At 37.8% G+C, this 72,089-nt stretch overlaps 2 protein-coding genes, 1 non-coding gene and 1 pseudogene across 3 annotated transcripts; 2 read left to right on the forward strand and 2 right to left on the reverse strand.

The window, feature by feature from the left end:
- Window positions 1-6,423: 6,423 nt before the first annotated feature.
- On the forward strand, window positions 6,424-7,045 carry LOC110265031 (uncharacterized). The gene is made up of 2 exons (XM_021107771.2): window positions 6,424-6,624; window positions 6,752-7,045. Exons 1-2 carry the CDS (start codon window positions 6,424-6,426, stop codon window positions 7,043-7,045), a joined length of 495 nt encoding a protein of 164 aa, XP_020963430.1.
- Window positions 7,046-8,124: 1,079 nt separating this feature from the next.
- LOC148550868 (uncharacterized) lies at window positions 8,125-9,274 on the reverse strand (annotated as a pseudogene).
- Window positions 9,275-23,680: 14,406 nt separating this feature from the next.
- On the reverse strand, window positions 23,681-35,196 carry LOC148550869 (uncharacterized). The gene is made up of 3 exons (XM_088494648.1): window positions 33,971-35,196; window positions 24,415-24,490; window positions 23,681-23,866 (listed from the first exon to the last, which is right to left on the reverse strand). The coding sequence occupies exons 1-3, from the start codon at window positions 35,194-35,196 to the stop codon at window positions 23,681-23,683; spliced, it is 1,488 nt and encodes a 495-aa protein (XP_088350774.1).
- A 25,473-nt stretch (window positions 35,197-60,669) lies between these two features.
- Window positions 60,670-60,777, forward strand: LOC148550870 (small nucleolar RNA R71). Its single transcript, XR_015893051.1, has one exon. It is a non-coding gene; the product is annotated as a small nucleolar RNA R71 (small nucleolar RNA).
- Window positions 60,778-72,089: the final 11,312 nt, after the last annotated feature.

The raw sequence follows: 72,089 nt of genomic DNA on the forward strand, positions 1-72,089 counted from the left end.
ACACAGATTGAAACTATTAGCCATGTTTGTCAAAGACATGTGAATTTTAAGTTAAAAGTTCTTATGAAAAATTTGTAGCAGCATCAGAACTTGTTCAGCAGATTGGCCAATAAAAGCCTTAATAATAAATACATAACATTTCTTAAACCTCAAACTAAATCTAGTAATCTACTATTAAATATTAATAGAAAAACAAATTCCATCATATTAATAAGTTTAAGACTCACTATTAGTCAAAAGGGAGAATAATAATATTTTGCTGGGAATAAATTTGTTACTTATAATTCACTCATCTAAATTGAGATTTGCTCTTTACTAGTGAAACCTCATGGGTCTTATGTTATTGAGATTCGGTGATGAGTGATGACACCGGAAAATACGAGGGGTTTTAAGCCATTATTCTTAGATTTCTACTACAGCAAATTTCAGGAAATTTATTAGTGTTTAAGCCATTTAATCTTTAAATAGCTACAACATATAAATCGAATACAAAGCATCACATAGGCATTCAATCAAACATGTGGTGTGCAATTCAGAAATTTAGCATAATCAAGCAATTTTCAGCAGCATTTAACTCATAAAAGCCATAATCCAACATTTACAAGTTAACAAAGATCTAATAAACTAATCCTAACCTATCTTAACCACTTAAATCCATTAACAACATGAAAATTCTAACTAACTAACTAATTAAAGAAAATAGACTGGAAAGCAGAGCAAAGAGAGAACTTGAGGTGATGACTAGGGTTCTTGAAGCAAAGACAGAGAAAAAGAACAAAGCTGAGTAACAAATACTGTTCACAAAAATTAGAACCTTGCAGAGGACGCACAAAGAGAAGAGGAGGCACGAACAATCTAGCAAAGGGGCAGTGTCTGAGGCTGGCAGGGGCGCGGGTTCTGAGGCCGACGGAGGCGAACACATGCAGGAGGCAGAGCGGTTGTTCAGAAGTGAAGGCTGGTACCTGGGATTGCGATTGACGATGGTGGAGGTGGTTTAAGGTGCGAGATTGGAGGCTGGAGTGGTGGATGTCTGAGACCAGAGACAGGAGGCAGAGCAAGAGCGGCCAACCACTAGCGGCAACGCACAGACAGAGGCAGAGCACGCAGAAGGAGCGCGAAGCACAAGCGGCAACCACAGACCGAAGGCAGAGAACGCAGAAGGAGGGAGAAGGAGATGAAGAACTGACCACGAAACGGTGAAACTAAAAGACAATTCTGATAGAAGGTTTGGTTTTTGGCAAGTTAACCTAGGTATGTTGCTGTGATACAAGGGAGAAGGCACTCAAAAACTAAAATTTCCTGAACCTAAAAGGCGGTTTTGATAAAATTTTTATTTTTGGCGCAAAGTAAATAATAAGTGGCATTGAAATAACTATGTATAGCAAATTTTTTAAAATTAAAATTATATCTAATTTTTAATATCAAATTAGAAAGGATAAAATTACAACAAAAATATATTCAATAAGTTATAGAATAGAATATTGATATTTAAAAGATAGATATTTATAAAAAATTATATCTAATAATAATTTTAAAATATTTAAATTTTGAATTATTATAATGTAAATAATTAAAAAAATAAATTAAAAAATAATATGAGGTAACTAAAAAAATCAAAATTAAATATAAGATGGTATATAAAAATTTGTATAAGAAATTTAATATTAAATATAATAAAAATAAAAGAATAAAAAAAATAAGAAGATAGAATATATAAAAAAAATAAAAAGATAGAGTCTTCCAAGTTTAACTAAAAAAAAATATAATATACAATGATATAAAAAAAACTAATAAAAATATAATCAATTTAGTTCTAAAATTTAGGATTGGATAAGTATATTTGTTAAATTTTTTATTTAGTATTGAGTACGTATTACCTGAATTAAAAGAGTTATGGTGAATAATAGATTAATTTACTAGTCTTATATTTTAATTGTTGATCTATAATGATTCAATTAATTATTTTAAGAATGTAATTTATTTCATATTTGATATTATATAAAAATAATTATTAACTTAATAAAAAATTAAATAATTTTTTAATATTAAAAAATATATTTTAAAAATAAACCAACTAAATTTGATGGTAGCCCCACCAAAAGTACCCATTTCGTTGGCACCAAGCATACAATAGCTTTCCCCACCAGAAGTTTCAATTCGTGCGCCCCTCCTGAGATGACGACTAAATCCATTTCGCGGGTGCTTTGCGAACAATGGCCCTGCGCATTTTCGTAAAGCTTTCTCTGCATGCGTATTATGGGAATTAATATATTTTATTTACTTATTTATATAAAAAAAGCCTGCATAAATAAGCTCTATCGTACCTATTAATCCAATTTTTAAAAATATGTATAATAATAAATAAGATGTTAATTGGTATGATGATTATTTCATATTTTGATTAAGAGGTTTTGGAATTGAAAGGTGCAAACAAAAACTGTACCTTTTTATAAGTTATATATAATTAAGGTTATTTTAGGAAAAAAAACTTTATTTTGGAATAGTAAAAATATTTGGGACAAATCATAGACTAATTTAAAATATAAATAATATTTTTATACTAAATTTTAAAAGTTTTCAATAAATATTTGAAATCTGTTTGAAAATTGATGAACTTTCAAACTGATTTTACAAATGATGCTATTTTCGCCCCAAATTTGTGAGAAAAAATTTTGTCTACTTCGAAGGGTTAGTTATAGTAAAAGCATTTAAGATTAGGGGTGTCAAAAATCCCCAAGAAGCGGGGATCTCCGCGGGGACCGCCCCGAATGAGGCCCCGATAGCGGAGAATTTTTCCTGCGGCGACGGGGATGGGGGACAAAATTCCCCCGAAGCAGATGCGGGGACCCAAGCGGGGATTCCCGTCCCCATCCCCGTATTCTCCACAATCCCCGAATATAGTAAATTATTTAAATATCTTTATGAATTTAATTTTTATTTTGGTTTTTAAGTAATTTCACTTTGCATATATATATAGAAAAGTTAACCCTACTCCTCTTCCCAGTTCCCACTTCCCACTTCCAACATAGAGCGCCGCATTTGTTGTTCAACAGTGCTCCTCTCCTCGCGAAACCCTTCGTCTCTCTCTGCACCCTTCCTCTGTATTCTCTCCGTCGTCCCAGCCAGCAACCTCCGACCACCATCGACACCCCTACTCGTCACTGTCTGTTTCAGCCGGCCCACACTGCATCATTACCGCACCGCCCCGTGCGCCCTATTCCGTTCGCTCTCTTCCCGTCTTCGCCGCTCTTCTATTCACCGGCGTTTCTGACCTCTTCAGCCATTTCTTTCTTATCCCTGGTAAGATTCACTACTCTCTCCTTTTCTTCTTGTATTTTGGAATTTCAGTTTAGGTTTTTACTTTTTTTTTCATGAATTCTATGAATTTCTGATAATTGGTGGTTATTTTTTTATTTTTTTCATACTTTAATTTTTTTTATTTTCCATTAATTCTGAATTCTGATTTTATTAGCTATTGCCTGTTGATGAGTTTATGCTATGCTATTCTGTATTAATAATTTATATTTTGTAGAATGAAAAATTCTGATTTGCTGCACCATTTATATATTGAATTATAACCCAAAACGGTGATACATGAATCGACTAAACATAAAGCTGATTCACCTTCTTATTGTGCTTAATTTATTGGTTGAGCTACTTTAGTACAATGATTAAGTGTGTTTCAAGCCTCAAGTTTTAGGTTCTCTGTTTGTTGTAGTAACTGTTAGTTATGAGTTTTGATTGTAATTAGGATTCACTAAGTGGAATCTAGGGCCTTTTACAAATGTTTGGAAGGATTTAAAGAGTTTGAGGTTGTTGCAGGTTTAGAAGATGAATGGTTCTACTTCAGTTTTGGATTTTCTATTGAAAACTAGCTTAATTTTGCAGACTAGTAATTTCCCTTGCAGTGCAAAATGTGATTGATTGCATGTGGTTGGAAGAAAGTAATACATAAGTTTCAATCCTTGAGAGTGATGTAATTAGTAATTTGAAATTATGTTTTAATCCAAGTTAGAGCACAGATCTTTTTTTTGGGGACGTTTTGTCTTTAATTATTTTCTCTATAGGTTTTTTTTTTTTCTTGTAATTCTGAAATTGGAATATATTGTTCCCAGTGGTTCCTCAAAATTAAGCTATCTTGGCATTTGGATTGATTAGATGAAGTTGGAAATGGTTAAAAGGTTAGCTGGCCAAAATGAGATGATGAAAAACAAAAAATACTAAGTGAGATCCTTAGAATATTGATTACCTAAGGGATGTAAAATAAGCAATCTGACTTCACAAAAAGACCAAAACACAAGCTCTATAAACTGTTACTGCATGTGTATGTAATAATGTAATCCATAACATCAAATTTTATTTCGTATTAAAGTTCAATTTCATGTTAAATTTAACTCTCGTAAATTGTTGGTTGATATAATATAGGTAAATCAGGGTCGAAAATTCCAATTTCTTGGGACTATATGATGGATATGGAGATTTAAGAGTTTAGGTAATTATTTTTTTATTATGTTAAATTCTTATTAATTATATGGATTTCTTGTTTATGATGTATGTTAACATATTCATGTTTGTGTTGTATTTTAACAGAGAACATGGAATTGTTTGTTGGAAGCTGAAGACTTTATTTTATGGCTTTTTTTAAGAATGTATGTTGTATTTTAAAATTTCGTTTTATGAACTATGATCACTTGATTTTATATTTCTTTATTTGTAAGTTGTAATCTTGGATAAGATATGTATGTTTGTGATATGTATGTTTGTGTGTTGTTTTGACATTTTGTGGTTTTTTTTTTATATTTTTTTAAATTTTTTATAGTAATTTTTATATAAATGTTCAGCATAAGCAGATGGGGAATGGGGACCCGCGGAGAACACGGGGAACGTGGGGAATGGGATGGAAGCAATTATTCCCCTATGGCGGGGAATGGGGCAGGGACGGGGACAAAATTTGAGGGCGGGGACGGGGAGCACGGAGGCATCCCCCGCCCCCACCCCGCCCCATTGACACCCCTATTTAAGACTAATTATAGACAAATTTGGGATAGAATTAACATTTTTCAAAATGCGTCCCAAATTCGTCTAAAGTTATTGCGCATATTCAGATGGAATACGGACGAATTATAGTTTTTGTCCAAAATGTGTTGATAATCTGTATGAAAATTTTGGCGCCATCTAAAAAAATTTTGGCGCCAAAATTTGGGACAAAATTTAGACAAATTTAGGACAGAATATATTATTCCAATATCTCCACTAAAAATTGTTTAACATTTGTCTCAAATTTGTCCGAAATGAAAAAGTTATTTGGACAGAATAAATTTCGTTTGAAATTTTCGTCCAAAAAACCCTATTTGGCGAGAAATTCGAAAAAGGAAACGAAATCCTTTCAAAAAAGGAAGTTATATATTCGCGCGTTAATTGAGTTAAGAATCTATTAGAGGCGCGTGAAACATACGTGCATAACAAGTGCGTTTGAGCGTAACATCAATTAGAGGACTTGTAAGACTTGTAGAGCAAAATCATTTGTATGTAGAAATTAATTCTTTTTATTATATACCTAATTTTTATAAAATATGTGTTATATATAAAATATAAATAGAGTAGAATAGAATACACTCTAAACCTAAAATAAGATATTTATTTCTATTTTATTTTATATGTATTGCACCTAGATAATATCACATTCAAATTTTAAATTATTGCTCTCCTTCTCTTTCCATAGACGTGCTTCATCGTATATATATATATATATATATATATATATATATATATATATATATATATATATATATAATCAATTATATATATTTGTTTGTATTTAAAAACGTTGATTCTGTTAAAATTTATATTTTGATTGTATTTAAACTCGTTGCTTTTTTTCTTTTGGTGTCTACACGTTGTTTATATATATATTTCAAATATTTGTAGATAACATGAATGAATTTGACGAAATAGAAATCTTAGCTTTAGTTGTTTATGCAGACTACTTAATTTGTATACAATATAGAAGGTAGCATATGTTTCTAATTGAAAGATTAATCGCTCAACTACAGTGATATAATAGAGATCATGTAAAAAAAGAGGTAATGACCAAATTAGTATCCGAAAGATTGAAACGCTGACATTGTGATACCTGACTATTGTAATCGATAAAATGGTACCTGGTTAATTTTAAAACCTGACAAACGTGTCCATAAGCTTGCCAGACCAAAGTTCTGGTGAGGACAATGCTTACCTGGACACCGGATTTTGCTGACAAATTATGTTTTATTTGAGTTGTAATTTCTAATTAATTGATTTGTTAGCCTAGGTGAAAATTAGATCAATTGGATTTCATTTTGCCCCAAATCAGAACTTTGCCCTAATCCCAAATTAACAAGCTCTCTATTCGTTCATTCACAGGAGGGGATCCAAGATTGGAAGATGCACACAGCAAGGGGTCGTGGAAAAGCTGCAACGCTGAGAAGGCAGTCATCGATGCAAGCCTTCGACGTGGATGGTGCTTCGGGTATTGTGAGCAAAACTTACGATGGCTGTTGCTTTTGTCCCCTTCCAGTGGTTCCGTTGAAGTCAAAGACAAGTAGCAACCCTGATAGATGGTTTCTACGCTGCCCTATGTGGAAGGTAAGGTTGGAATTGTGATGAATATGTGAGGAAGTAGAATAATATCCCTTCTTGGTTTGTCGTCTGTTCTTATTCAGTTTTAGTATTCGATTGTTCTCTGATCTTTGAAATTTTCATGTTGTGCTAGAACACACAAATGCGTTACGGGTATTTCCAATGGTTGGATGAAATACAAGCGGAATGTGTGGAAGGAGAAGTTTCTTCAGAGAACAGTAATATGCTGGGCAAATCAGAACCCAAAAAGAAAGGCAGAATCAATGTCGACTGTGGGGATGGCCAGGAAATTCAAAAGATGATGATGGTACTTTCTGTGGTGAATGACATGAAGGAGAATCTGAAGAGGGTTGAGTTGTGCCTAATTTTTATGTGTATTTTGATTGGGTTAAATGTGGCTTTGATTATGTTTAGTTTGGCTAAGTAGATAGACATTGCACAGTATAATAGTATAACAGTGAGACTTTGGAATTTTGTAATCTTGTCCTCATTGTAATTGAGATGAATTAATGTATGATGTGTTCTTCTTGTGCTTTGATTGAGTTATTGTTGTTGTGATTTGAGCAACATATATGGAGTATATGTAAGCCATGTAAAATAGTTTTGTGAACAGAATCTGAATAAAACACCAAAATAACATCAAGTTATAACCATTAACTATTTAGAGTAACAAAGTTCAGGCCCCAAATAAGACTACCAAAATGACACATGTTCATAGTAACTGCTACAGACCCAAAATGACAGTAACAAAACACAGAAACACTAGGTTAGCACTTACATGCCATAATGGCAGTTGGGTGCATGTTAACTAAATCCTGTCCAAAATACAAATAACAACAGACTAAAAAACCCAAGAATCTCAGCTCATTTCTTGTCATTTGTTGATGGCTTTAATGGTGGTGGTCCGGATGGCTTTTTCTTCTTCAAGGATGGGGTGGACATGAAGCCTGTGAACCTGCTCTGTGTGGCTGGGCTTGCTGCTGCCATGGTCTCCCTAATCACAGTTGGTGGCCTAAATGGAGCTATAGGTTGGGCCTGAAGAGTGGGCCTAAGTAATGGACCTTGAGGCAATGACCCAACATTGGATGGAGATGCGGGAATTTGGGATCTAGACCCAACATCAGGCCTGACAACCCTAGGTTGAGCAAAGGGTGATGGTGCAGCTGCTGCATTTTGTGCTGGAGTTGGATGTGTTGTAGTGGTTGCCAGTCCTTTTCGAGTGGTGCTGCCTCTTCCTCTTGGTAGAACTGGTTTGCCCCTTACAAAAGATGGCCTGCCTCTCCTCTTTGGTGCTGGTGCTGGTTCTAAAGTAGCTGTTGGACCAACCAAGTTAGTTGCTACTGGTATGGTGGCTACATTAGGGGGTGAAGCATTTGTTGTAGTGTTGCCATCATTGATGTTATTCTGCATCATTTTGTCCATTCATGAAAACAAATCTTCTATGGAAATAGATCCAATAGTTTGGAACAATAAGGTTAAATAAATCACATTCTTTACCTGATTAGGCTAACTTTGTGGATGGTTTTGAGTGAGGTCTTCCTCATCTGCAACATGTGCAACGTGTGCAGCCTCCATGGTCTCCTCCCAGTTAGCTTCTTGCTCCCTAGCTTCTTCCTCATCAAGATCTGGTTCTTCAGCTGCTGTTCCATTTCCTTTTTCAGGACAATTTCTGCTATTATGTCCAGCCTTACAAAAAGCACATGAGTAAGAAAAATCAGCATTAATAAAGTTACAGCTAGGAAATAAAATGTAAAGTAAATACATATTAATAATGGTTTTTGTTTTGCTCACCCTTTTGCAGGTTTGGCATGTTATCTGTCCGTATCTTCTCTTGGCCTTGTATTGGCTTCCAGAACTTTGCTCAGTGCTATCCTTTCTCCTCTTCTTTGTAGGTCTGCCAATAGGCCTCTTGTATGGAGGGGACAGACATGGCAGCCCTTCGTGATGCTCCCAGTACTCCTGACTCGGTATGCTGCTAATGTGAAACATGTAAGTCCTATTATATGCCTCAATGGTGAGCTTATGATGGACATAGTCTTCAGGCTTCTCATTCTTTCTTTGGATTGCTGCAATTCCATGACAGCATGGTAGTCCAGTGAGCTGCCATTTTCTGCATGAGCATGTCCTCTCTCGTGTATTGACTCTCACTCTATGTTGCCACTTTGTTACTTCAAATTGGTTGTGCTCATCATCACCACACCATTGTGCTTCTCAGTAATTGGCTTGTCTTTTTTCTTTCTCTAACCTACTAACTTGTACAGGGGCTATCTGTCCAGTATAAGCCATCAGTGAGTCCTTGTGAGTTGCCATTGTCTTCATGATGTAGAACCTAAGCTCCTCAAGCATTGTCAAAATGCTCTTCCCCGAAGACCACAATTGTTGAGTTAAATGACTCATAGTTGTTGCTTGTCAAACTGTCTACCTTTGGCCAGTCTGAAAACTTTGATCTCGACCACTGTTCTTGTTCAAATTTTGACAAATACTCCCATGCTTGTTTGTTGATCCGTTTCACAACTCCCATTGCATCATTAAATTCTTGATCAGTAGTTGCTTTTGCACATTGCCAAAATGCTGTCTTAAGTTCCTTATTCTTCCATCTCTTGTTCAGATTTCTCCACATATGCATACAACAGAATCTGTGCTTCACCCTTGGCATCACGTCCTGTAAAGCTGGAATTTCTCCACATATGCATACAACACAAATAATTAGGAGACATTTCAAAAGTAATTTACAGAAACATACAAGAACTCAAAAAACATGAACATAATGCACATCACCTTTTGTTGGTCTGACATAAAAACCCAGCCATTCTCATTGTAGTCCCCAATGTCTTGGTGTAACTCCTCCAGAAAGAATCTCCAATTTTCCCTTGTTTCTGCATCAACAACCCCATATGCTATTGGAAACAGCTGATTGTTCACGTCCTGACCAACGGCTGTTAGTAATTGCCCTCCAAAGTAACCTTTCAAAAACGTCCCATCCAAAACTATAAATGGTCTACACCCTGCTTTAAAGCCATTTTTACAGGCAGCCAAACAGATGTACAAGTTCCTAAACCTAGGCAACCCCTCTGGCTGTGGAGTAGTCCCCATGTTGGCTCTTGAACCAGGATTAGCCTTGATGATTTCGTTAAGGTAGTCTCTGAGCCTTAGGTATTGATCTTTCTCTGTTTCCTCAATAACTTCTTTGGCTTTGTCGATAGCCCTATACATCATCCTCTCGTTGATTGAAATGTCATACTCAACTTTAAACCACTCCTGTGCCTCCCTTTGCAGTATGTTGGGATGGATCCTGAGCTTTGGGACTAGTTCCTCAGCAACCCAAGCACATGAAACTGATTTACTCTTGTTGCTCCTGGGGCACGTATGCTCGTCCACAAATGTCTTTATCTGAAAGGATGCTGGGTAGTTGGTCCTGGCACAATAGCACAACCAAGGGCAGTCTGGATCATAGCAGATCACCCTACACCTCTTCTTCTCATTCCTAAGGTAGAATACCTGTCTCCCAATTTGTATGTTGTACTTCTGCACTGATGCTTTGAACTGGTCCATGGTCTCGAACTCCATATTCAACTCCAGAGTTATTTTTCCATATGGCGTGTTGGGATTATGTTGAGGAAATACAGGTTCCTCTTCATCATCAGATGCAGGAGGGCTACAGAGTTCTTCAGATTCATATTGGTACATCTCAGGTTCACTATCGCCATCTTCTCTATTCGGGTTAGCCACCTCTACCCTTGGTGCTTCATCCTCCTTTCCAGGTACAATTCTTTGCCCAGACGGTTGAGGCCTTGGATGTTTTCTTCTTGCATTGTTCCTCTCACTTGTTTGTGTTACATTATCTATTGCATAGTCATTTGAGATACATGAGAATTGATGAAATTTTTATTCACATAGCCTCTAACTAAAAAAAATCAAATTTACCTGTTGGGTTTTCTGTAACAGGTTCATCTGCCCTTTGCTCATCCACAAAAGGTTCTCCAAAATCAGAACCTTCATTCAGATCAGCAACATCATCAGCATTGGTCTCCTCTGTGGGTTCATTCACAGCTTCAGCTTCTCGAGGATTACTCTCAGGAAGCTCATTCTCGGCAGCTCTTCTTTCTCGGGGTAAACCACTAGGTGGTGGTTGATGAGCGGATAATCTATACGCTTTTTGGCATTGTTTTTAGTATGTTTTTAGTATATTTTAATTATTTTTTATTATATTTTTATTAGTTTTTAAATAAAAATCATATTTCTGGATTTTACTATGAGTTTGTGTGTTTTTCTGTGATTTCAGGTATTTTCTGGCTGAAATTGAGGGATATGAGCAAAAATCTGATTCAGAGGCTGAAAAAGGACTGTAGATGCTGTTGGATTCTAACCTCCCTGCACTCAAAGTGGATTTTCTGGAGCTACAGAAGCCCAATTGGTGCGCTCTCAATTGCGTTGGAAAGTAGACATCCTGGGCTTTCCAGCAATATATAATAGTCCATACTTTACCTGAGATTTTATGGCCCAAACAGGCGTTTCAAGTCAGCTCAAGAATTCTGGCGTTTAACTCCAGAACTGGCACAAAAGCTGGAGTTAAACGCCCAAACTGGCACAAAAGCTGGCGTTTAACTCCAAGAAAAGTCTCTACACATGGAAGCTTCAATGCTCAGCCCAAGCACACACCAAGTGGGCCCGGAAGAAGATTTCTGCATTAATTACTGATTTCTGTAAACCCTAGGCTACTAGTTCTCTATAAATAGGACCTTATACTATTGTATTTTCATCTTTGATAAGTCTTATGCTATCTTAGACACGTTTGGAGGCTGGCCATTTGGCCATGCCTAGACCTTGTTCTTATGTATTTTCAACGGTGGAGTTTCTACACACCATAGATTAAGGTGTGGAGCTCTGCTGTTCTTCATGAATTAATACAAAGTACTATTGTCTTTCTATTCAACTCAAGTCTATTTCCTCTCCAAGATATTCATTCGCACCCAAGAACATGATGAATGTGATGATTATGTGACACTCATCACCATTCTCACCTATGAACGTGTGACTGACAACCACTTCCGTTCTACATGCAAACAAGCTTGAATGTGTATCTCTTGGGTTTCTAATCTAAGATTAGAACCTTCGTGGTATAGGCTAGAATTATTGGCAGCCATTCCTGAGATTCGGAACGTCTAAACCTTGTCTGTGGTATTCTGAGTAGGATCTGGGAAGGGATGGCTGTGACGAGCTTCAAACTCGCGATTGTGGGGCGTGTGACAGACGCAAAAGGATCAATGGATCCTATTCCGACATGATCGAGAACCGACAGATGATTAGCTGTGCGGTGACAGCGCATTTGGAACGTTTTCACTGAGAGGACGGGAAGTAGCCATTGACAACGGTGATGCCCAACATAAAGCTTGCCATGGAAAGGAGTATGAATGATTGGAAGAAGGCAATAGGAAAGCAGAGGTTCAAGGGGAACAAAGCATCTTCATACGCTTATCTGAAATCCACCAATGAATTACATAAGTATCTCTATCTTTATTTTATGTTTATTTTCATCACCTTAAACTCCATAACCATTTGAATCCGCCTGACTGAGATTTACAAGATAACCATAGATTGCTTCAAGCCAACAATCTCCGTGGGATCGACCCTTACTCACGTAAGGTATTACTTGGACGACCCAGTGCACTTGCTGGTTAGTTGTGCGGAATTGTGACAAAGTGTGATTCATGTTTAAGAGCTCCAAGTCCTTTGGCGCCATTGTTGATGATCACAATTTCGTGCACCAAGTTTTTGGCGCCGTTGCCGGGGATTGTTCGAGTTTGGATAACTGACGGTTCATCTTATTGCTTAGATTAGGTACTTTTCAGAATTTTTAAGAATGAATTCTAGAGTTTCAAGGTGATGTTCTTATCATCACAAAAGCTGATTGATTCTCATCGATTTAGCTACTGAATGTAATGTCCTACTGAAGCTTGGCCAAACATGTCTAATATTTTTTAGACTGAAGCTTTAGACTAACATTGCATGATTCCTGGAATTCTTATTAAAACTTTTGAATCCCTTCATTTTCTTTTCCATATAAGTTTCGAAAATCACAAAAAAATTTATAAAACCATAAAAATCAAAAATATTTTATGTTTCTTGTTTGAGTCTAGTATCAATTTTTAAGTTTAGTGTCAATTGCATGACTTTCTTCTTCTTGCATTTTTCGAATTTATACATATTGTTCTTCATTGATCTTCAAGTTGTTCTTGATGATTTCATTGCTCTGATCTTCAAATTCTCTTGTTTTGTATGTTTTGTTGTTTCTTACATGCATTTTTACATTGTTATAGTCCTTAGTATACAAACTTTTAAGTTTGGTGTCTTACATGCATTGTTTATTTGATCTTAGTTGCATTTTTATTGATTCCCATCATCAAAAATTCAAAAATATTTTTTAAACTATGTCTTTTCAAGTCAATAATACAAAGAATTAAAGATTCAGAACATTCAGTAGAGGAATCAAACAGAAAAAGCTGGGCGTTCAGAACGCCCAGTGAAGAAGGAAAACTGGCGTTTAAACGCCAGCCAGGGTACCTGGCTGGGCGTTTAACGCCCAAAAAGGTAGAGAATTGGGCGTTAAACACCAGAATGGGCACCATTCTGGGCGTTTAACGCCAGGATGACACTAGAGGGAAGATTTTGTTTTTAATTCACATTTTTTTCAAGTTTTCATAATTTTTCAAAATCAAATCTTTTTCAAATCATATCTTTTCAATCATATCTCTTTCAAAATCAATTTCTTTCCATTTTATATTTATTTTTACTATTTTCAAAAATCCTTGCTTCAATTCAAGATTTACTTCAAAATTTTCAAGTTGTTACTTGCCTATTAAGAAAGGATCAAACTTTAAATTTTAGAATCATATCTTTTAATTTCTTATTAGTCAAGTAATCAACTTTAATTTTAAAAACTTTCTTTTTCAAAATCTTTTTCAAAAAATCACTTAATTTCTTTCCCAATTTTAGTTTTCGAAAATCATCAATCAATTTTTCAAAATTTCTTTTAATTATTTCAAAATCTTTTACTTTAATTTTCAAAAATTCTTCCCCTCTTCTCACATCCTTCTATTTAAAGGACTAACACTCCTCCTCAAGGTACAATTCGAACTCCCTCCTTTTTTATATGTTCGAATTCTTTTCCATCTACCTCCTCCTTCTATTCTTCTTTTTCTCTGACACCTCAAGGAATCTCTATACTGTGACATAGAGGATTCCCTACTTTCTTGTTCTCTTCTCTTTCATATGAGCAGGAACAAAGATAAAGACATACTTGTTCAAGCTAATCCTGAACCTGAAAGGACCTTGAAAAGAAAGCTAAGAGAAGCTAAAGAACATCTCTCTTTAGAGGGCCTAACAGAGCTTTTCAAGGAAGAAGAAACCATGGCAGCCAAAAACAACAATGCCAACAATGCAAGGAAGGTGCTTGGTGACTTTACTGCACCTACTCCCGACTTCTATGGGAGAAACATCTCAATCCCTGCCATTGGAGCAAACAACTTTGAGCTTAAGCCTCAATTAGTTTCTCTAATGCAACAGAATTGCAAGTTTCATGGACTTCCATTGGAAGATCCTCATCAGTTCTTAGCTGAATTCCTGCAAATCTGTGACACTGTCAAGACCAATGGGGTTGACCCTGAAGTCTACAGACTTATGCTTTTTCCTTTTGCTGTAAGGGATAGAGCTAGGACATGGTTGGATTCACAACCTAAAGCAAGCCTGAACTCTTGGGAAAAGCTAGTCAATGCCTTCTTGGCAAAGTTCTTTCAACCTCAAAAATTGAGCAAGCTTAGAGTGAAAGTCCAAACCTTCAGACAGAAGGAAGGTGAGTCCCTCTATGAAGCTTGGGGAAGATACAAGCAACTGATCAGAAGATGTCCTTCTGACATGCTTTCTGAATGGAGCATCATAGGTATTTTCTATGATGGTCTGTCTGAACTATCCAAGATGTCATTGGATAGCTCTGCTGGAGGATCTCTTCATCTGAAGTAGACACCTGCAGAAGCTCAGGAACTCATTGAAATAGTTGCAAATAACCAATTCATGTACACTTCTGAAAGGAACCCTGTGAATAATGGGACAACTCAGAAGAAAGAAGTTCTTGAGATTGATACTCTGAATGCCATATTGGCTCAGAATAAAATATTGACCCAATAAGTCAATATAATTTCTCAGAGTCTATCTGGAATGCAAGCAGCAACAGGCAGTACTAAGGAAGCTTTCTCTGAAGAAGAAGCTTATGATCCTGAGAACCCAGCAATGGAAGAGGTGAATTACATGGGAGAACCCTATGGAAACACCTATAATCCTTCATGGAGAAATCATCCAAATCTCTCATAGAAGGATCAACAGAGACCCCAACAAGGTTTCAACAACAATAATAGTGGAAGAAACAGGTTTAGCAATAGCAAGCCTTTTCCATCATCTTCTCAGCAACAGACAGAGAACTCTAAGCAAAGCCACTCTGACTTACCAACCATAGTCTCTGATCTAATCAAAATCACTCAAAGTTTCATGACTGAAACAAGATCCTCCATTAGAAATTTGGAGGCACAAGTGGGTCAGCTGAGTAAGAAAATTACTGAACTCCCTCCTAGTACTCTCCCAAGCAATACAGAAGAGAATCCAAAGAGAGAGTGCAAGGCCATAACCACATCTCACATGGCCGAACATGGAGAGGAGGAAGAGGCAGTGATTCCCACTGAGGAAGACCTCAATGGATGCCCACTGACCTCCATGGAGTTCCCTAATGAAGAACCATAGGAATCTGAGGCTCACACTGAGACCATAGAGATCCCATTGAATTTACTTTTGCCATTCATGAGCTCTGATGAGTATTCATCCTTTGAAGAGGATGAAGATGTTACTGAAGAGCAAGCTGCTAAGCACCTTAGAGCAATCATGAAGCTAAATGCCAAGCTATTTGGTAATGAGATTTGGGAGAATGAACCTCCATTGCTCATCAAAGAACTGGATGACTTGACTAGGCAGAGATTACCTCAAAAGAGATAGACCCTGGAAAGTTCTCAATTCCTTGTACCATAGGCACCATGACCTTTGAGAAGGCTCTGTGTGACCTAGGATCAAGTATAAACCTCATGCCTCTCTCTGTAATGAAGAAGCTAGGGATCATTGAGGTACAAGCTGTAAGAATCTCACTGGAGATGGCAGACAATTCAAAGAAACAGGCTTATGGACTTGTAGAGGATGTCTTGGTAAAGGTTGAAGACCATTACATCTCTGCTGATTTCATAATCCTAGAGACTGGGAAGTGTATGGATGAATCCATCATCCTTGGCAGACCCTTCCTAGCCACAGCAAAGGCTGTGATTGATGTTGATAGAGGAGAATTGATCATTCAAGTGAATGAAGACTCCCTTGTGTTTAAAGCTCAAGGATATCCCTCTGTAACCATGGAGAGGAAGCATGAAGAGCTTCTCTCAATACAGAGTCAAACAGAGCCCCCACAGTCAAACTCTAAGTTTGGTGTTGGGAGGTTCCAACATTACTCTGAACATCTGTGAGGCTCCATGAGAGCCCACGGTCAAGCTATTGACATTAAAGAAGCGCTTGTTGGGAGGTAACCCAATCGTTACTATTCTATGATAATTTTCTATTTTCTATTGTTATTTTATGTTTTATGTAGGTTGATGATCATGTGAAGTCACAAAAACAATTGAAAAAGCAAAAACAAAGTGAAAAACAGAATGAAAAATAGAACACCCTGGAGGAGACAGTTACTGGCGTTTAAACGCCAGTAAAGGTAGCAGAATGGGCGTTAAACGCCCAGTCTGGTACCATTCTGGGCGTTTAATGCCAGGAATGGGCAAGAAGCTGGCGTTAAACGCCAGAAATGGGCAGCAGCCTGGCATTTAACGCCAGGATTGGCAACAAGGGGCGTTTTGCACGCCACTTGGTGCAGGGATGAGAAATCCTTGACACCTCAGGATCTGTGGATCCCACAGGATCCCCACCTACCCCACATTTCTCTCTCTTCTTCACCCATTCACCAATCACCTCAATACCTCTTCCCCAAAAACCCCTCACCTATCAAATCCCACCATTCTCTTCACCACTCACATCCATCCTTCATAAAACCCCACCTACCTCACCATTCAAATCCAAACCACTTGCCCTCCCAAACCCACCCTTAATGGCCGAACAATACACCCCCCCTCTCACTCCTATATAAACCCATATTCACTCCTTCATTTTCACACAACCTAAACACCACTTTTCCCCCTTGGCCGAAATACAAAGCCCACTCCATCTCCTCTATTTCTTCTTCTTCTACTCTCTTCTTTCCTCTTTTGCTCGAGGACGAGCAAACCTTCTAAGTTTGGTGTGGTAAAAGCTAAATCTTTTTGTTTTTTCATAACCATTTATGGCACCAAAGGCCGGAGAAACCTCTAGAAAGAGGAAAGGGAAGGCAAAAGCTTCCACCTCCGAGTCATGGGAGATGGAGAAATTCCTCTCAAGGGTGCATCAAGACCACTTCTATGAAGTTGTGGCCAAGAAGAAAGTAATCCCCGAGGCCCCTTTTAAGCTCAAAAATGGCGAATATCCAGAGATCCGACATGAGATCCGAAGAAGAGGTTGGGAAGTTCTCACCAACCCCATTCAACAAGTCGGGATCTTAATGGTTCAAGAGTTCTATGCCAATGCATGGATCACCAAGAACCATGATCAAAGTGTGAACCCAGACCCTAAGAATTGGCTTACAATGGTTCGGGGGAAATACTTAGATTTTAGTCCGGAAAATGTAAGGTTGGCGTTCAACTTGCCTATGATGCAAGGAGATGCACACCCCTACACTAGAAGGGTCAACTTTGATCAAAGGTTGGACCAAGTCCTCATGGACATATGTGAAGAGGGCGCTCAATGGAAGAGAGATTCAAGAAGGAAGCCGGTTCAACTAAGAAGGCATGACCTCAAGCCCGTGGCTAGGGGATGGTTGGAGTTCATCTAACGCTCAATCATTCCCACTAGCAACCGGTCCGAAGCTACTATAGACCGGGCTATCATGATACATAGCATCATGATTGGAGAGGAAGTGGAAGTTCATGAGGTTATATCCCAAGAACTCTACAAGGTAGCGGACAAGTCCTCTCCTTTGGCAAGGTTAGCCTTCCCTCATCTCATTTGTCACCTTTGTAATTCGGTTGGAATTGACATAGAGGAAGACATCCTCATTGATGAGGACAAACCCATCACTAAGAAAAGGATGGAGAAAACAAGAGAACCTCATCAAGAGCATGAGGAAATTCCTCATCATGAAATCCCTGAGATACCTCAAGGGATGCATCTTCCTCCACAAAACTATTGGGAGCAAATCAACACCTCCCTAGGAGAATTTAAGTTCCAACATGGGACAACTAAGGGTGGAGCACCAAGAGCATTCCATCCTCATCCATGAAATTTGAGAAGATCAAAGAACCATGAGAGAGGAGCAACAAAGGCAAGGACGAGACATTGAGGAGCTCAAGCACTCCATAAGATCTTCAAGAGGAAGAACAAGCCGCCATCACTAAGGTGGACCCGTTCTTTATTTTCCTGTTTTTCGAAAATTATGCTTTATGTTTATTTATATTTGTGTCTTTATTACATGATCATTAGTGTCTATGCCTTAAAGCTATGAAAATGAATCCATCACCTTTGTTAAATGAAAAATGTTTTTAATTGAGAAAGAAAAAGAAGTGCATGAATTTCAAATTTTAAAACAGTTTAATTATCTTGAGGTGGTGGCAATACTATTGTTTTTCTGAATGAATGCTTGAACAGTGCATATTTTTGAATTTGATTGTTTATGAATGTTAAAATTGTTGGCTCTTGAAAGAATGAAAGGAAAAGGAGAAATGTTATCTGATGATCTGAAAAATCATAAAATTGATTCTTGAAGCAAGAAAAAGCAGTGAAAAGCTTGCAGAAAAAAAAAGGATATATGCGAAAAAAAAAGAAGAAAGAAAAAGAAAAAGCAAGCAGATAAAGCCAATACCCCTTTAAACCAAAAGGCAAGGGTGATAAAAAGGATCCAAGGCTTTGAGCATCAGTGGATAGGAGGGCCCACAGGAATAAAATCCTGGCCTAAGCGGCTAAACCAAGCTGTCCCTAACCATGTGCTTGTGGCGTGAAGGTGTCAAGTGAAAACTTGAGACTGAGCGGTTAAAGTCGTGGTCCAAAGCAAAAAGAGTGTGCTTAAGAGCTTTGGACACCTCTAATTGGGGACTCTAGCAAAGCTGAGTCACAATCTGAAAAGGTTCACCCAGTTATGTGTCTGTGGCATTTATGTATCCGGTGGTAATACTGGAAAACAAAGTGCTTAGGGTCACGGCCAAGACTCATAAAGTAGCTGTGTTCAAGAATCAACATACTTAACTAGGAAAATCAATAACACTATCTGGATTCTGAGTTCCTATAGAAGCCAATCATTCTGAACTTCAAGGGATAAAGTGAGATGTCAAAACTGTTCAGAAGCAAAAAGCTAAAAGCCCCACTCATCTAATTAATACTGATCTTCATAGATGTTTTTGGGATTCATTGTATATTCTCTTCTTTTGATCCTATTTGATTTTTAGTTGCTTGGGGACAAGCAACAATTTAAGTTTGGTATTGTGATGAGCGGATAATCTATACGCTTTTTGGCATTGTTTTTAGTATGTTTTTAGTATATTTTAATTAATTTTATTATATTTTTAATAGTTTTTAAATAAAAATTATATTTCTAGACTTTACTATGAGTTTGTGTGTTTTTCTGTGATTTCAGGTATTTTCTGGCTGAAATTGAGGGACCTGAGCAAAAATCTGATTCAGAGGCTGAAAAAGGACTGCAGATGCTGTTGGATTCTGACCTCCCTACACTCAAAGTGGATTTTCTGGAGCTACAGAAGCCCAATTGGCGCGCTCTTAATTGCGTTGAAACGTAGACATCCTGGGCTTTCCAGAAATACATAATAGTCTATACTTTGCCCGAGATTTGATGGCCCAAATAGGCGTTCCAAGTCAGCTCAAGAATTCTGGCGTTTAACTCCAGAATTGGCACAAAAGCTGGAGTTAAACGCCCAAACTGGCACAAAAGTTGGCGTTTAACTCCAAGAAAAGTCTCTACACATGGAAGCTTCAATGCTCAGCCCAAGCACACACCAAGTGGGCCCGGAAGAAGATTTCTGCATTAATTACTGATTTCTGTAAACCCTAGGCTACTAGTTCTCTATAAATAAGACCTTATACTATTGTATTTTCATCTTTGATAAGTCTTACGCTATCTTAGACACGTTTGGAGGCTGGCCATTTGGCCATGCCTAGACCTTGTTCTTATGTATTTTCAACGGTGGAGTTTCTACACACCATAGATTAAGGTGTGGAGCTCTGCTGTTCTTCATGAATTAATACAAAGTACTATTGTCTTTCTATTCAACTCAAGTCTATTTCTTCTCCAAAATATTCATTCGCACCCAAGAACATGATGAATGTGATGATTATGTGACACTCATCACCATTCTCAGCTATGAACGCATGACTGACAACCACTTCCGTTCTACATGCAAACAAGCTTGAATGTGTATCTCTTGGGTTTCTAATCTAAGATTGGAACCTTCGTGGTATAGGCTAGAATTATTGGCAGCCATTCCTGAGATCCGAAACATCTAAACCTTGTCTGTGGTATTCTGAGTAGGATCTGGGAAGGGATGGCTGTGACGAGCTTCAAACTCGCGATTGTGGGGCGTGTGACAGACGCAAAAGGATCAATGGATCCTATTCCGACATGATCGAGAACCGACAGATGATTAGCCATGCGGTGACAGTGCATTTGGAACGTTTTCACTGAGAGGACGGAAAGTAGCCATTGACAACAGTGATGCCCAACATAAATCTTGCCATGGAAAGGAGTATGAATGATTGGAAGAAGGCAATAGGAAAGCAGAAGTTCAAGGGGAACAAAGCATCTTCATACGCTTATCTGAAATCCACCAATGAATTACATAAGTATCTCTATCTTTATTTTATGTTTATTTTCATCACCTTAAACTCCATAACCATTTGAATCCGCCTGACTGAGATTTACAAGATGACCATAGCTTGCTTCAAGCCGACAATCTCCGTGGGATCGACCCTTACTCACGTAAGGTATTACTTGGACGACCCAGTGCACTTGCTGGTTAGTTGTGCGGAATTGTGACAAAGTGTGATTCATGTTTAAGAGCTCCAAGTTGATGACATGTCAACATGTCATGTTTTTCTATGCTTCTTCATACAAGAAATTGATGATTTGTGCTTAAATATTGAATGCTTTTGTGCTTGAATGTTATATTTCTTTGATCTTTTGATTTGAAAAATTCTGTAGGAAATAAGAAGAAAAAGAAGCAAAAAGCACAAAATAAACTAAAAAGAAGAAAAAAAAAAGAGTTTTGGGGCACACTTTGAAGTTGGAGCACACTTTGGAGCCTTAGGCCATGCTTTTAAAAGCGTGGCCCATGACCAAATAAAGGAGATTTGCAATCAGCACTCACAAAGCTCAGTTCACTTAGTGAACTTAGCTTTATCGTGAAAAACTTAGCTTGGAAGCAAGAATTTTCGCTAAGTTAAAACTTGGGCGTTTACAGCATGACCATGCCTCCTTCAAAGGGCTATAACTTGAGCTACAGACGTCCAATTGATGTGCTTCTAGTTGCGTTGGAAAGCTGACATTTAGAGCTTTCCAACGATGTATGATAGTCCATATTTGGCATAAAATTGTGGCACAAGTGAAAGGCATCTTTAAGGACCAAAAACAAGCAAAAATAAACCAAAGTGGCTTCACCAAGGCTCGAAGGGGGAGACACAAGGAAATCAAGAAAAGCAAGGAAAGAGTGCTCAGTTCACTTTCCCAACTGAGCTTTATCGGGCTCCCACTCAAGAAAATTCAAGGAAAAGGCTCACAAAAGTGCTTCCACCAAGGTTCGAACACATGACCTCACACTCAAAGGTGGAGCGCTACATAAGGAAAAAATGGGAGCTCAGTTGGTTTTCCCAACTGAGCGCTACATTCCCCCATCTCCCCACATTTTGGCACGCCCAAAAGCACCAAGGAGCAAGCATGATGCGCAACAAGAAGTGCACCAAGGGGCTGTGATGCGCGCAAGTGACACGGCCAAGGATGCCATGACGCGCACAACTTTTGACACGGCCAAGACTAGAGCTCAGTTCAAAATTCCAACTGAGCTCTAGTGTCATGCAACATGGGCAAGGCTGAACGCACACTAAATCAAGCAAGCAAGGCAACATTGGGTGCTCAGTTTGGTTTTCCAACTGAGCCGTCCCTGGGAGGTGCAATATTGGGCCAAAATTCAACCAAAATTCCAATTAAAATCAATTCTTCACCAAATTGAATCAAGGCCAACCAAACCCATGTCTCTTCAAATCCAAAGCAAGCAAAGCCCACATCATCACTCAAAGGCACAAGAACAAGCTAGAATTAGGATTTTCATTTAATTTATTTTTCATTTCAATTTCATTTTATTTTGTAAAAAGCCTATATAAAGGCATCATTCTCATTTTCAAAAGGGGAGCTCCATTAGAAAGTAGGGGAGGTCAGTCCCATTAGAGAGTATAGGGGTTGGCTCCATTTGGGAGCTCTCTCTCTCTTAGTTTTCATTTCTGTTTTAAATCTTGGATTGAGATTGGAAGGAATTCTGTTTTCATTCTCTATCTGTAACTTCTCTTGTTCTTCTTCTGCAATTTACTTTTCCATTTTCAATTTGCAATTGTTATTGTTGGATCAAGGAAGGATTTGAGATCTAGACTTGCTTTCTAGTCTCTTCCACTCCTGAGATCTTCAACATTCTTTAAATTGCTGCAAATTAAGCATCAGTCTTGCTGTTTTGAATTTTTCAAGCAATTTCCCTTTTTGTTTAGATCTGTTGCATGATTTTGCATCTTTTACTTCTCTGTTTGATTGCTATTTACACTTTTCTGTTGAATTTTAATTCTCAGCACCCAACTCAATTTACTTTCAAGCCATTTAATTCTTCTGCTACTTTTACTTTACTGCAATTTCCTTTCCTGCATTCTACAATTTCATATTCCGTTCACATTTAGCTTGGTTTAATTTCCTGCACATTTACACTTTCCTGCAAGTTAAACTTCCAGTTGCTTGATCTATTGCTTTCTTTAATTTCCAGCACCCACTCCCTTTACATTTAATGTAATTTACATTTCTTGTCATTTAAGTTTCTGCAATTTACATTTCTTGCTCTTTAAGTATCTGTCCAATTTTCTTTCTGTAATTTATAATTTCTTGTCATTTACTTTCTGTTGCTTCAATTGTCACTCAAATCACTCAATGTTAGCTTGACTAAACTAATCACCCACTAAAGTTGCTTGATCCATCAATCCATGTGGGATCGACCTCACTCTAAGTGAGTTTTACTACTTGATACGACCCGGTACACTTGCCGGTGAGTTTTGGGTGTTTGGAATTCGTTTTTCCAAATTTTCCCATCACAAGTCCTTTGGCGCCATTATTGATGATCATAATTTTGCATACCAGTGGTCTTGGATGTCTCTTTCTAACCTTCTTAGCAGGTTTCTCCGGAGCTGATGCTCCTTCTGTGTCTTTCTCCTCATTCCCGTCATTCGCAGCTTCTTCCCCTGCACCACTCTCACCTTTGTTCGACTCGTTAACATTAACAGTGGCTTCATTTACAACCTCATTCACATTCTCCTTCACAACCACACTCAACACCATATCCAATTCATTAACCTCACCACTGGTCTCATACACACCTTCATTCTCCTTCTCATTAGCCTGACCGTCAACCTTATTAGTAACTTCAACCTCGTTGACATTATCACCGCCTGGATTGACTTCAACCACACTATCACTGCTACCATCAGACACGAATTCTTCATCAATGATTTCAGGGTTTGCATCAATGGGGTGATCAAAATATAGGTGGACAGTGTTGTCATTCTTCATCGCACTCTCACACATTCTCATGACTTCAGCATCTGTCCTAAGTACTCTAAGACCCTTACCTAAGTCTAAACCAGGTTCTAGCCACTACACCTCATTGTATCCAGGGTAACCCAAGTCTAGAAATAACCCCTCAACAAAGAATAAATTACATGTCTCCACATTCACCCTGTGTATCTCAGTTACTAAACCCCCGTCGTATATCACATTACCGTCAACACCCCTTTTCAATGCACTCATGTGATGATAAACAAACGTAACTAGACGATCCATCTAAAAAATCAAAGAGGGAAGATACAATGAATAAAACAATCAAAATGATCATAATGCTATCAACAAAAGCCACGTAAATGAGAGGATGGAGTGAAGGCGAACTTACCTCTTCGTAGGTTTCTTCCTAGCGAAGACTGGGGTCGCGATGATGCCACTAGCAACCCCTCACTGTTGACGCTACGACTTCGACAATGTCTCTCAACTCGTCTTCGTTCTTCTTCGCGCCAAGTAACCAGAGCAACGTCTCTCCCTCTTTACGTGACCTTTCACTTTTACTCTTAGTGAAACACTAAGTCACAGTAAGTCACCAAGCAGAAACAGCACTTGTTAATTTGGAATTAGGGCAAAGAGTTCTGATTTGGGACAAAATAAAATCTAATTGATCTAATTTCCACCTAGGCTAACAAATTAATTAATTAGAAATTACAACTCAAATAAAACATGATTTGTCAGCAAAATCTGGTGTCCAGGTAAGCATTGTCCTTACCGGAGCTTTGGTCCGGCAAGCTTATAGACACGTTTGTCAGATTATAAAATTAACCAGGTACCATTTTGTCGATTACAATAGTCAGGTACCGCAATGTCAGCGTTTCAATCTTTCGGGTACTGATTTGGTCATTACCTCTGTAAAAAAATAGTTGATAGCTTAATTAAAAGCACATTATAACTCACATTCTATGATATGTATGAGTTACGATACTTTTAAAAAATTAGTTGATATATTTTGTAGAAAGAAACTTTTTAGATATTCAACATAACTGTATTGAAAAATAAATTGTACAGTTTTTACATATTTTAAGTCGTCAAATAAGTGTTTGAACAGAAAATTTTTCTTTTATTGATCTATTAAAATAGTCAGTCATTATTTTCACCAAATTTTTAAAATTATAATAATACTTGAAGATCAATTTTTAATTCAACCAGATGGTATAGTTGTTTCATTAAAAATTTTTTGTTAAAAAAAAATTTATCCATATTTTAAGGTAATTTTTTAAAATAAAATTCATTTATTATTTTTCTGTATATTTTTTGTATTTTGAAATGGTTGTATCACTAATTTTCATTAAAATTTTTAGAATTGTGTCAGTGTTATAGATAGAACATGTATTCGTGTTAAAATTTGAAAAGATGTATCAAAATATAGAGGAAGAAAAAGTTATCCGACAATGAATATATTGACAACTTATACATTTGACTTAAAATTCTCCTATGTGATATCTAGGTGGGAGGACTTTTAATTATTGGTACATTTTATGATATAAATTTGTTATGGATATAAAAATAAGTAACAATATGTATACTCAAAAAGTTATTGATGTTAAAGGAGAAAATGAACCAGATGCATATTTTAGATGGACTATAAACATGAATGATTTGTTACTTGAAATTCTTAGAGAACAAAAGAATAAGGAACAAAAGGAAGATGAGCATTTTCAACAGAAGCCTATAAAAAAGCAGTAGAAGAAATTAATAAAAAAAAATTTTAAGTATCAATAAGACAAAGTATAAAATCGTTTAAAGGCTCTCAAAGAACCAATGGTACTAGTAAAAGAACTAGAATCCAAAAGTGGAATAGGATGGAATGAAACTTCTAAGACATTTAAGGCTACTTCATAAGTATGAAAAACTTTAATAGGTATAAATGTCATTTCTATTTAATATTAGTTTTTTGTTAACATTTGTACGTACATATTCTAAATGTATACTAGGTTATAATTATTTTCTTTTTTGTTTTCAGTCTAATTATAAACCCCGAGTAATTAGTAAATAATTAACCAATAAATTAATTATTATTTAAAGAAATTAGGAAGTTAAATTTGATAAGTTAAAAGGATATAAATAATTAAAATAATAATTTTAATACTAATTTTAAAGATTTTGACTTAAAATTAGACTAACGGACCAAACTGGTTGAACCGGACCCAAGACTCATCCTATAAAAACACCAAAAACGAACTTTCATTCCATTCACCCATGGAGATATGCTGAAGAAAAGAAGATTAACGTTTAGAAAACCAAACCCCCATTTCTAATTTCAAATCCTTATAACTTTTAATTTGGAGCTCCGATTGACGAGCCGTAAGTGGCCACGCGTTCGTTTCGGAATTCTCTACAAAATTCACTAAAAATTTTGGTAAGAAAATCTCAATTGCACAACCAGTTCTTCTTTTTCCAATTTCAAAAACTTTGAATAAAAGTGTTTAGATTTTGTTAAATTTTAGTGTTTAGGATCAAATTAGCTTTGTGGACTTGCCAGATCTTGTCCCAAATTTCTGTTGATAAGGTGAAGAACCACTAACTCTTGTGAACCATTGATGATTATGAACTCTAGTTTGATTTTTTGTGGCATTAGATATATATGTGTGTGTGTGGTTGTCCCGAATTTCCGTCGATAAGGTGAAAAACCACTAACTCTTGTGAACCATTGATGATTATGAACTCTAGTTTGATTTTGTGTGTGTGTGTGTGTGTGTGTGTGTGTGTGTGTGTGTGTGTGTTTTTTAGAGACAAATTTGGTGGTATCAATGACTAGAAAGTGAACCGTGGAGGTTGAGTTTTCATTCAATGAGAATTCGGGGATTTGGACACTTAAGGAATGGAGATAATTGAGGTACTTTGACATTAGGAAGGAATCAGTTAAGGCATGATTTTGGTTTCTTGTAGATAATATATAATGTTATGTGAAAATGTAGGCTAGACGACCTAGGATAAGTTGAATTATGTGTTGGTGCAAACTTAGTGGTTTTGATTAATGCAATATGTATTGAGTTGATATTGGTAACATGATGATTCTGATGATGGATAATGATGTATTGATAATTTATATATAGATTTGTTATGAATATGGACTATTGGGTTAAATCTTATGAAATTGTACAATTGGTGTATTATGGAGTGAAAGAGGAGTGATGAGATATGGTCTGGTTCGTTTTAGTGATGTTTTAAAGCCTGTGTTATCGGTATAATTGAGAAGTTGCAAAAATATAGGTTTGTGATGTTTGAGAAAAACTTGATTTTTGACCGAATTTTGGCAGGCCATAACTCGGCTTCCGGACCTCCAAACTTGTTTTGAATGAAAATTGGGTCCGTGAAGTTTACGTCATTCGAAGAACGGATTAAAAATGATTTTTAACAAAAAACGTTATGCGCGTCAGAAGTTAGGTGTATAAAATTAATTTTTAATGACTTAGCAGCTTTTTGAGAAAAAGGGACGTGAGCTATGCTCACTGTTTTGTAATCTCGCGTACGCGGAGCAAGGACTGCATACGTGGAACCCAATTTTTGAAAGCTCGCGTACATGAGAGTACGCACGCGATGCGAGTCCCCTGTTTTATCCAAAAAGAAGATTTTTGAATGTTAAGTTAGTCCTCTATCTTTTCAAATCTCTTATAATTCTTTAAGGTCTGTTAGTGAGTCTTTAAGCTTTAGAACGGGGATGAGTCTATTAAATAAGTTGAGGAGATACTTGGGAAAACTTTACAAGGTGTTAACCGAATTAATGAGCCATTGGTAATGTTGAATAAGAAGTAAATAATGATAATAGTAATGAAATGTGGTTGAGTCGAGAGGTATTTAATGAGGAGGTTGGTTAAGAGAAAGAAGAATAAGGAGAAATGAGTTAATTATGAGTTTGATTGAGATATATGTGACCAGATAAGAGGCAATGGCGTTGTCCACTTGCTTCGGGTAAGAGATGAGGAAGAAGAATGAGTGATAAGTGTGACGAAAACTATATCCCAAAAGTGTGTTGAGCACTATATCTCTGATAGATGGTGATTGTAAATGTTGAGGTTGACAATGATTGAGTATGGCCAGATTGCCTGAGATGGCAATGTCTGGGTGAGATCCCACTTGCATGTTACCTCGAAAATTATATTGGCGCTTGCACCAAGCAAGGACAGAGGTTCCATTCCGTTTTGCTCGTGGTTGCAATATCGTTATGGAGACAGAGATTTTATCCTGTCAGTGGTGAGGACGGGGGGTTTATCCTGCTCACGAGGTTGGCAAGTTAAGGACGAAGGATTCCCTCTCTTTTCATGATGTGGATGTGGGGAAGGTGGAAAGACACTCTCCTTCGTATTATTTTTCCTACATTCTTCTCTTGTTGCAAAGTGGAAAGGAACACTCTTTCAATGTGGAAAGACACAATTCTTTGTGATACCTCCAGCAAAAGGTGGAAAGACACTCTCCTTCGACTTCACCTGAAATAATTAAAATACTAAAGCGACTCAAAGTAGTATCCAAATAGGCTTCAAACACTAAAATCTAATTAAAACTCAATAATTTCATATCTAAAATAATGAGAAAATAAAGAAAAGATGCTCACGCATCAACTATCCAGGTTGAGCCAATAATTTTTCAAAGATGTCCACAAAAGTTGAGATTTTTCCTTGAGGAAGTGATTAAACCATTTAACAGTGGGTCCCACTAAGGTTATCAGGAACCCCCTACATCGGATCGCTTCAGCAACTCCTTTTCAGCTTCTTTTCAACATGAGCCTTATGGCTTGACTTGAGTTGGTAACGATCTCGAGCCATCAACCCTTGTTCTAGATTTTGGACTTAATGTCTGTGTTCTTGCATAATACATGTGCTATCACTACCAGTTCCTCCGAAGGGTGGTTGCTCTGGGAGTGTTGGAAATCGGGGTCCATCACTCGCCACAACCTATGGTCTCCATAGATGGTGCCAATGTTCCGGGATTATATGATGATGATGATGATGATGATGATGATGATGATGATGATGATGATGATACGGGATAGCACCAAAGGTAGGATGAATGAGTCGGAGAATGAGATTGTTGCTTGTGGAATAGGGGGAGGATACCTGCAAAGACATGCCGACATCCAAATCAGAGAAAGTAAGAGAGGTGTAGGATTTTAGGGTAAAATGTAGGTCATACCTTGAAGAGAGCGAAGAGCTCCCTTTTTATATTTGGATTGTTATTCCCACCACATGGTCTCCAAATTCAAATACCTCAGCAATTCCTCAAATGTTTGGGCTAAGAAGCAGGGCCTAAAAATAATGATTTAACACATTTAACTAAATTATCGTTTAATAATTTTTAACAATCAATTTTACATGAAAAAAATTATCTAATATTTCTCAAATATATTATTTACCGGTCTTACTATACATCCAAGCTTTTTTGGTAACCAAGTCTAACCAAATTAGTCCAAACCCAACAAAAACAAGTTTCATTAGTGAAAGCGTGTTTACACACTCCAACTTTCTGCTAACGTGAACGTTCATATCTTGTGTTCCTCCTCCTTTTTCTTCACGTTCCTTCTTCTTCATTGTTGTTCTTGTATTGCTGCTGTTGTTGCTATATTTTTTTCTTTTCCTTCTCCTCTTCCTGGTGATTTTGCGGCATTATGTATTTCTTCTTCTTCTTTTTTGTTTGATTTTTTCTTGTTTTATTCTTGTTAAGAGAGTAAACAAGAAGAATTATGAGAAGATAAAACAAAAAGGAGAAGAAGAAGAAGAAGAAGAAGAAGAAGAAGAAGAAGAAGAAGAAGAAGAAGAAGAAGAAGAAGAAGAAGAAGAAGAAGAAGAAGAAGATGATGATGATGATGATGATGATGATGATGATGATGATGAAAAGGAGGAGGAGTTTTGAGTTTTGCAGGATTTATCAGAAAATAGTACCAAAATTTCTTAATTGTGACACAAAAGTTTCTCAAATTTGACGCTGAAAATTATTAATCGTGACACAAGTTCTTGTTAAGAGGGTGAAACAAGAATTATGAGAAAGTGAAACAAGAAGAAGAAGAAGAAGAAGAAGAAGAAGAAGAAGAAGAAGAAGAAGAAGAAGAAGAAGAAGAAGAAGAAGAAGAAGAAGAAGAAAAAGAATAAGAGAAGGAGGAGGAGGAATGAGAGTTTTGAATTGTACAAAATTATCAAAAAAAATAACATCAAAATATTATAATTGTGACACAGAAATTTTTTAATTTTAACATCAAAATTTTTCTGAAAAACACAAAAATTTCTTTTTTAGTGCTGCATTTTTTTTTCTTATTCTTCTTCTTTCTTTCTTTCTTTTTCTATTGCTCTTACTTCTTCTGTAGGAATATTGCTCCTCATATTAGATTTGAATGAACATTTTTGTATTGTATTAGAATCTTATTTAGTTGAATGAAGGCAGATTCACACTTATTGGATTGAATTCTTATCAGAAACAAAAATAGCATCAAAATTTGTTTAAATTGACATTGAAATTTAAATAGAATGATACGGAATGTAAAAAGTAAATGACTGAAGAACTGAAGATTGACAGTTTAGAATTCAGAATAAATTCCCGTTGCAAGTATAGTTTCTAAACCAAGCAACCATCCTTTCTTACAAACGTTTTAGTTGTCACAAGTAACAAACCCCTAAATAAATTGATAACCGAAGTATTTAAACCTCGGGTCGTCTTCTCAAGGAACTGCAGGGAAGTATGTTCTTATTATTGGTTATGAAGAATGTAAATTGGGGTTTTGAAAGTAAGGAGCAAGTAATTTAAATTTCAATTAAAATAAGTAAATGACTATAAAATAAACTTTTGGTAAGGTATGAGAAATTGGAAGTCCTGTCCTAATTATCCTTATCAATGGTGATGAGAATTGAGTCTTAATTCTACTTAGTTAGCCTTTACTAAAGCAAGGGAAGGTCAAGTGGATTGATTAGTCTGATCTTCAGGTTCTAGTCAATTCCTAAGAAAGGACTGGAATTATTGAAGTTCAATTCAATTAGCAAAGATAACAATTATTGATCACGTTGAGTATGATAACTCCTGAGTTACTGATTTCTTAACCAAGACCAAAAGGGGAAAAGTAAATCTACTCGAATAAAAATATCTTCAGATTGGAAGTAACAGTAACATAAATAAAATAAAGCAATAATAAACTGAAATACCTCAAATAACATTAATTAAAAGAATAATCTGTAACATAGAAAAGTTCATAAATTAAATTGAGAAAATAATTAATTAAAAGGAATGTTGAACCTGATAGAAAGGGGCAATCATGAAAGCGAGAAAAATCCTAAATCCTAATCCTAAGAGAGAGAGGAGAGAACCTCTCTCTAAAAAATACATCTAAATCATGAAAAGTGAATAATTGGAGAGTCTCTTCTGAATGGATACATTCCCCCACTTCATAACCTATGATCTGTGTTTTCTGGACTTGGATTTGGGCCAAAAAAGGCTTCAGAAATCGCTGGGAGCGTTTTCTGTAATTTCTGGTGCGTGGCCTCTGTCACGCGTCCGCGTGGGTCACGCGGTCGCGTCATCTAGAGTTTTCCTTATCACGCGTTCGCTTCGGTCATGCGTCCGCGTCATCTGCGTTTTGCTTGTGACGCGCGATCGCGTCAGTCACGCGTTCGCGTCACTGTCTTTTCGCGCCAGGCATGCGGCCGCGTCGCCCACGCGTTCACGTCGCTGCCAGTTTCTTTAAAAACTCTATTTTGTGCTTTCCTTCCATTTTTGTATGTTTCCTTTCCATCCTTTAAGTCATTCCTGCCTTAGAAGATCTGAAACTACTCAACACACAAATCACGGCATCGAATGGTAATAAAGGGTAATTAAAATAATTATTCTTAAAGCATAGGAAACATGTTTTTCACATATATCACATAATAAGGAAGGAAAAATAAAACCATGCAATTAACATGAATAAGTGGGTGAAGGATTGAATGAATCACTTAAATTGGGCACAAAATATATCATAAAATATGGGTTTATCAACCTCCCCACACTTAAACAATAGCATGTCCTCATGCTAAATCCAAGATAAAGAGTAAGGTTAAAATTAAAGTGGTGGAATCTCATGCAATGCAATCTACTCGAAATGCAACTACCTAAATGAATAATACAATTCTAATTGTCATTCACTTGTATATAAAACTTATATGTAGTTGAATTAATTCACATTCTCAAGGAATCATATATCCATAGCCAAACCTTAGATAATGTTAAAGCACTTTTACAATTGAGATGGGAAAGAAAAATATTGTACAAACTTGCAAGACAATTAACAATTTAAGCAGAGATATATGTTGATGAGCTATTGAACCCTCACTGGATTTTGTGTTTACTCTCTAGTCACTCAATATTTATTGGGTTAATCACTCTATTCTTCTTTTTATCCTTACTTTCTATAACTTTGTTCTTCATCTAACCAATCAACAATTACAGAATACAGACATACAAAAATCATGAGGTTTTTATTTAAGGTTGTAATGGGGTCAAGGTAAAGGTAAAGGTATATGTATAAGGCTAAATGAGCTAATAAGTGAATCCTTGATTAGTCTAAGATCTCACCTAAGATCTCACCTAACATACATATTTTGTAATTCAAAGGTTTCTTTACCTTTTTACCCAAATTTTCTCACTTTGTATTGCAAGCTCGTATATTATCTTTAACTTTTGTCCCATGTGCATTGATTCCTTTTATTTTGCAATTGGGAAATTTTTTGTATCCCCTTTATTTATATATATATATATATATTTTAATGCACATGGTAATTTAATTGTTTTGATTTCACATGAGCATGCTTCCGAAAACTTTTATTTTGAAATGTCTTTATTCTTTTTAACTTTCTACCTTTGTTTCTATAATCCATGTTCCCATAAGGTTCCCCACACTTAAACAATACACAATTTCTATCTTAAGCTAACCAAGGATTCAACTTGGGATTTTTATTTTGTTTTTCTGCTTAAGGCTAGTATTGTGGTTTATAGAACAAGAGGGGATTAAAAGCTCAAGGGGGCTAACAAGAGTGATGTAAAAGGTAGGCTAATTTTGGGATAAGTGAGATAGAATCAAACAATGGCCTCAATCTCTTTCTTGGTATGTATCTATATTCTATAATTGGACATATAGATTAAAACAAAGTAAAGAACATCAGAATAAAAAAGAAGGGCGAAACACACAGGAATAAAATATTATGGTTTGAATGTAACCATACAATTAAGCTCAAAACTCACAGGCTGTGTGTTCTCTAGCTCAAAAATCATATCTCAGTTATATATGTCATGCAAGTGAAAAATTAAGAGTTCCCATTATTCTCAATGTAAACCTTAGGGTGGCTTTAAAGTTTTAGTGTTTCTCCTTGATGAAATGTTGTTAACTAACTAACATGTAATGCTATATATACAAGGTGTGGATTGTTTTTATTATGTTAAAGTTTCTAGTTTACTTCCTTTTTATTTTCAATTTAAACCAAACTTATCATATGCTAAAAGGGTAAACTATACTAATTAATCCACATATTCTATAGCTAATAAGTTAGAATTGCAACTAAACTAACTGGCTAAAATAGGGTAAAGTATACTTTTTGTCCCTGAAGTTTGACAAAAGTTTTAAAAATACCCCTAAGTTTTATTTTGTTTCAATTTTGTCCCAAAAGTTTTCGATTTGCATCAAATATACCCCTACCGGCTAAATTTTCAAAAAAATTAAGACCAATCTAACAATAATGCATGAAAATTATGCTTGATTTACTTGTATTGAGGGTTGTTTTTATGAAATTGTTGTTAAATTGGTCTTAAATATTTTGAAAAATTAGCCGTTAGGGGTATGTTTGATGTAAATCGAAAACTTCTGGGACAAAATTGAAACAAAATAAAACTTAAGGGTATTTTTAAAACTTTTATTAAACTTCAGGAACAAAAAATATACTTTACCCGGCTAAAATATGAACTAAAGTGCAAAATGCAGAAAATAGAGTAAAAATACATAAAAAGAGCAATGTATAAGTACTGAGGAATAAAAATAAAAATCAAAATATAGAAAAGTAATAAAATAAAAAGAGTCTGTAGTGGTTCACCAAGAAAAATACGCCAGAGATGGCGACCTCCCCACACTTAATATAAAGCATCGTCCTCGATGCTCACTCAAGCAGGGTGTGAAGGAGTGTCATCACTGGAATGATGTGTGGCTGGAGTCTCTGTGGTGGTGGCCTGAGGGTCTGCCTGCTGTAGAGGAGGTGCTGACTGAATAGGAACCTCTAGGTCTGCAGCCTGAATCTGATGCGGGGCCTCCTGCTGTGGCACAGCCTGCTCCGGGCCTGCCTGCTCAGCCTCTCTCTGTGGATGGGTCTCCACCTAATGATCATCCGCCTCCTCCTCAGATGGCTCTGATGGTGTGTCAGGCTCGGAGGGATGTCGCCGCCAGATTGTATCATCAGCTTTAGGTGCTCATAGCGTCGCTTGCTGCGACGCTCAGATCTCTCATATCGACGTCGATTGCGGTGCTCCATCTGGTCTAGCTGCTGAAATAGGCGGTGCACGAGGTGATAAACTGGCTCTGAGGCAGGTGGAGGTGCAGTGGTGGTAGCTGGGGTAGCAGTAGATGAAGAGGGGCCAGCTGAAGGTGTGGCTGTCTCATCAGGGGCAGTGAGGAATGGAGGTCTGTAGCCCAAAGCCAGAAAGTTCCTGCTGTGAGGGATAATCTTCTTGCATTCTGCAGCAGGTGGCTTCTCATCAGAATCCTCCCAAGGCACGTCAGCTCGACGGCCGAGCTGGGTAATCAGATATGGAAAGGGAAGAGTGCCTCTGACGTGGACTCTGGCCATGTAGTACCGGATGAATCGTGGCAGGTACAGGTCCTTACCCTCCATCACACACCAGAGGTGGGTGATCATAGTGGCAGGTAGCTCCGTCTCGTGAGTACTCGGCATAACAAAGTTGCTCAGTATCTGGTGCCAGAGCCGAGCCTCATCATTTAAGTATATCCGCTTGATTCCCATAGGCATGGTGGTGTTCCGACCCATGACCCATGGGATAGTCGGGTCAAGAGCTATCCTTGCCTTGACTGCATCCCAGTCAAACCTCATAAAGCGCATGTCCTCCTCAGCCTTTTGGTAACCATCGAGCTGATCGGATTTAGGCTGAAGCTTCAAAATATCCTCAATGGCCTCTTCAGTGACCAGTATCTGCTTCCCTCTTATGTTCACTGCATCTAGGGAAGTTTTGAAGTAATTGCAGTAAAACTCTCTTACCCAAGAAGCATTGACCTCTGTCAGGTTTCTCTCCAGGAAGAACCAGCCTCTTTGTTTGATCTGATCGGAGGTGTATTGCTGGAGTTCTTCCGGAATTTTCAGAGTCCGCTCCAGGTACAGGTTCCTGGAGGTTGCAAACACCGGATACTTCAACTCGCAGTATCTGTTTACAAACTTAGTGGGATCAGTGGCATGGAGTAGCTGGTCAACCTTCTCCTGTGGGGTAAAGTGTTTCTCCCGCCAGTAGTCATCATGCATGATGTCCAGGATGGACATAGAGGATTCTCCTCTTTTCCGTTTGCCAGTTGTTGCCTTTCCTTTTCCTTTTCTTTGAGTGTCAGACATCCTAAAAAACAGAAATCTATGATATAATAAAAATAGGAAAACAAGTAGGCAAATAACAAAATAAGCACATAGTGGTAAAGGAGCAGTAGAATAATTAAATGAGTTAAAGAATTGTGCATTTTGGATTGGTTCGGGAATAAAAAGCTGAGATGAGAAATTTCAATCCAAAAAGTAGTAGAATTCATGTTAATTAGGAAAAACCATAAACAGGCCTTGAGTTAAAAAGTAACAGTGAAGAGTGAGTCAAAAAGCAGAGGGGGTTGTTAGAAAGTTAAAAGTTGTTTTAAATTGAAAAAGAGGTTAGAAATAAAAAATCAATGAGTTAGTAAAAAGAAAGTTAAGGTAAGCGGCATGATGATTGGTTTCTAGGTAACAAGAATTTCACAATTTGAAGCAACAGACAACTCATATTTAAGCAAGGAAATCAAGGTGTTGATGATTCATATAGATATACCAATAACGAAAATTTGAAATCAAATCATCAATAATGTGATTTATAAACCGGGAAAACAAAAGGAATAAGAATGCTGGCCCGTGCATTCATGAATTGGTTTGGTGAAAGCTAAAGAAAGCAAAATTGAAAATGCCAAAACCAAGACATGAATGAGAATCAAAACGATTTATAGAAAATTGGGCAGCATTTCGGCTAAAATTGGATGTTCCCGGAAAATAAACAGCAAGCAGAATAGTTCATATAAACTAAAATAAACTGCAAATAGATATAAATAATATGAACATGAAAGAGCAGTCGCAATAGCAGCATGAACAGTAAGAACATCATATGAACAATACTTAGATCACAGCAACAGTAGAATTGCAAAAATTATAAAACAAGTAGCAAGAACAGCACAATTAAATAGGCCTAAATCCACTAACCACATCTTAGGCTACCTAACCACCTAGAATCCACTACAACATGCATTTCTAACTAGCCTAAATGTAAACAGAAACGAAAAAAAAATGCAATTGACTACGAATTGAAATAAGAGTGGCGTTCGGCGGAACCTGGTAGGCATATGAACTAAGCTAAGGGACTGAGAGATGGCTGGGGGTGGTTGCGGTGGTGGCTAACGCGGCGGTGATGGCGGTTGGCGCGGCGGTGAACGGCTGGCCGGTGGCAAGGGTTGCTGTTTGGGGTAATGGGAGGGGTAGGTGTTAAGGGGGAAGGAAGGGAAGGGGTGAGGGTGTTGGTGGTGGGTGGAGCGGCGGTGATGGTGGCTTGGTGGCTGTGGCTGGGCGCGGCGGTGGCAGCGGTGGTGGAGGGAAGAAGAGAAGAGAAAGAGAAGAAAGAGAGGGAAGGAAGAAGGGGGTGGTGGCGTCGCGGTCGTGGCTGGGTGGTCGACGGTGGAGGTGTTTGGGGTGGCGAGGGGCAGAGAGGGGGGGTTGCAGAAAAGAGGAAGAAGAAAGGGGTTGGGGGGCACGACAGGGTAGGGTTTCGCGTTACTGGGGGGTTAATGAATTTGAATCCATGCGATCGCGTGGGGCACGCGGTCGCGTAGCTGGGGTGTAATGGGGGTTGACGCGATCGCATGGAATGGGTAAAAGGATGAATGACGCGATCGCGTGAGGCACACGATCGCGTCGCTGGAAATTATGCTAAACGCACAATTCCAGCGTCGTTTTAGCGCAACTCTCTGTCTCCACTGAGGTGTCATGATATCCGCACGACGCGAACGCGTCGCTCACGCTATCGCGTGGCATGGGTGTTGTGCAAGTGACGCGATCGCGTCAGGGACGCGACCACGTGGGTCATTTTGTGCGAAACGCACAACAGCCGCACGATTCCTGCCCAACTTTCTGGGCGTTAGATCTTTACGCCAATCTCCAGATCACACGGCCGCGTGAATGACACGGACGCGTGGGAGGTGGTTTTTTGCAACTAACGCGATCGCATGAGCAATGCGGTTGCGTCACACGCCTTTCTTTTTTTTTATATGCAATTATGCAGTATGCAATGCTAATGAATAATATTCAGGTTCAATTGAAATAGAATAAAAATAAATAACCCGAAATAAAACTGAAAAAGAAACGACCATACCATGGTGAGTTGTCTCCCACCTAGCACTTTTATTTAAAGTCCTTAAGTTGGACATATGGTGAGCTTCCTGTTATGGTGGCTTGTGTTTAAATTCATCCAGAAATCTCCACCAATTCTTGGAATGCCAACAGCCTCCGGGGTCCCAAACTAGGCATGCAAAGCTTCGGAACAGCTTCAAAGAGATTCTCAGGCTCCCAGTGTGGCGAATGTCAGAATAGATTCCAGGATCCCAAACTCTACTTTTAAATCCGCCTTTGTCTTGACCTATATTTTTCTATCCGGGCGGTTTAGAAATTAGATTCTCACCATGGGGACCAAATATTTTCCAAGATCCATTCGATTGAACGTGAGACCAATCCGTGCACTTCGAGTTGAAGCATGGAACCTTATTGAACCTTGTGCACCAGCTCTGAGTGCGAGCCATTTTCCTCTTACTCTTAAAGCCGCAGAGAGCTCTAAGCTGGCCATCTGTTTCAAGCAAACCATATTCAAGTGGAAAAGTAATGTTAAAAGTTAAGGATTGTACCCACTTGAAACTTGTATTGGGTGGTAATGGCCTTGGGATAGGTGTTTCCAGTGGTTCTATAAGTTCTACTCCCTTGTGCTTTTCTGTGAATTTCTCCACTTCCTTGCAGAATTCTTCAAATGCAACATCGTCCTGATCAAAGTCTTCTATGTCTTCCTCATCACTCAAGTCATAAGCTGGAGGTTGAGAGAAATCTACCTCCGCATCTTCTTCGTATTCACTTGGATAAGGTTCTTCAATCTCAGAGAATTCACTAGCGGATGCAAGTTCATTACTAGGAGAACTTGACTTGTGATTATCATCATCAAGGAAACTTGCTTCTTGGATTATTCCGTCTATTTCTTCATAAAAGACTTGCCTTGGGGGTTGTGCCCTATCCTCCTTAGCATCAATTGCAACGTCCTTCACAGAATTCTCCACAACTCTGGATTCCCATGGAAGTTCAGCATCTCCTAAGTCTTCAACCAACTCTTCTTCTTCTATAATGACAGCTTCCTCTACTTGTTCCAGTACGAAGTCATGCTCTGTTCTGTCCACTGGAGTTTCTAGTATCTCTTTCATGCTACGCTCTTCATTAGATTGTCCACATGGGATTGTGGGAGGTCCTTGAATGTCCGAACGTCTAGAATATAATTGACTTATTGCTTGCTCCAGTTGATGAAGGGTTGTTTGAAGTTGATCTACTATTTCCTTTAGGCGAGCCTGTGATTCTGGAGGTGATGGATTTGGACATGGTACATAGAGAAGTGGTGGTGTTTGGGAGTAATCAGATTGGGATTGGGGTAAATAAGGATCATATGGTGGTGAATGGTGAAAAGGCGCTTGTGAGTGTGGCGGTTCAAAGCTACGTTGAGAGGGTGGTCTATAGGCACAGGGTGGGACTTGTTGGTAGTTACAAGGTTGTCCACCATATCTATCAGCTTGGTATGCATTGTAGAATGGCCTTTGTCCATGATATCGTGGAGGGTGTTGTTGCCTAAAGGGTTGATCAAATCCTCTTGGCTCCATCCATCTTTGATCTCTCTGACCTTGATGCATATTCCTGTTATAGCTTTCACTCATTTCAACAATATTAAAACCAAACTCAAAGCGAGAGGGGTGAGAATTCATAGTAGCTAATAAAAATTAAAAAGCAAAAATAAAAATAAATAAACAGCCAAAATCAAATATTTACAATAACCAATAATAAGGCACACGTTTGCAGTTCCCCGGCAATGGCGCCATTTTGAAGAACTGAAGATTGACGGTTTAGAATTCAGAATAAATTCCCGTTGCAAGTATGGTTTCTAAACCAAGCAACCATCCTTTCTTACAAACGTTTTGGTTGTCACAAGTAACAAACCCCTAAATAAATTGATAACCGAAGTATTTAAACCTCGGGTCGTCTTCTCAAGGAACTGCAAGGAAGTATGTTCTTATTATTGGTTATGAAGATTGTAAATTGGGGTTTTGAAAGTAAGGAGCAAGTAATTTAAATTGCAATTAAAATAAGTAAATAACTGTAAAATAAACTTTTGGTAAGGTATGAGAAATTGGAAGTCCTGTCCTAATTATCCTTATTAATGGTGATGAGAATTGAGTCTTAATCCCACTTAGTTAGCCTTTACTAAAGCAAGGGAAGGTCAAGTGGATTGATTAGTCTGATCTTCAGGTTCTAGTCAATTCCTAAGAAAGGACTGGAATTACTGAAGTTCAATTCAATTAGCAAAGATAACAATTATCGATCACGTTGAGTTTGATAACTCCTGAGTTACTGATTTCTTAACCAAGACCAAAAGGGGAAAAGTAAATCTACTCGAAAAAAAATATCTTCAGATTGGAAGTAACAGTAACATAAATAAAAGAAAGCAATCATAAACTGAAATACCTCAAATAACATTAATTAAAAGAATAATCTGTAACATAGAAAAGTTCATAAATTAAATTGAGAAAATAATTAATTAAAAGGAATGTTGAACCTGATAGAAAGGGGCAATCATGAAAGCGAGAAAAATCCTAAATCCTAATCCTAAGAGAGAGAGGAGAGAACCTCTCTCTAAAAACTACATCTAAATCATGAAAAGTGAATAATTGGAGAGTCTCCTCTGAATGGATGCATTCCCCCACTTCATAACCTCTGATCTGTGCCTTCTGGACTTGGATTTGGGCCAAAAAGGGCTTCAGAAATCGCTGGGAGCATTTTTTGTAATTTCTGGTGCGTGGCCTCTGTCACGCGTCCATGTGGGTCACGCGGTCACATCATCTGGATTCTGGACTTTTCCTTATCACGCATTCGCTTCGGTCATGCATCCGCGTCTTCTGCGTTTTGCTCGTGGCGCGCGATCGCGTCAGTCACGCGTTCACGTCGCTGTCTTTTCGCGCCAGGCGTGCGGCCGCGTCACCCACGCGTTCGTGTCGCTGCCAGTTTCTTCAAAAACTCCATTTTGTGCTTTCCTTCCATTTTTGTATATTTCCTTTCCATCCTTTAAGTCATTCCTGCCTTAGAAGATCTGAAACTACTCAACACACAAATCACGACATCGAATGGTAATAAAGGGTAATTAAAATAATTATTCTTAAAGCATTGGAAACATGTTTTTCACATATATCACATAATAAGGAAGGGAAAATAAAACCATGCAATTAACATGAATAAGTGGGTGAAGGATTGAATGAATCACTTAAATTGGGCACAAAATATATCATAAAATATGGGTTTATCAATGACATACCAAAAGATCACATCGACTCTATAAAATATAACAAGATAGCACTGAAATTACTTAAAATTGAGACCAGAAGTTCAGTAACATGACACAAAAAATATTGAATCTTTCTAAAAAATATTACACATTCAATAAATTGAATGGTTATCTCATATAAAATGCCCACATAAAAATATAAAAAATAACACCAAAATACTCTAACATTGAAGTTTTCAACTAAATGATGTGATAGAACTAATAACTTATTTCATGAAGACTTGAGTTGCAAATTTACAAATTTTAATAGTAAAGAGAATAAGTGAAAAAATATGTAGATAGCATTGTAAGATTAAGCATAACAAATGCAAAAATTCAAAAGAGAATGAACAGTGACATTTACACATAAGAAGAAGACGACGTATCTGATATATAAAATAACACATAAATTTCTAAAGAATAACACCGAAATGTCTTCACTCTAACACCAAATTTTTTTTATTAAATGATGTAATGGAACTAAGACTTGAGTTGTAGATCTACAAATTTTGATAAAAGAAAAATAAGTGAAAAAATTTGTAGATGGCGTAGCAAAATTAAAGAAAACAAATGCAAAAATTCAAAAGAGAATGAAAAATATTATTCACCTATAGGAAGAAGATGACAACAATGACCATAATAACGATAACGATAATGATGATAATGAGAATGGAGACGGAGGAGAAAAAGATAAAAGAAAAAGCAATTTAATTAAGAAAAGAAGAAGGAGGAAGGAGCTGATGTGGTGACGATGACAACTATGATAATAAAAGAGAAAGATGAGAAAAAAAAAGAGAAAAAGAATAAACATCACCAACAATGATATAAAAAAAGAAAAAGAAAAAATAGATATATAACAATTTTTTTAAACTTGATTAATTATTTTATTTAGTCATAGAACTTTATTGATTATTTAATAATTTTCAAAATTAGTTCATATAAGTGTTTATTCGGATTTTTTATTTAAATAAATAAAATAAATATTTTAATTATTGAAATAAATAATTATAAAAATTATTACCGAAATTTGTTTTTCAGGTATAAACGAGATAATTATGCACATATCTCGTTTACACTGTAAACGAGATAAGATATGTACGCTTATCTCGTTTACAGGTAAGCGAGATTAGGCGAGGGGGATGCCTATATATATATTTCATTGACAGCGAGGTTCCGGGCCCCAATTTGAACCTTTCGACCATTTTCTTCTCTCTTGTACCTCTTTCTGACCATATTATCGAGTAATACGAAGATGGCGCACGCAGATGTACGTGATCGGAACATCAACAGGCTGAATGCGACATGACACTATGCTGGGATAGATGACTTTGCAGTTAGTTATATTATTTTGAGTTTTATGTAATCCCATACATGTATAGCCATGGTTAAGGTACTTGCAAAGAACTCGAATATAATTTATATAATTAGGAGTAGGTCCCTGGTAGAAATTCAAGGAATGTGATTATATATATATATATATATATATATATAAAGGTTGTGGTAGGCTTAGAGAAGGGGTTGAATCTATGCCTTCCTTTTAAGTTGCTGTTATGACCCTGATAAACCCATATTTCATAAGTTCTTTTGTGCTTAGTTAGAGTGATTTATTCAACTCTTCACCTACTTATTCACATTAATTGCATAGTTTCACTTTCCCTTCCTTATTATGTCATATAATGAAAAACATGTTTCCTAAGCTTTAAAAATTAATTATTTTAATTACCTTTATTTCCATTCGATGCCGTGATTAGTGTGTTGAGTAGTTTCAGATTTTCTAAGGCTGAACGACTTAAAGGATGAAAAAGGAAACATGCTAGAATGGAAGGAGGAAGCAAAACGGAGCTTTAAAGAAACTGGTGTTCATGCGATCGCATGGATGACGCGATCGCGTGCCAAGCACGAATCAGCAGCGACGCGGTCGCATGACTGACGCGACCGCGCGCCTTGAGTAGAGCGCACATGACGCGGTCGCATGACTGACGCGACCGCGTGGAAAGGAAAAGCTCCAAATGACGCGACCGCGTGACCCACGCGGACGCGTGACAGAGGCCACGCATCAGAAATTACAGAATACGCCCCCAGCGAATTCTGAAGCCCTTTTTGGCCCAGATCCAAGTACAGACAGCATAGACCAGAGGTTATAAAGTGTGGGAATGCTTCCATTCAAGGAGAGCTCGCATATTTTCACCTTTCAATGATTTAGATTTAGTTGAGAGGGAGATCTTCTCTCTCTCTTTTAGGATTTAGGATTTCTTCTTGTTTTAAGAGTAACTCTGGATCCAGGTTTAATAATCTTTTAGTTTTTACTTCTATTTATTTATTCCAACATTTGAATTGATTATTATAATTTGATCTAAGAATTCTTCCGTGTTACAGACAGTTATTTGAATTAATGATATTTGAGGTATTTTCAGTTCATGATTGTTCTCTTTGATTTAAGTTATCATTGCTTTCCATCTAAGGATATTTTTATTATTATTCCAGCAATTTTACTTTTTCTTTCCTTTTAGTTCTGGTTAAGAATTTAGTAACTCAACAGTTATTAAACTCAACATAATTGATAATCGTTATCTTGCTAATTGAGCTGAACTTAAATAATCCCAACCTTCTCTTAGGAAATAATTAGGATTCAAAGGTCAACTTAATTAGTCCCTTGACTTTCCTTTGCTCTGGTAAAGGTTGACCAAGTGGAGTTTAGATTCAACCTTCATTATTGTTGAGAGAGATAACTATGTTGGACCTCTAATTTCTCTACCTTGCTAAAAGTTGCTTTACAATTATTATTTATCTTCAATTGCCATTTAATTCACTCGTCATTTAAATTGCTTGCTTCTCACCTTCTAAACCCCGATTACAACCCTTATAACCAATAATAAGAACATACTTCCTCGCAGTTCCTTGAGAAGACGACCCGAGGTTCGAATACTCGGTTAACAATTTTTAAAGGGGTTTGTTACTTGTGACACCCAACACGTTTGTACGAAGGGATTTTTGCCGGTTTAGAAACTATATCTACAACGCAACCGTTTCTATGAATTTCTTTACTGGTAGAAAACCCGACGCCAAAATGGCGCCATTGCCGGGGAACTGCTAACGTGTGCCTTATTATTGGTTATTGTAAATATTTTTCTTTTGCTTGTTTAATTATTGTTGTTTTCCCTTTTTATCTTTATTTGCTACTATGAACTCTCACCCCTCTCGCTTTGAGTTTGGTTCTAATATTGTTAAAGGAAATAGAAGTAACAGCAGGAATGTGCATCAAGGTCAGACCAATCAAGGATGGATGGAACCAAGAGGATCTAATCAACCCTTTTAGCAGCAACACCCTCCGAGATATCCTGGACAAAGACCATTCTACCGTGCATACCCAGCTGAAAGACATGGTGGACAACCTTGTAACTACCAACAAGCCCCACCCCGTGCATATGAACCATCCTTTCAACATAACCTCGAACCACCACACTCACAAGCTTCTCTTCACCATTCGCCATCATATGATCCTTCCTTACCCCAATACCAATCTAATCGTTCCTAATCATCACCACTTTCCTTTGTATCATGTCCAAGTCTGGCAAACCGTGAAGCAAAGGATCGCCTGCAAGAAACAATGATTAAATTTCAAACAACCATTCAACAACTGGAGCAAGCGTTAATTCAATGGGTCACTAGGCGCTCAAATATACAAGGATCAACCACAGCTCCATGTGGACAGCCTGATGAAGAGCGTAGCATGAAAGAAATACTAGAGACTCCAGTGGACAAGACAGAGAATGAATTCGTACTAGAACAAGTGGAAGAAGCTGTCATTGTTCAAGAAGAAGAGTTGGTTGAAGATCTAGGCGATGCTGAACTTCCTTGGGAATCCAGAATTGAGGAAAACTCCGTCCAAGATGCCACAGTTTATGCTAAGGAGGATACCGTACAATCTCCAAGGCAAGTCGGTTATGAAGAATCAGACGGAATAATCCAAGAAGCAAATTTCCTTGATGATGATAGTCACAAGTCTAGTGCTCCTAGTGATGAACTTGCATCCGCAAGTGAATTCTCTGAGATCGAAGAATCTTCCCCAAGTGAATATGAAGATGATGCGGAGGTAGATTTCTCTCAACCTCTAATCTATGACTCGAGTGATGAGGAAGACATAGAAGACTTTGACCAGGATACAGATACAATTGAAGATCTTTGCAAGGAAGTGGAAGAATTCACAGAAGAGCACAAGGAAACGGAACCTGCAGAACCACCAAAAACACCTATCCCAAGGCCGTTACCACCCAATACAAGCTTCAAGTGGGTATAATCCTTAACTTATAACTTTACTTATTCACTTGAATATGGTTTGCTTGAAACAGATGGCCAACTTAGAGCTCTCTGCGGCTTTAAGAGTAAGAGGGAAATGGCTCGTATTCAGAGCTGGTGCACCCGGTTCAATAAAGTTCCACGCTTCACCTCGAAGTACACGGATTGGTATCGTGCTCAATTGCATAGATCACGGAGGACGTTTGGTCACCACGGTGAGATTCTACTTTTTAACCCGCTCGAATGGAAACTTACAAATCAAAACGGAGGCGGATCAAAAAACACAGCTTGGGATCATGGATTATGTTCTGACATTCGTCATCCCGGGAGGCTGGATATCTGTTTAAAGCTGCGTAGGAGCTTTACATGCCTAGTTTGGGACCCCGGAGGCTGTTGGCATTCCAAGCACTGGTGGAGATTTTTGGACGAATTTAAACACAAGCCACCATAACAGGATACTCTTCCAATGTCCAACTTAAGGACTTTAACTAAAAGTGCTAGGTGGGAGACAACCCACCATGGTATGGTCGCTTCTTTTTTAATTTATTTCTTGTTAATTGCTTTCATTTTCCCTTTTTCTTTTTAATTTATTAAACCTGGAATCATGCATAAGCATCCATGATAGTCATTGCATTCTGCACTTTTCATGCATAAAAAAAAAAGTGGTTGCATGGCGCGACCGCATGCCCCATGCGATCGCGTCATATCGCGAAAGACACCACCCATGTGATTGCGTGACCCACGTGGCCACGTGATATATATATCGGCGTAAGGATCCAACGAACAGAAAGTTAGGCTGGAATCGTGCGGCCCTTGTGCGTTTCGCACAAATTGGCCCACGCGATCGCATGCCCCATGCGATCGTGTCACATGTACAATATCAATCCCACGCGACCGCGTGAGAAACGCGATCGCGTCGCATGGATTGCACATCACCCCAAAAGGAGACAGAGAGTTGCGCCGAAACGGCGCTGGAGTCGTGCGTTTAGCACGAATTCCAGCGACGCGATCGCGCGACCCATGCGATCGCGTCAACCTTCTTTCCCCCCTCTCATGCGATCGCGCACTCCACGCGATCGCGTCACTCACATTCTCGTCCCAGCCACGCGATCGCGTGCCCCACGCGGCCGCGTGGATTCGAAAATATAACCCCCCCAGCCCGCGAACCCTATCAGTCGCGCAGCCCTCCCCTTTCACCCCCAACCCTCTTCTCCTTCTCTCTTCTTCTCCTTCCCAGCCACCGCCGGCCAGCCGCCACACCACCACCCCGTACGCCGCGCCCTAACCCCCTCCCCTCCTTTCTCCTCCCTTCCTCCTCTCCCCTCCCCTCTCCGCCACTGCCTCCGCGACCACCGCCCCCCACCGCTGGCACCCCAGCCGCACACCCCTCCGCCACCCACCCGCAAGCCCCCCTCCCTTCCTCTATCACCAACCCAAATCCTCACCGCCACTGCCCCCTCCGCCGCCACCACCGTGTCGCCGTGCAACACCACCGCGCCGGACGCCGCCGCGGCCACCTTCTTCCCTGTTCCACCCCTTCCGCTTACCAGGTTCCGCAACACGCAACCATTTTTTTTTCTTATCTGTCCGTCACTTTTTTGTATTTTTTATTCCATTTATGTTCATAATTAAGACAGTTAGACTTGCATGTTGTAGTGGATTTTTAGGTTGTTAGGTAGCTTAGGCTGTGGTTAGTGGATTTAGGTCTGTTTACTTGCACTGTTCTTACTTCTGTTTTATCCTATGTGCACATCTGTTGCTGCTATAATCATGATTCATATGCTGCTTTCTTGTATGTTACTGCTGTTTACATTGAGTTTTTATGTTTATTTTATATCTATGTACATGCAGCTTGATTTTTTTTATTCATATGAACTGATTAAATTGCTGTTTATTTTCCGGGACAATCCAATTTTAGCCGGAATGCTGCCCAAATTTTTTTTTTAATTTTGTTTTCATTCACGTTTTGGTTTGGCATTCCTGAATTCTGTTTTGCTCTGCTTTACCCAAACCACTACATGAATGCTAGGACAGACCTTCTTATTTTTTTGATTTCCTGGTTCATAAACTGCTTGTTCAATTATGAGTACTTCCATGCTTATCTGTGAATCCTTGTTATGTGGAATTTTTCTATGCCACTTACCTTCCTAACTCACTAATTTTAATTTACTAATTTCTTTTTCAAATCCTAACCATACAAACCTTTTTAATCTCTTTTCTGATTATTTTCACTTTCCTATAATTTTCTCACTATGGCATATTGATTTTTCTTTCCATTTAACATTCATTCACTCACTTTCTATTACTCATTTTCCTTATTTTATTTCTCTCTTAGCGCTTTGAGTTTCCTTTGTTTAAATTGCCTATTTGCTTTCCTGTTTTATCCATTTTCTGGTTTTCTGTTTTTCAGGATGTTTGCCTCACAGAGGAAAGGTAAAGGCAAGGCCACTGGCAAGCGCAAGAGAGGAGATTCCTCCCAGTCCATCATTGCTCTAATGCACGATTCATCATGGCGGGAGAAGAACTTCACACCGCAGGAGAAAGCTAACCAGCTGCTTCCTGCAAATGATCCTATAAAATTTGCAAACCGGTACTGTGAACTGAAGTACCCGGCTTTTTCAAACTCCAGAAATCTATACCTGGAACATACCTTGAAGATTCCAGAAGCCCTCCAGCAGTACACTACTGAGCAAATCAAGCAAAGGGGCTGGTTCTTTCTGGAGAGACCACTGACAGAGGTCAATGCATCCTGGGTCAGGGAATTCTATTGCAACTACTACCTTACTACCCTTGATGCAGTGAACCTGAGGGGAAAGCAAATTCTGGTCACAGAGGAAGCCATAGAGACCATTCTCCAGCTCCCAGCCAAGTTCGATCAGCCAGATGGTTTTGCACAGGCTGAGGAGGACATGGGCCAGATGCAGTTTGACTGGGATGCTGTGAAGGCAAGAATAGCTCTCGACCCTGCTGTTCTTTGGGAGATGGGTCAGAACACCACTATGCCTAGAGGGATCAAGAGAGTGTACTTGAACGATGAGGCTCGGCTTTGGCATCAGATCTTGAGTAACTTTGTGATGCCGAGTACTCACGAGACAGATATCCCGGCTACCATGATCACCCTCCTTTGGTGTGTGCTGGAGGGTAAGGACATTTATCTGCCTCGTTTTATCCGGCATTATATGGCCAGGGCCCACGTCCGAGGCACCCTCCCCTTTCCTTACCTGGTTACACGGCTAGGCCGTCAGGCTGATGTGCCTTGGGAGGATGCCGATGAGAGACCACCAGCCGCGGACTGCAGGAAGATCATCCCGCACAGCAGGAACTTCCTTGCTTTGGGCTACAGACCACCACCTGTCACTGCTACTGATAAGACAGCCCCTCCGTCTGCTGGACCCTCTTCATCCACAGCTGCCCCAGCTGCCCCTGCTGCCACCACTGCACCTCCACCCGCCTCTGAGCTAGTCTATCGCCTTGTGCACCGTCTATTCCGCCAGCTTGATCAGACAGGGCGCCGATATCCCCTCAGAGCCCGACACCCCTTCAGAGCCATTAGAGGATGAGCACGAGGAGGAGGATGAGCACGAGGAGGAGCCTCATTTCCAGGCGGAGACTCATCAGCAGGCAGCCACAGAGCAGGCTGCCCCGCATCAGGAGGTTATGCCCCAGATAGAGGCTGCAGATCCAGAGATCCCGCTCCAGTCCGTCCCACCTCCACAACAGCCAGACCCCCAGCCCACCACCGCCACAGAGACCCCAGCTGCCATCCCTACCAGTGATGACACTCCTTCACACCAGGCTTGATTGAGCATCGAGGACGATGTTTCATTTTAAGTGTGGGGAGGTCGCCATCTCTGGCGTTTATTTTGGCGAACCACTACATACTTTTTCTTTTATTTTGGACATTTTTCTGTATTTTTCTTTTATTGTTATTTTCTGAGTACTTATACATTGCTACTTGTGCATCTTTAGTTCATATCTTAGTTATTTAGTTCATTTTAGTTATTTAGTTTAGTTTGCAATTCTGATTTATTAGTGGATTAATTAGTATACTTTACCCTTTTTAGCATAAGATAGTATAGTTTAAATAGAAAAATATAAAAAGGAAGTAAACTAGGAACTTTAACAAAATCAAAATAACCCACACCTTGTATATATAGCATTACATGTTAGTTGACAACATTTCATCAAGGAGGAACATTAAAACTTTAAAAGCTACCCTAAATAATTTTCAAGAGAATAATGGGAATTTTTAACTAAACCTGCATACAATATATGAATGATATATGATGCTTGAGTTAGAGAACACACAGCCTGTGAGTCTTGAGCTTAAATTGTATGGTTGCATTCAAACCATAATTTCATTTCTGTGTGTCACATTTCTTTTTATTCTGATGTTCTTTACTTTGCTTTAATCTATATGTCCAATTATAGAATATAGAATAAGATACATACCAAGAGAATGATTGAGGCCATCATTTGATTTTAGCTCACTTACCCCAAATTAGCCTACCTTTTACATCACCCTTGTTAGCCCCCTTGAGCCTTTTAAAACCCCTTTATTCTATTTAGCCAAATTACTAGCCTTAAGCAGAAAAACAAAATAAAATCCCAAGTGAATCCTTGGTTAGCTTAAGATAGACAAATTATGAATAGAGTAAAATGTGGGAAGCCTTTTGGGAACATGGGTAATAGAAACAAAAAAGTAGAAAAGTAAAAGGGAATAAAATAAAATTTGGGAAGCATGCTCATGAGAAAATCTAAATGATTCAATTATCATGTGCATTAAAAAAAAAAAGAAATTCCCCAATGAAAACAATGCACATGGAATAAAAATAAAAAGTAAAACATGAGCATGTAACAATAAGTGGGAATTTATGGGAAATTAGGTAAAGAAATTTTACTTTGCTAGATATGTATGTTAGGTGAGATCTTAGTCTAATTAAGGATTCACTTATTAGCTCACTTAACCCTATACATAAATCCTTACCCTTACCTTGGCCCCATTACAACCTTAATTAAGACCTCATGACTTTTTAGTATGACTATGTTCTATAATTGTTGATTGGTTAGATGAGAAACAAAGCTGTAGAAACTAAGAATAAAAAGAAAAATAGAGTGAATAAACCCAATAAACACTGAGTGACTAGAGAGTAAACACAAAATCCAGTGAGGGTTCAATAACTCATCAACATATATCTGTGCTTAAAATTTACCAATTGTTTTGCAAGTTTGTACAATGCTTTCTTTCCCATCTCAATTGCTAAAGTACTTTATTATTTAAGGGTTGGCTATATATATACACACAACTCCTTGAGAATGTGAATTAACTTAGCTACGTGTAAGCTTTATATATGAATGGATGAATTAGAATTGCATGACTCATTAGGTAGATGCATTTAGCATAGGTTGCATTTCATAACATTCCATCACTTTAACCTTAATTATTTACCTTGGTTTTAGCATGAGGACATGCTAGTGTTTAAGTGTGGGGAGGTTGATAAACCCATATTTCATGAGTTCTTTTGTGCTTAATTAGAGTGATTTATTCAACTCTTCACCTACTTATTCACATTAATTGCATAGTTTCACTTTCCCTTCCTTATTATGTCATATAATGAAAAACATGTTTCCTAAGCTTTAAAAATTAATTATTTTAATTACCTTTATTTCCATTCGATGCCGTGATTAGTGTGTTGAGTAGTTTCAGATTTTCTAAGGCTGAACGACTTAAAGGATGAAAAAGAAAACATGCTAGAATGGAAGGAGGAAGCAAAACGGAGCTTTAAAGAAACTGGTGTTCACGCGATCGCATGGATGACGCGATCGCATGCCAAGCACGAATCAGCAGCGACGCGGCCGCATGACTGACGCGACCGCGCGCCTTGAGTAGAGCGCACATGACCCGGTCGCATGACTGACGCGACCGCGTGGAAAGGAAAAGCTCCAAATGACGCGACCGCGTGACCCACGCGGACGCGTGACAGAGGCCACGCATCAGAAATTACAGAATACGCCCCCAGCGAATTCTGAAGCCCTTTTTGGCCCAGATCCAAGTACAGACAGCATAGACCAGAGGTTATAAAGTGTGGGAATGCTTCCATTCAAGGAGAGCTCGCATATTTTCACCTTTCAATGATTTAGATTTAGTTGAGAGGGAGATCTTCTCTCTCTCTTTTAGGATTTAGGATTTCTTCTTGTTTTAAGAGTAACTCTGGATCCAGGTTTAATAATCTTTTAGTTTTTACTTCTATTTATTTATTCCAACATTTGAATTGATTATTATAATTTGATCTAAGAATTCTTCCGTGTTACAGACAGTTATTTGAATTAATGATATTTGAGGTATTTTCAGTTCATGATTGTTCTCTTTGATTTAAGTTATCATTGCTTTCCATCTAAGGATATTTTTATTATTATTCCAGCAATTTTACTTTTTCTTTCCTTTTAGTTCTGGTTAAGAATTTAGTAACTCAACAGTTATTAAACTCAACATAATTGATAATCGTTATCTTGCTAATTGAGCTGAACTTAAATAATCCCAACCTTCTCTTAGGAAATAATTAGGATTCAAAGGTCAACTTAATTAGTCCCTTGACTTTCCTTTGCTCTGGTAAAGGTTGACCAAGTGGAGTTTAGATTCAACCTTCATTATTGTTGAGAGAGATAACTATGTTGGACCTCTAATTTCTCTACCTTGCTAAAAGTTGCTTTACAATTATTATTTATCTTCAATTGCCATTTAATTCACTCGTCATTTAAATTGCTTGCTTCTCACCTTCTAAACCCCAATTACAACCCTTATAACCAATAATAAGAACATACTTCCTCGCAGTTCCTTGAGAAGACGACCCGAGGTTCGAATACTCGGTTAACAATTTTTAAAGGGGTTTGTTACTTGTGACACCCAACACGTTTGTACGAAGGGATTTTTTGCCGGTTTAGAAACTATATCTACAACGCAACCGTTTCTATGAATTTCTTTACTGGTAGAAAACCCGACGTCAGACCCTTTTTAAACAAACTTTCAATTCTGATTCTGTTTATACTCAGCAGTAGAAATTTATGAGACAATTTATTTTTGTCTCATAAATATCAGAAAACAGAACTTAGCATAAAAGAAAAAAGCTAACACCAGCATGTATCCTGGTTCAGTTGCCTTGTCCTATGCAACCTACATCTAGTCTCCTCCACAACATTGGAAGAATTTTCACTATAGTTAACAGTATTACATACACCAATTTCACAGGATTAACCCAATCCTTTCACACTCAAGTTCTAACCTAACTTGACATTGGCTATGCTAATACCTAACTATTCACTCTTAGTGCTAACCCAACTAAGAAAAGGATACCTCACAGGTATAAGATACAAGACATAGACATACCTAAAGAAATCTGAAATAACTCTAGACTTTTCTCTCAAGTGTATCACTCAGCTTTTTTCCACTCATGGCTTTTACTTGAGCTTTCTCACAATGCCTTTTCTCACAAGAAATTACAGAAAGATAAACATAGAAAAGTACATTACAATCTGTAAAACATGAAGGAGATTGACTTCATCAACAGCCTCTTTGCTATGTGCAAAACCAGATTTGTAAACCTCAGATACAGTTCTTCAGTATTGGCTGAATGCTTCTTTGAAAGAAAGCATTATCCAAGTAGAGGAACTTCTTTGCATAACACAACTCTCAAACTCTGGTTTTTCTCTCCTTGCTTCTGAATGAGCAGAAAGTCTTCTTTTATCTCCTTGCATGTTGCTGGGTTCTTCTTCCAAGGTCAACACCTTGAGCCTTGAGCTTCACCAACCCACAGATTCACTTTTTCTTATTAAACCTTAGAGTAGAAACTTTGCTTCTAACTTCTTCATCTTGACCGAAAGCCATAAAGCAGCAACCATAAAAATCTTCCAATGGTCAACTTAATCTGAGCCCTTGAAAACCAACTTGGTCCCCAAGACATGTTTGAGACCATGGATTTACAGCAGAGAGGAACAGAAATCCTCTTTTCCATATAACCCAAAATGGAGATACAGAGAGTTGAAGATGAAGAGAAGAAAGTGTGTTGCATGTATGAGGAAATGGGTTACCATTAACCTAAGCTTGATATGGTTTGAATTTGCTGATTAGACTTCTGTGTTTCAAGCTTGGACTTTCTCTTTCTTGCTTCTTTGATGATCACCTTAGGGAAGAAGCTTTCTCTTTCTCTTTCTCACTTTTCTGAGTTTGTGATTTGACTAAGACAGAGGAGAGAAGAACGTTGCTTTGGTAAAAGCAAGTGAGAGGGAATGAAGACTTCAATCTTATATGAGAAGCTTGGTGGGATCAACTTGGATTTTAATTATTAACACTCAACACTAATTATTTATTTTGCCCAAAAATAATGTTTGTCATCACTAATTAATTTAGTTAATTTCTTAACTCAACAATTTTCTCCTTAATGACAAACATAATTAAAATATTTATCAAAAGGAATTGAATTTGAATAGAGTTAAGAAACTTCCCTTTGAATGATGTCACTTGCTTTTGTGTTGCTCCCCCTTTCTCTTTCAAGAGTTGCTCCCCCTAGATTTATGCTCTTCTCTTCTTTCCTATTTGCATATACTTATTGGAAACACAATAAAATACTATATACTGTCCATGGATGCAGCAAACAGTAATAGTTTCAAACAGTTATAACATCTCATGAAACAAAGCTAAGGGATTTTACAAAAAAATAGCCAAAAGTTCAGCCCAAAACTGAATCAAAATATCTCAGCAATAATAACAATTATCCAGCTCAAGCTTTAACCAAAGGCAAAACAGCAACAGATCATATGAAGCAAGTTCAAATTCTCATGCCAAAAAATCACAGCAGTAGCATAAATTAGCAAATTCATATGCTACTAAATTCAATTCATACAGCTACTCCCCCTTTTGTCATCAAGGGTGTAAGAATTAATGAACTAAAATCCTGCAACAAGAGGTTAAGAGACGTTCCTTTGATGATACCAGATTAACTTGATGTGCTCCCCCTTTCTTTCATATGAGTTGCTCCCCCTTAATGTATGCTTATCGCTTAACCTGAGGACACAGACAATAATGCCCACACAACAATCCGATGTATATACATGCTTATCTAGAATTCTATAGTTACACAAAAGTCTAATAATCCATACAAGCACATATTGTAAATTACGACAGCATGTAAGCAACAATTCACCAGCACATCATAATGTTCAAATGACTTAAAGTCATCTAAGTTCAGTTCACAAACAAATCAAACAGATTTCAATTCATAAACATAAGTCAACTAACAAACACAAGACTAATCAAAACTAATATCAAATAATCTCAGTAAGTCTTATGTTTTATCAAGCCTCATATATGCATTTTTCTCCCTTTTTTTTTCATCAAGGTGGATAGAATAAAACAAAACAGAACCTACAAAATAGTGTGTTAGAGGCATGTTAAAGCTAAGTGTTGCATTTTGAAATACTGAAAACAATTCGGAAGAGAAATAAAGATCATATTTCAACCAACAACTCCATAGATATATAACAAACTCACAATGTGCAAAGACCAATTATTGGTAAAAACTCATTAGGACCAAAAAGAGAGTTTCATATCACTTGAAGGTTTCAGAAGACAAAAAGAGACCACATCAGTAATAAGATTCAAGCATGGTCTATGTCCATTTTTTTTTACTACAAAATTCAGATCTCTCATTTCTTATTCAACAAATGTCTCTTTGACCTGCAAATTAGAATTCTCAAACAAGACATTATCACAATTAAAACAGAAGTTGCAGCCCCTTTTTTTTTAAATTGAAATGATGATGATGAGAAATGTAAAAAAAAAGACATGCACAATACATGAATAGGTTAGCACTTGCAGCAAGTTGAGAGTGTTCTTGAAAAAAGAAAGTTCAGAACCCTATTCCAAGAAAGTTCAGACCCCAGAAGATAAAATTCAAAGTGATGGTTCTTCTTCTGTCCAGAATTGTGTCATCCAAACCTATGAGACACAAACTTCAACAAACACATTGGTATGCGAAATTGTTACTCAGGTTGTGAATTATTGTTCGAAATTGATTCCCTGGCGATGGCACCAAAAATGGATGCACAGAACTATGGTCTAAACATATCTTCACAACTTCGCATAACTAACCAGCAAGTGCACTGGGTCGTCCAAGTAATAAACCTTACGTGAGTAAGGGTCGATCCCACGGAGATTGTTGGTATGAAGCAAGCTATGGTCACCTTGTAAATCTCAGTCAGGCGGATATAAAATAGTTATGGAGTTTTCGAAATTAATACTAAAATAAGGATAGAAATACTTATGTAAATCATTGGTGAGAATTTCAGATAAGCGTATGGAGATGCATTCATTCCTCTGAACCTCTGCTTTCCTGCTGCCTTCATCCAATCCGTCTTACTCCTTTCTATGGCTGGCTTTATGTAAGGATGTCACCGGTGCCAATGGCTACTTTCAATCCTCTCGAAAAAATGGTCCAAATGCTCTGTCACAGCACGGCTAATCGTCTGGAGGCATCACCCTTGTCGTTGGTTGCATCCTATTCCTCTCTGTGAAAATGGTCCGATGTGCTGTCACTGCATGGCTAATCATCTTGGAGGTTCTCGATCATACTGGAATAGAATTTACTATCCTTTTGCGTCTGTCACTACGCCCAGCACTCGCGAGTTTGGAGTTCGTCACAGTCATTCAATCCCAGAGTCCTACTCAGAATACCACGGACAAGGTTTAGACTTTCCGGACTCTCATGAATGCCGCCATCAATCTAGCTTATACCACGAAGATTCTGATTAAGAGATCTAAGAGATACTCATTCAATCTAATGTAGAACGGAAGTGGTTGTCAGACACGCGTTCATAGGGAATGATGATGATTGTCACGTTCATCACATTCAGGTTGAAGTGCGAATGACTATCTTAGAAGCGAAATAAGATGAATTGAATAGAAAATAGTAGTACTTTGCATTAATCTTTGAGGAACAGCAGAGCTCCACACCTTAATCTATGGAGTGTAGAAACTCTACCGTTGAAAATACATAAGTGAAGAAGGTTCAGGCATGGCCGAGAGGCCAGCCCTCAAACGTGATCTAAGATAGCATACAACTGATCAAAGATATCTAATACAATAGTAAAAAGTTCTATTTATAATAAACTAGCTACTAGGGTTTATAGAAGTAAGTAATTGATGCATAAATCCACTTTCGGGGCCCACTTGGTGTGTGCTTGGGCTGAGCTTGAAGTCTACACGTGCAGAGGCTCTTTCTGGAGTTGAACGCCAGCTTTTGTGCCAGTTTGGGCATTGAACTCCACTTTGCAACTTGTTTCTGGCGCTGGATGCTAGAATTGGGCAGAGAACTGGCGTTAAACACCAGTTTGCGTCGTCTAAACTTGAGCAAAGTATGGACTATTATATATTTCTGGAAAGCCCTAGATGTCTACTTTCCAATGCAATTGGAAGCGCGCCATTTTGAGTTCTGTAGCTCCAGAAAATTTATTTTGAGTGCAGGGAGGTCAGAATCCAACAGCATCAGCAGTCCTTCTTCCGCCTCTGAATCTGATTTTTGCTCAAGTCCCTCAATTTCAGCCAGAAAATACTTGAAATCACAGAAAAACACACAAACTCATAGTAAAGTCCAGAAATGTGAATTTAACATAAAAACTAATGAAAACATCCCTAAAAGTAACTAGATTCCACTAAAAACATACTAAAAACAATGCCAAAAAGCGTATAAATTATCCGCTCATCACAACACCAAACTTAAATTGTTGCTTGTCCCCAAGCAACTGAAAATCAAATAGGATAAAAAGAAGAGAATATACTATAAATTCCAAACTATCAATGAAACATAGCTCCAATCAGATGAGCGGGACTTGTAGCTTTTTGCCTCTTGAATAGTTTTGGCATCTCACTTTATCCATTGAAGTTCAGAATGATTGGCTTCTCTAGGAACTCAGAGTTCAGATAGTGTTATTGATTCTCCTAGTTCAGTATGATGATTCTTGAACACAGCTATTTTATGAGTCTTGGCCGTGGCCCTAAGCACTTTGTTTTCCAGTATTACCACCAGATACATAAATGCCACAGACACATAATTGGGTGAACCTTTTCAGATTGTGACTCAGCTTTGCTAAAGTCCCTAATTAGAGTTGTCCAGGGTTCTTAAGCACACTCTTTTTTTTGCTTTGGACCTTGACTTTAACCGCTCAGTCTCAAGTTTTCACTTGACACCTACACGCCACAAGCACATGGTTAGGGACAGCTTGGTTTAGCCGCTTAGACCAGGATTTTATTCCTTTAGGCCCTCCTATCCACTGATGCTCAAAGCCTTGGGATCCTTTTTATTTGCCCTTGCCTTTTGGTTTTAAGGGTTATTGGCTTTTTGCTCTTGCCTCTTGGTTTTAAGAGCTTTTGGCTTTTTCTGCTTACTTTTGCTTTTTCTATTTTTTTTTCGCCCTTTTTTTTTTCTGCAAGCTTTGTTCTTTGCTGCTTTTTCTTGCTTCAAGAATCTTTTTTATGATTTTTCAGATTATCAAATAACATGTCTCCTTGTCATCATTCTTTCAAGAGCCAACATATTTAACATTCTTAAACAACAACTTCAAAAGACATATGCACTATTTAAGCATACATTCAGAAAACAAGAAGCATTGTCACCACATCAATATAATTAAACTAAGTTCAAGGATAAATTCGAAACTCATGTACTTCTTGTTCTTTTGAATTAAAACATTTTTCATTTAAGAGAGGTGATGGATTCATAGGACATTCATAACTTTAAGACATAGTTACTAACTACTAATGATCATGTAATGAAGACACAAACATGGATAAGCACTTAACATAGAAAACGAAAAACAGAGAAAGTAAGAACAAGGAATGAGTCCACCTTAGTGATGGGTCGTTTCTTTCTTGAGGAACCAATGATGTCCTTGAGCTCTTCTATGTCTCTTCCTTGTCTTTGTTGCTCCTCCCTCATTGCTTTTTGATCTTCTCTAATTTCATGAAGGATGATGGAGTGTTCTTGATGTTCCACCCTTAATTGTCCCATGTTGGAACTTAATTCTCCTAGGGAGGTGTTGATTTGCTCCCAAAAATTCTGTGGAGGCAAGTGCATCCCTTGATGTATCTCAGGGATTTCTTGATGATGAGCTTCTTCATGTGCCTGTTGAGATTCATGAATGTGCTCTCTTGTTTGCTCCATCCTTTTCTTAGTGATGGGCTTGTGAGATGAATCTTTCCATCTCCCATGGCTCAGAGGTGGAAGCATTTGTCTTCCCTTTCCTCTTTCTTGAGGTTTCTCTGGCCTTAGGTGCCATTAATGGTAATGGAAAAACAAAAAGCTTATGCTTTTACCACACCAAACTTAGAATATTGCTCGCCCTCGAGCAAGAGAAGAAAGAATAGATGAAAAAGAAGAAGATATGGAGGAGATAGAGGGATGTGTGTATGGATGTGAGTGGTGAATGGAAAACAGAAGGGATGACCATGAATGGAGAGAGAGAGGGTGAGGTGGGTGGGGATCTTGTGAGATTCACAGATCCTGAGATGATCCTGTGGGCTCCACAGATCCTGAGATGATCTTGTGGGGTCCACAGATCCTGAGATGATCCTGTGGGGTCTACAGATCCTGAGGTGATCCTGTGGAGTCCACAGATCCTGAGATGATCCTGTGGGGTCCACAGATCCTGAGGTGTTCAAGGAATTACAACCTTGCACCAAATTAGGCATGTAAAATGCCCTTGCACACAACTCTGGGCGTTCAGCGTCAGGTTGGTGCCCATTTTGGGCGTTCAACGCCCATTTGTTGCCCATTTCTGGCGTTGAACGCCAGAACCATGCTTGTTCTGGGCGTTCAGCGCCAGCTCTTCTCCAGGGTGCAATTCTGGCGTTCAGCGCCCAGATGCTGCCCATTTTGGGCGTTCAGCGCCCAGATACTGCCCATTTTGGGCGTTCAGCGCCAGAACCATGCTCTGTTCTGGCGTTGAACGCCAGACAGGTGCTTCCTCCAGGGTGTGATTTTTCTTCCGCTGTTTTTGATTCTGTTTCCAAATTTTTCGTTTATTTTGTGACTCCACATGATCATGAACCTAAGAAAACATGAAAAACAAAAATAAAATTAGATAAATAAACATTGGGTTGCCTCCCAACATGCGCTTCTTTAATGTCAATAGCTTGACAGTGGGCTCTCATGGAGCCTCACAGATGTGCAGAGCTTTGTTGAGACCTCCCAACACCAAACTTAGAGTTTGGATATGGGGGTTTGACACCAAACTTAGAGTTTGGTTGTGGCCTCCCAACACCAAACTTAGAGTTTGACTGTGGGGGCTCTGGTTGACTCTGTAGTGAGAGAAGCTTTTCATGCTTCCTCTCCATGGTTGCAGAGAGAGAACCTTGAGTTTTAAACACAAGGTTATCCTCATTTAGTTGAAGGATTAATTCTCCTCTATCCACATCAATCACAGCTCTTGCTGTGGCTAGGAAGGGTCTTCCAAGGATGATGGATTCATCTTCATCCTTCCCAGTATCTAGGATTATGAAATCAGCAGGGATGTAAAGGCTTTCAACCTTTACTAACATGTCCTCTACTTGTCCATAAGCCTCTTTTATTGAGTTGTCTGCCATCTCCAATGAGATTTTAGCAGCTTGCACCTCAAATATTCCAAGTTTCTCCATTACAGAGAGTGGCATGGGGTTTATTCCTGACCCAAGGTCACATAGAGCCTTCTCAAAGGTCATGGTGCCTATGGTACAGGGTATGAGGAACTTTCTAGGATCCTCTTTCTTCTGAGGCAATCTCAGTAAATCCAATGCATTTAATTCATTGGTGAACAGGGGAGGTTCATCTCCCCAAGTCTCATTAGCAAATAATTTGGCATTCAGCTTCATGATTGCACCAAGGAACTTGGCAACTTGCTCTTCAGTAACATCCTCATTCTCTTCAGAAGAGGAATACTCATCAGAGCTCATGAATGGCATAAGAAGGTTCAATGGAATCTCTATGGTCTCTAGATGAGTCTCAGATTCCTTAGGTTCCTCAGAGGGAAGCTTCTTATTGATCACTGGACGTCCCAGGAGGTCTTCCTCCTTGGGATTCATCCTTCTCCTCTCTTGTGGGTTTGGCCATGGTAATTAATTCAATGGCCTTGCACTCTCCTTTTGGATTCTCTTCTGTATTGCTTGGGAGAGTACTAGGAGGGATTTCAGTGATCCTTTTACTCAGCTGGCCCACTTGTGCTTCCAAATTTCTAATGGAAGACCTTGTTTCATTCATGAAACTCACAGTGGCCTTAGATAGATCAGAGACTAAATTTGCTAAGCTAGATGGATTTGGCTCAGAATTCTCTGTCTGTTGCTGAGTGGATGATGAAAAAGGCTTGCTATTGCTAAACCTGTTTCTTCCACCATTATTAAAGCCTTGTTGAGGCTTTTGATCCTTCCATGAGAGATTTGGGTGATTTCTCCATGATGGATTGTAGGTGTTTCCATATGGTTCACCCATGTATTTTAACTCTGCTATTGCAGGGTTCTTAGGATCATAAGCTTCTTCCTCAGAAGATACCTCTTGAGTACTGTTGGATGCAGCTTTCATTCCATTCAGACTCTGAGAAATCATATTGACTTGCTGAGTCAATATTTTATTCTGAGCCAATATGGCATTCATAGTATCAATTTCAAGAACTCCCTTCTTCATAGGCGTCCCATTACTCACAGGATTCCTCTTAGAAGTGTACATAAACTGGTTATTAGCAACCATGTCAATGAGTTCTTGAGCTTCTGCAGGCGTTTTCTTTAGGTGAATGGATCCACCTGCAGAAGCATCCAATGACATCTTAGCTAATTCAGACAGACCATCATAGAATATATCCAGGATGGTCCATTCTGAAAGCATGTCAGAAGGACACTTTTTGGTCAGTCCTTTGTATCTCTCCCAAGCTTTATAGAGGGATTCACCTTCTTTCTGTCTGAAGGTTTGAACATCCACTCTAAGCTTACTCAGCTTTTGAGGAGGAAAGAACTTGGCTAAGAAAGCATTGACCAGCTTATCCCAAGAGTTCAAGCTATCTTTAGGTTGAGAGTCCGACCATATTCTAGCTCTGTCTCTCACATCAAAAGGGAAAAGCATGAGCCTGTAGACTTCAGGATCTACTCCATTAGTCTTAACAGTATCACATATCTGCAAGAATTCAGTTAAGAACTGAAAAGGATCTTCAGATGGAAGTCCATGAAACTTGCAGTTCTGCTGCATTAGAGAAACTAATTGAGGTTTAAGCTCAAAATTGTTTGCTCCAATGGCAGGAATGGAGATGCTTCTTCCATGTAAATTGGAATTAGGTGCAGTAAAGTCACCAAGCATCCTCCTTGCATTATTATTATTTTCGGCTGCCATCTCCTCTTCTTGTTCGAAAATTCCTGACAGGTGCTTACTGGTTTGTTGTAATTCAGAGTCCTTTTAGGTTCTGGATCTGCTTCAACAAGAATATTCTTGTCCTTGCTCCTGCTCATATGAAAAAGAGGGATAGAAAAATAATAATAATATGGATCCTTTTTACCACAGGTATAGAGGTTCCCCTGTGTGAGTAGAAGAAAAGAAGGAGATGAGAGAGAAAGAGAATTTTCGAAAATAATTTTTGAAAAAGAGTTAGTGATTTTCGAAAATTGTTTTTGAAAAAGGTTAGTAATTTTCGAAAATTAAAAATCAAAAATTAAAATAATTAGTTAATTAAAAAGAAATTTTGAAAAAGAGGGGAGATATTTTCGAAAATTAGAGAGAGAGAGAGTTAGTTAGGTAGTTTTGAAAAAGATAAGAAACAAACAAAAAGTTAGTTAATTGAAACAAATTTTGAAAAGATAAGAAGTTAGGAAGTTAGAAAAGATATTTTGAAATCAAATTTTTGAAAAAGATAAGGTAAGAAGATATTTTTGAAAAGATATGATTGAAATTAGTTTTAAAAAAGATTTGATTTTTAAAATCATAATTAATGACTTGACTCACAAGAAATCATAAGATATGATTCTAGAACTTAAAGTTTGAATCTTTCTTAACAAGCAAGTAACAAACTTGAAATTTTTGAATCAAAACATTAATTGATGATGTTATTTTTGAAAATATGATGTAAAATTAAGAAAAAGATTTTTGAAAAATATTTTTGAAATTTTCAAAAATAACTAAAAAAATTGAAAAAAGATTTGATTTTTGAAAAAGATTTTGAAAAAGATAAGATTTTTAAATTAAAAATTTGATTTGACTCATAAAAACAACTAGATTTTAAAAATTTTTGAAAAAGTCAAATCTAATTTTCGAAATTTTAAGAGAGAAAAAGGGAAAGATTTTTTTTTTATTTTTGAATTTTTATGATGAGAGAGAAAAACAAGAAAAATGATGCAATGCATGAAAGTTATGGATCAAAACAATGAATGCATGCAAGAATGCTATGAATGTCAAGATGAACACCAAGAACACTATGAAGATCATGATGAACATCAAGAACACATTTTTGAAAAATTTTTAATGCAAAGAAAACATGCAAGACACCAAACTTAGAATTCTTTAATGCTTAGACATAAAGAATTTAGGAATGCATATGAAAAACAAGAAAAGACACAAAACATGCAAATGCAAAGATCAAACAAGAAGACTTACCAAGAACAACTTGAAGATCATGAAGAATACTATGAATGCATGAATTTTTTCGAAAAATGCAAGATGAACATGCAATTGACACCAAACTTATAACATGACTCAAGACTCAAACAAGAAACACAAAAAATATTTTTGATTTTTATGATTTTCTAATTTTTTTGTATTTTTTTTGAAAATTATTTGAAAAACAAAAATAAGGATTCCAAAATTTTTAATATGAATTCCAGGAATCTAGCATTCTTAGTCTAAAGCTCCAATCTGAGGGTTAGGCATGGCTTAATAGCCAGCCAAGCTTTAGCATATAACATCAGAGAATATACTGCTCATTACTTATCAAAGTAACTTGCCTCTATGCTGATGGTTTGGAAGCCTCAGTCCAAAAGAATTTAGACATGGCTTTATGGCTAGTCAGGCTTCAACATGTTTCATGAAACACTAGAATTCGTTCTTAAAAATTTTGAAGAAAAATATATTTTTGAAAATATTTTTTTTTTAAATTTTTCGAAAACAAAGGAGAAATTTTTGAAAGATTCTTGAAAAATTTTTTGAAAACTTTTTGAAAATAAGAAGGAAATTACCCAATCTAAGCAACAAGATGAACCGTCAGTTGTCCAAACTCGAACAATCCCCAGCAACGGCGCCAAAAACTTGGTATGCGAAATTGTTACTCAGGTTGTGAATTATTGTTCGAAATTGATTCCCTGGCGATGGCACCAAAAACAGATGCACAGAACCATGGTCTAAACATATCTTCACAACTTCGCATAACTAACCAGCAAGTGCACTGGGTCGTCCAAGTAATAAACCTTACGTGAGTAAGGGTCGATCCCACGGAGATTGTTGGTATGAAGCAAGCTATGGTCACCTTGTAAATCTCAGTCAGGCGGATATAAAATAGTTATGGAGTTTTCGAAATTAATACTAAAATAAGGATAGAAATACTTATGTAAATCATTGGTGAGAATTTCAGATAAGCGTATGGAGATGCATTCATTCCTCTGAACCTCTGCTTTCCTGCTGCCTTCATCCAATCCGTCTTACTCCTTTCTATGGCTGGCTTTATGTAAGGATGTCACCGGTGCCAATGGCTACTTTCAATCCTCTCGAAAAAATGGTCCAAATGCTCTGTCACAGCACGGCTAATCGTCTGGAGGCATCACCCTTGTCGTTGGTTGCATCCTATTCCTCTCTGTGAAAATGGTCCGATGCGCTGTCACTGCATGGCTAATCATCTTGGAGGTTCTCGATCATACTGGAATAGAATTTACTATCCTTTTGCGTCTGTCACTACGCTCAGCACTCGCGAGTTTGGAGTTCGTCACAGTCATTCAATCCCAGAGTCCTACTCAGAATACCACGGACAAGGTTTAGACTTTCCGGACTCTCATGAATGCCGCCATCAATCTAGCTTATACCACGAAGATTCTGATTAAGAGATCTAAGAGATACTCATTCAATCTAATGTAGAACGGAAGTGGTTGTCAGACACGCGTTCATAGGGAATGATGATGATTGTCACGTTCATCACATTCAGGTTGAAGTGCGAATGACTATCTTAGAAGCGAAATAAGATGAATTGAATAGAAAACAGTAGTACTTTGCATTAATCTTTGAGGAACAGCAGAGCTCCACACCTTAATCTATGGAGTGTAGAAACTCTACCGTTGAAAATACATAAGTGAAGAAGGTTTAGGCATGGCCGAGAGGCCAGCCCTCAAACGTGATCTAAGATAGCATACAACTGATCAAAGATATCTAATACAATAGTAAAAAGTCCTATTTATAATAAACTAGCTACTAGGGTTTACAGAAGTAAGTAATTGATGCATAAATCCACTTTCGGGGCCCACTTGGTGTGTGCTTGGGCTGAGCTTGAAGTCTACACGTGCAGAGGCTCTTTTTGGAGTTGAACGCCAGCTTTTGTGCCAGTTTGGGCGTTGAACTCCACTTTGCAACTTGTTTCTGGCGCTGGACGCCAGAATTGGGCAGAGAACTGGCGTTGAACGCCAGTTTGCGTCGTCTAAACTTGGGCAAAGTATGGACTATTATATATTGCTGGAAAGCCCTGGATGTCTACTTTCCAATTCAATTGAAAGAGCGCCATTTTGAGTTCTGTAGCTCCAGAAAATCCATTTTGAGTGCAGGGAGGTCAGAATCCAACAGCATCAGCAGTCCTTCTTCAGCCTCTGAATCTGATTTTTGCTCAAGTCCCTCAATTTCAGCCAGAAAATACCTGAAATCACAGAAAAACACACAAACTCATAGTAAAGTCCAGAAATGTGAATTTAACATAAAAACTAATGAAAACATCCCTAAAAGTAACTAGATTCCACTAAAACATACTAAAAACAATGTCAAAAAGCGTATAAATTATCCGCTCATCACACATCAGCAATTTTCAAACAATGAATCATGACTTAAAATCCCTTGACTAGTCCTAAGCATGCAAAATCTGTCCTTAGCTAGTGGTTTAGTAAAAATATCAGCTAATTTCTCCTCTGATTTAACAAATTGAATGCTAATATCCCCTTTTTGAACATGTTCTCTTATTGAGTGAAATTTCACTTTAATATGTTTAGTCCTAAAATGTAAAATTGGATTTTTGAAAATATTAATGGCACTCATATTATCACACAACAGGAGAATATTTTCAGCATTTAATTTGTAATCGGCGAGTTGTGTTTTTAAAAGCTGAGAACAACAAGAAGAAGCAGCTATATACTCAGCCTCTGCAGTGGATAAGGCCACTGTTGGTAGCTTCTTACTTGACCAAACATTTAATGACTTTCCAAGGAAGCAACATAGGCCTGAAGTGCTCCTTCTATCAACTCTATCACCTGCAAAATCTGCATCACAATAACCAACTGCAGAAAAATCATCAATCTTAGGATACCAAAGACCAAAATTAGATGTGCCATGAACATATCTAATGATCCTCTTAACTGCAAAAAGATGTGACTCTTTTGGTTTGGATTGGAACCTAGAACACAATCCAACACTTTGCACAATATCGGGTCTAGAGGAAGTTAAGTACATAAGAGACCTAATCATTCCTCTATACCTAGTCTCATCAACATCTTTCTCAGTTTCTCCCTTATCTAGTTTTGAACTAGGATGCATGGGAGTTCCCATAGGTTTGGCATTTTCCATACCAAATTTCTTAACTAATTCCTTGGCATACTTTTCTTGATGAATGAAAATACCTTCTTCAGTTTGTTTAATTTGCAGCCCAAGGAAAAAATTAAGTTCTCCCATCATACTCATGTCAAATTCACTTGTCATGAGTTTTCCAAATTCAGAACAAAGGGATTCATTAGCTGATCCAAAAATAATATCATCAACATATATTTGAACTAGAATGAAGGAATCATTAGAATTCTTGATAAATAGAGTTGTGTTAGTGGTGCCTCTTTAAAAACCATTTTTCAAAAGAAAAGAGCTAAGTCTCTCATACCAAGCTCTAGGAGCTTGTCTTAAACCATAGAGAGCTTTTGATAATTTGAAAACATGATTAGAATGCTCTTTATTTTCAAAACCAGGAGGCTGCTCCACATACACTTTTCTATCTATCACACCATTCAAAAATGCACATTTCACATCCATTTGATATAATTTAAAACCACAAAATGCAGTATAAGCTAAGAGAAGTCTTATGGCTTCCATTCGGGCAACAAGGGCAAAGGATTCATCAAAGTCTATTCCTTCTTCTTGGTCATATCCTTGTGCCACTAGCCTAGCCTTGTTTCTTGCAATGCTACCATCTTCTCCCAACTTGTTCCGAAATATCAACTTGGTGCCGGTCACTTTTTTTTCTACTTGGCCTTGGGACCAAAGTCTACACTTGGTTCTTTTCAAACTCAAGAAGCTCATCCTCTATAGCTTTAACCCAAGAAGGGTCACTAAGGGCTTCCTTGACATTTTGAGGCTCTATTTGTGAAAGAAGGGCAATGTTTGATCCTTCATTTGCCTTTCTAGTGGAAGATCGTGTTTGCACTCAATGAGAAACATCCCCAATGACAAATTCCTCAGGATAATTCTTCAAGAATCTCCATTCACGAGGTCTGGTGGATTTGGAGGCAGATTCAGATACCAAGGGATTCTAGGTGCTGCTGGCTTCAGGATTTCCTTCATATTCATGAGAAAAAATGGAATTGTCTCTTGGATTTTCAACACTTGCAGTTTCTAGTTCAGCTTGACCAAAATTTTCTTTGTCATGATTCTGAGTAGTTTCATCTTCCTTTTGAGCTTGATTTCCTGCATCACAATCTTCCAAAATGCTTTGTACCAAGTTAGTATCACAAAATGTAACATGTATGGACTCCTCAATAATTCTAGCATCTTGATGATAAACCCTATATGCTTTACTAGTTGTGGAATATCCTACAAACACACACTCATACGCCTTTGGATCAAATTTTTCCAAATTATCCTTGTTATTTAAAACAAAACATTTGCATCCAAAGATGTGCAAGTAATCTAAGTTTGGTGGGTAACCTTTCCAAAGTTCATAAGGGGTTTTCTTCAAAAATTTCCTTATGATTGTTCTATTCAAAATGTGGCAAGCCGTGTTAACCGCTTCAACCCAAAGGAATTTTGGAACATTACTCTCACATAGTATAGCTCTTGTCATCTCTTGTATGCTTCTATTTCGTCTTTCCACAACACCATTTTGTTGTGGTGTTCTAGGACAAGAGAAGTTGTGAGATATTCCAAATTCCTCACAAAAGGATTCAAATAAATTATTTTCAAATTCAGTTCCATGATCACTTCTTATAGAAGAGATTTTTAAGTCCTTTTCATTTTGAATTTTCTTGCAAAAAGGTTCAAAGGCCGAAAAGGCTTTATTTTTGTGTGCAAGAAATAAAACCCAACCAAACCTAGTATAGTCATCCACAATTACTAAACCATAATGTTTACCACCTAGGCTTTGAGTTCTTGTTGGACCAAATAAATCAATGTGTAGCAACTCAAGTGGTCTTTTAGTGGAGATGTCCTCCTTTGGTTTAAAAGAACTTTTTGTTTGTTTTCCCATTTGGCAAGCATCACAAGTGATGTCTTTGTCAAACTTTATCAAAGGAAGGCCTCTTACTAATTCTTTGTTTACAAGTTTGTTTATTTGAAACATACTTGCATGGCCCAATCTTTTGTGCCATAACCACTTTTCAGATTCTTTAGAGTGAAGACAAGCTACATTTTGATCCTTTAGTTCATCAAGAGTAAGTCCATACATATTATTAAAATGCTTGGCAACAAAAATCACTTCATTTGTCTTCTCATTAACAACGCAGCATTCAAGTCTTTTGAAAGTCACTAAATATCCTAAATCATACAGCTGACTTATACTCAAAAGATTGTGCTTCAAACCACATACCAAAAGTACATCATCAATGAAAGTAGATTGTTCATTACCTACTTTTCCAACAGCAATAATTTTACCTTTACCATCATCTCCAAAGGTCACAAAACCTCCATCATACTTGTTTAGTTTGATGAAATAAGTTGACCTTCCAGTCATGTGCCTTGAGCATCCACTATCCATGTACCACATATCCTTTTTGTTCTTGGATGCTAGGCAAATCTGCATGAAGAGTTTCAAGTAGCCTTAGGTATCCAAATTAATTTGGATCCTTTGAAGTTAATCTATCTTGGTTGTCCAAGTGCATTGAAATCACAAACAACATTATAAATTTGGTTTCCCACAACTCTCTTTTCAATGAAACATTGTGCATATGAGTGACCAAATTTTTTGCAATTAAAACAATAATTTTCTGATGCATGTTGTTGAAATTTAGATGAGCTACCATGCTGGAAATGATTAAATGATTGAAACTTTCTGGTTTTTGGAAGAGGTGCATTTCTTTAGACAAATTGATTTTTATTATAATTATTCCTCTTTGCAAAAGCATTTTCACCAGAATTTTTGAAAACTTTTGGGCTCTTCGAAAATGAGATTTTGTTGTAAAAAAGTGGTTTCTTGAAAGCGACCTCATTTTTCGAAATGTATCCCAAACCTGGCCTATTTGAACTAGGTTCGGTTCTTGGTGAAGGCTCAGTTTCACTAGTGTATACTTCATCAAATTTTTCTTCAAATGTTGGAACATATCCAATACCAGATTTGATTGGTGTGGATTTAGTATTTGATGAAGAAGCCACAAATTTTATAGAGGAATCATTGAAAACTGCATCTTCCTTGGCTATATAGCCTAAACCAGATTTTTCAAATAATGGTCTTTGACTTGCAAGTAATTTGTCCAAGTTACTGGAACTTTGAGCAAATTTTACTAAGTCACCATTCAGTCTTTTAATCATATCATTTAATCTTCCATTTTCAGCAATTAACTCATGAGAAGGATCCACAATGTGCTTTCCTTTTAATTTTTCAAGTTCAGATTTTAGAAATTTGTTTTCTTCAATGATGTCTAAAGCACATTCAGTTTCCTTCACTTTTTCTTTTAAAAAATTATTTTCAGCTCTTAACACATCTCTTTCAGATCTGCACTCATTGTACTTGTCAAGCAGTTTTGAGATGTTTAAGGTGAGATCATCAATAATAGCATGTAGATCATCCATAGACAAATCAAAGTAATTTACCTCATCAAAATTTTTGTTTCCAGCCATGAAACAGTCTTTGTCTTCACCTTCAGACTCTTCTTCCTCATTGGAGTCGTTCTCGAGATCCTCCCAAGCTACCATGAGCATTCTCTTCCTTTCCTTCATTCCTTTATCCTCCTTTTTGAGCTTTGGACAATTTAGCTTGAAATGTCCAGCCTCCTTGCAATGATGACACGTCACCTTGCTCAAGTCGATCTTGTGTTCCTTTGAGCTTGAACCCTTGTATTTGCCCTTGTTCTTCATCGTCCTTCTAAATCTCCTAGCAAAAAACAAAAGCTCATCATCTGAAATACCATCACTAGACTCACTCTCTTTTGGTTTTATTTGTGACTTGAGGGCTATTCCCTTTTTCTTTGAGTCTGTGTTTGTGTGTATGGTTTCATAGGCATGGAGTTTTCCTCTCAGCTCATCATAGGTTATGGGACTTAGGTTGTTGCTCTCGATTAGGACAGTGGCAGTGGTTTCCCATTCTTTTGTGAGGCTTCTAAGGAGTTTTCTCACCAAGGTTTGTTCTGCATAGTTTGTACCCATAGCATCAAGGTTGTTGATTATGATTGAGAATCTCTCAAACGCTTCATCAATGCTTTCTCCATCCTTCATGCTAAACATCTCGTACTCTTTTCGCAGCATATCAATCCTCGTTTCTTTGACTTGTTTAGTGCCTTCGTGTATAACCTGGAGTTTTTTCCAGATTTCTTTGGCTGTCTTGCGTCTAGACACGTTTCGGTACTCTTCAAAGCTGATAGCACAGTGAAGAAGGTTGATTGCTTTAGCATTCAGCTCTATCTTTTTTCTTATCATCTTCATTCCATTCAGCTTCTTCTTTTGGAGTCACCACTCCATCAGCACTTATTTTTCTTGGGATCTTGGGACCGCTCATTACAATCTTCCATATGTTGTAGTCGATGAATTGGATGAAGATTCTTATCCTTTCTTTCCAGTAGGAATAGTTCTTCCCGTTGAAGAAAGGTGGCCGGTTGTTTGACTGCCCTTCAGTGAGGGTGTAGGCAACTGTGGTTGTGCCCAATTTGTTCGCCATTGGATCTTTGCTCCAAGCGGTTAAGCTTGATTCTTGAGACCTTAGCTCCTGATACCAATTGAAGGTTGTGGTAGGCTTAGAGAAGGGGGGTTGAATCTATGCCTTCCTTTTAAGTTGTTGTTATGACCCTTTTTAAACAAACTTTCAATTCTGATTCTGTTTGTACTAAGCAACGGAAATTTATGAGACAATTTATTTTTGTCTTATGAATATCAGAAAACAGAACTTAGCAGAGAAGAAAAAAGCTAACACCAGCAAGTATCCTGGTTCGGTTGCCTTATGCTATGCAACCTACATCCAGTCTCCTCCACAACATTGGAAGAATTTTCACTATAGTTAACAGTATTACATACACCAATTTCACAGGATTGACCCAATCCTTTCACACTCAAGTTCTAACCTAACTTGACATTGGCTATGCTAATACCTAACTATTCACTCTTAGTGCTAACCCAACTAAGAAAAGGATACCTCACAGGTACAAGATACAAGACATAGACATACCTAAAGAAATCTGAAATAACTCTAGGCTTTTCTTCCAAGTGTATCACTCAACTTTTTTCCACTCATGGCTTTTACTTGAGCTTTCTCACACTGCCTTTTCTCACAAGAAATTACAGAAAGATAAACATAGAAAAGTATATTACAATTTGTAAAACATGAAGGAGATTGACTTCATCAACAGCCTCTTTGCTATGTGCAAAACCAGATTTGTAAACCTCAGATACAGTTCTTCAGTATTGGCCGAATGCTTCTTTGAAAGAAAGCATTATCCAAGTAGAGGAACTTCTTTGCATAACACAACTCTCAAACTCTGGTTTTTCTCTCCTTGCTTCTGAATGAGCAGAAAGTCTTCTTTTATCTCCTTGCATGTTGCTGGGTTCTTCTTCCAAGGTCAACACCTTGAGCCTTGAGCTTCACCAACCCATAGATTCACTTTTTCTCATTAAACCTTAGAGTAGAAACTTTGCTTCTGACTTCTCCATGTTGACCGAAAGCCATAAAGCAGTAACCATAAAAATCTTCCAATGGTCAATTTAATCTGAGCCCTTGAAAACTAACTTGGTCCCCAAGACATGTTTGAGATCGTGGATTTACAGCAGAGAGGAACAGAAATCCTCTTTTCCATATAACCCAAAATGGAGATACATAGAGTTGAAGATGAAGAGAAGAAAGTGTGTTGCATGTATGAGGAAATGGGTTACCTTTAACCTAAGCTTGATATGGTTTGAATTTGCTGATTAGACTTCTGTGTTTCAAGCTTGGACTTTCTCTTTCTTGCTTCTTTGATGATCACCTTAGGGAAGAAGCTTTCTCTTTCTCTTTCTCACTTTTCTGAGTTTGTGATTTGACTAAGATAGAGGAGAGAAGAACGTTGCTTTGGTAAAAGCAAGTGAGAGGGAATGAAGACTTTAATCTTGTATGAGAAGCTTGGTGGGATCAACTTGGATTTATGGATATGGGCTTGGATCGGTTTTGATTAGTTTGGCCCGTTGGTTCCTTTGGCTTTGTTTCTTTTGGGCTTTGCTTGTTTATTGACCCACCAACCTTGCTATATTTTTTTATACCAATTTGAGCTGCTAAACTAAGTTTTGGCCTGCAACATATAATAAATAATTAGTAACATATAATTATTAACACTCAACACTAATTATTTATTTTGCCCAAAAATAATGTTTGTCATCACTAATTAATTTAGTTAATTTCTTAACTCAACAATATATATATATATATATATAGCCATGGTTAAGGTACTTGCCAAGAATTAGAATACAATTTGTATCATTAGCGATAGGTCACTAATAAAAAATATAGTAATTTTAGGATTGTGGTTATCATTTTTTGGTAATTAAGTTGTTATCTATATAATTATTAATTTAGAGTTTAAATACAAGAATAGATGTTTTCCAATTGTTGACTCTATGTTATTGGTCACACGTGTCAGCGCTAGACACAGCCTCCCCCGTGTGGGACTGGACATCGGCTCCACTATCAGGATCCCCACTATCAA

This window comes from Arachis ipaensis, chromosome B7, assembly GCF_059453495.1.
Source record: "Arachis ipaensis isolate K30076 ecotype BB chromosome B7, ASM5945349v1, whole genome shotgun sequence".
Classification (NCBI taxonomy): domain Eukaryota; kingdom Viridiplantae; phylum Streptophyta; class Magnoliopsida; order Fabales; family Fabaceae; genus Arachis; species Arachis ipaensis.

What these genes read in the sequence shown, in the direction of transcription:
- LOC148550869 (XM_088494648.1), bottom strand. Translation starts at nt 35,196, where the DNA reads ATGTCTGACACTCAAAGAAAAGGAAAAGGAAAGGCAACAACTGGCAAA. An exon ending in CAGAGCCATCTGAGGAGGAG is followed by an intron (nt 24,491 to 33,970) that starts GCGGATGATCAT and finishes ATTTTTTTACAG; the next exon opens with AGGTAATGACCAAATCAGTA. An exon ending in CTATTGTAATCGACAAAATG is followed by an intron (nt 23,867 to 24,414) that starts GTACCTGGTTAA and finishes TTGATTTTTTAG; the next exon opens with ATGGATCGTCTAGTTACGTT.
- LOC110265031 (XM_021107771.2), top strand. Translation starts at nt 6,424, where the DNA reads ATGCACACAGCAAGGGGTCGTGGAAAAGCTGCAACGCTGAGAAGGCAG. An exon ending in TACGCTGCCCTATGTGGAAG is followed by an intron (nt 6,625 to 6,751) that starts GTAAGGTTGGAA and finishes ATGTTGTGCTAG; the next exon opens with AACACACAAATGCGTTACGG.